The sequence below is a fragment of the Nicotiana tabacum genome, chromosome 9, assembly GCF_000715075.1.
Source record: "Nicotiana tabacum cultivar K326 chromosome 9, ASM71507v2, whole genome shotgun sequence".
Classification (NCBI taxonomy): domain Eukaryota; kingdom Viridiplantae; phylum Streptophyta; class Magnoliopsida; order Solanales; family Solanaceae; genus Nicotiana; species Nicotiana tabacum.
Window position 1 is genome coordinate 17,348,477 of NC_134088.1, and position 72,089 is coordinate 17,420,565.

General features: G+C 38.6%; 1 protein-coding gene and 1 non-coding gene across 2 annotated transcripts; one reads left to right on the plus strand and one right to left on the minus strand.

Moving 5' to 3' along the window:
* Positions 1-26,170: 26,170 nt before the first annotated feature.
* LOC142164533 (U2 spliceosomal RNA) lies at positions 26,171-26,366 on the minus strand. Its single transcript, XR_012695294.1, has one exon. It is a non-coding gene; the product is annotated as a U2 spliceosomal RNA (small nuclear RNA).
* Positions 26,367-29,154: 2,788 nt separating this feature from the next.
* Positions 29,155-29,751, plus strand: LOC142163797 (uncharacterized). The gene has a single exon (XM_075220938.1). The coding sequence runs from the start codon at positions 29,155-29,157 to the stop codon at positions 29,749-29,751; it is 597 nt and encodes a 198-aa protein (XP_075077039.1).
* Positions 29,752-72,089: the final 42,338 nt, after the last annotated feature.

Here is a 72,089-nt window from a genome sequence, read left to right on the forward strand (position 1 = left end):
AAAGGGATGGCCGCAGGTGCGGGCCTGAAAATGCGATCCATTGGTCATAGGAGCAGATTTGGTCTAGCCTAGCGGTGATCCCAGGTGCGATCATCTGTCTGCAGGAGCGAACTCGTGGATGCGGAAGTTCCCTCGCAGAAGCAGAACTGGGGAAACAACTTTGGGGCTTGATCGCAGGTGCGATCCTTTTCCTGCAGAAGTGCTCTCGCAGAAGCGAGCCCTCATCTGCAGAAGGGGAAGCCTTGGATTTAAGTTGGGACCGTACCTACGATTGGTTTTTCGCAGGTGCGGCGCCGCAGAAGCGACCCAAAGGCCGCAGATGCGAAAGTCGCTGGGCAGAAAAGGGGAAAATCTAGGGTTTGATTTCATTTTCATTTTGGGACATTGAGAGCTCGGATTGAGGCGAGATTTTAAGGGATTTTCAGAGGAATCATTTGGGTAGAATTCTTCGCTCGTTTTTGATTAATTCCCATGAATCTATTGTTAATTACACTTTTTAATTATTGTTTTGGAGTTTAAAATTGGGAAAAAATGTATAAGTTCTTAGACCAAGTTTTTGGAGTTTGAAAGGCTAAATGAGGTCGGATTTGGATAACTCTTGTATGGTTGGACTCGAGATCGAATGGGAGTTTGGATTGTATAATTTTGGTCGGGTTCCGAGACATGAGTCCGGGTCGACCTTTTGGAGCGATTTGTTCAATTCTTGCAAAAATCATTATTTCATTATTTAAACTAGTTTCATACAGTTATATTTATAGTATGAAATTATTTTGGTTAGATTCGAGTCGTTCGGAGTTTGAGAATCGAGGGAAAGGCCTTCTAATCTATTGATTGAGCATGGTTTGAGGTAAGTGACTTGTCTAACCTTTTGTGAGGGAGATTCCCCTTAGGAATTGGTATTTTGGTGATTATTTGTGATATGAGAAGGCTGTGTACGCGAGGTGACGAGTGCGTACACGGGCTAAATATTGAAATTCCGGTTTTAGCTACGTATTTTTCTTTTCATGCCTTAATTGAGTTACTTTAGCATGTTGTAGTCATCATGTTTAGCCTAATTTTACATGTTTACTTGTTTTATCTTCTATTTGCAACTTGTATCACATGTTTAGTTGAATTGCTTGATTTTCTTGATTTCCGTATTCATTACTTAACTGTGGAATTCTTTACTTAAAATTGCTATCCTCGAAATATCTTGCTGTTGAGTTTGGTGTTGAATTGCAAGGTCGTGGTTCTTTTGAGGCAAGGTGTAAGTTGTGAAATATCATTTATTTAGTTCTTGTGTTTTGGCCTTCGTGTTATTGTTGAGGTGATTGTTTGGTTGTTTGCACGAGGTTTCTGCCGTGCTATTGTTATTGTTGCACGAGGTTTCTGCCGTGCGGTTATTATTGTTGCACGAGGTTTCTGCTATGCCGTTGTGATTATTGATAGGCATGCGGTGGTATAAGGCCTGGATGTTAAAACGCATTCGGTGAGATAAGGTGGACTTGATACGCGTGGCTAATAGGGAACTACTAGATGCCATGCAGTGTGATAACGTGGGCTAAAATACGGGATACTATTTCGGAAAAATAATTTTCAAAAACCAAATATAAAGGCTCCCGCGGTGATATAAGGAAAGACTGTGATTTGTTTTTATGATTTCGGACTATGAGGCAGTACCTCGGAAGTGCCCCTATTGATATTCTTTATTTGTTGTATTGTTGGGTTCTTATTTCCTTAACATGTAAAATTCTTGCTTTCCTTTTGTGTTGTATTAGTTTTCCTTGATTTCGTGTTGTTATTTCCCGTAAATTCTTTATTGTTCACTTCCCTTCATTTTCATTATATTATTATATCTTCTGTCTTGTTCCTTATTATCTCCAGTAGGGCCTTGACCTGACCTCGTCACTATTCTACCGAAGTTAGGCTTGACACTTACTGGGTACCGCTTCGGTATACTCATACTACGCTTCTGCACATGTTTTTTGCAGATCCAGGTACGTCCTATAAGCCTCGGTATTAGTGTGCTGTGTTGCTGGTTTGGAGATTTCAAGGTACACATGCCCGCGTTCGCAGGCCTCGGAGTCCCCTTCTACTCTGTTTTCCTTATTTTTTTATTTTTTGATAGTCAGTGATGTATAGGTTGTTTAGCATTGTATCTAGAGTGTGTCACTCATATCTCACCGGGTTTTTGGAGAATTGTACGTATTGAGCTTATAGTCTATTGATGAAATTGTTGAAGTTTTGAAGTTTTAAGTTTTTATTTAATATTTCTGCATGTTGTTAGGCTTGCCTAGTGTTAGAGACTAGGTGCCGTCACGACATCCTACGGAGGGGATTTGGGGTTGTGACATCACCATAAAGTCTCCTCAGCAGTTATGCCTACGCACCAAGATGACTACCAAATGAACATGTCAGATCCTGCATATTTAATGCAGAAGTGCAGCATGAGGGCGTAAATCAATGCGTACCCAGTAAGTATCTAGCCTAACCCCGGAGAAGTAGTGACGAAGGGTCGACATTGACTCTTACTAGCGGTCCACTAAATCAGTATGATAAATCATAAACAGATATGAAGCACAACAATAATAATGAGGTAAAACGGTAACTAATATAATCCTCCAACATTTCTTTTGGCAATATAAATCTCCCGAAGGTCATATGTTATCTCATCAGATCAGAAATATCAAATGTAGTCTCAAACGGATAAGGAATACCACATAAGTGTCAGGTCTCAATAAAAGGACATCTCATGAATACTTGAACTCCTAACGGTAATACGCACGATTATGCCAAAGTCGTACGGCCCGATCCAGAGTGATGTGTATACTGCCGAGGGTCGACCGGCGTGAACCCGAGATGCATCTCAATATATTATCAAGGTGTTCGGCCCACTCCACAAGAAAAGAAGAAACTTATCGAATTACAATGCATTTGCTTACAATACAAGTACAGAAGCATAAAGTGAATATAACCTTTACCGTTTCTCAAATAATTTGCCTACAACTCAAGGTGATAAAGCTCGGCCTAATATATATATGTATGTATGTATTTCTAAATCAATTTTAATTATAAATTCAATTAATTAAGCTAGCAAATGGAGTTCAAATAATTTAAATATTACATGATAGAATTCTAAGTCTACTTGGACATAAACATGCTTTAGCTACGTACGGACTCTCATCACCTCGTGCGTACATAGCGCCCACAACTAGTAGCACATAATAATCACATCACCTAGGGGTACTTTCCCCCTCACAAGGTTAGGCAGGAGACTTACCTCTCTCCAAAGTTCCATAACCGACTCCAACGCCTCTCTAACACCTCAAACCAATGATCATCGATCCGAAACTAGTCAAACAATCATGAAAACAAATAAAAATACACTTCAACATCATAATTAATTAATTTATAACACTTCCCAACTCCACTTGAAAAGTCAACAAAGTCAACTCTCGCGCCCATATGCTAAGATTCCGAAACTTTTCGAAGATAAATATTACTGATAACATCACGAACTCAAATATATAATTTATTCCCAATTCCATTTTCAATTTCGTGGTTAAAATCTAAAAATACCACATTCTAAGTTTTTTCTTAAAATCCCACAATTTTCATAAATTTCATGTTTAAATCTATATATAACTCATATACTTAGCTCACAATGTGTAGAAGTTCCTTACCTCAGGGTAGATTATGAAGTTGGCTCGTCCAAATCGCCCCAAAAATCGCCCAAGCAAGAGAGAAATGAGTGAAAAGAGCAAAAATCCCAATTGAGTAACATATATTCTGCCTGGGCATTGCCTTTCGCGATCGCGGTCTGAAGCTTCGCGATCGTGAAATAATACAACCTCTGCCACCAAAAATGCTCTACGCAATCGCGTCTGAAGACTCACGATCACGAAGCACGACCAGTCCACCAATCACGAACGCAGGACAAATTTCGCGTTCGCGAAGACCAATTCCATCAGCCCCCGCTTCAACTCTATGCGAATGCGTAAACCCACTCGTGAACGCGATGATCCAAACTAAGAAACTACGCGATCGCGTATCTTTGCCTACGAAGGCGAAGAACAATCCATATTTCGCTCCCACTTACCAAAAACAGGCCAAAGACACCAGAAACTAGCAATTGTAAATCACTCAAACTTGGTCCGAAAATACCCCAAAACACACCCGAGACCCCCGGAACCCCATCCAATCACACCAACCAGTCCCAAAATATAATACGAACCTACTTGAGACCTCAAATCACACCAAACATTGCCAAAACTAAGAATCGACGATCGAAACCTTTCTTTCAACTTTCAAATTTCCAAACTTCGACGAATGCGTCCGAATCATACTTAAACATACCGGATTGATGTCAAACTTTACGCAAAGTCATAAATCACAATATGAACCTATTCCAAAGCTCGAAATCTCAAACGTACATCCATAATGTCAAAGTCCACTTCAAATCAAGCTTAGAAAATTCTAAAATCTTCAAAATGTTAACTTTCCACAATAAACGTTGAAATACTCCCGGGCCACCCGATACTCAACCCAAACACACGCCCAAGTTCAAAATCATCATACAAACTTATTGGAACCTTCAAATCCTGATTCCGATGTCGTTTACTCAAGAGTCAAATCTTGGTCAACTCTTCCAACTTAAAGCTTTCGAATTGAGAATTTTTCATCTGAATCAAGTTTGAACTTCACAAAATTCGATTTCGACTACACGTACAAGTTATAATACATGAAGTGAAGTTACTCAAGGCCTCAAACCGTCGAACGACGCGCTAAAACTCAAAACGACCGGTCGAGTCGTTACATTATCAAAAGTAACACAAACAGAAAACATGGAAAAATAAAATAAAAATCGACATGCATTAAGGAAAAATATTCTCTTAAACAATTGAAGAAAGTCAAGTAAAAAAACACACAAAAAGATATACAAATGCATATATTCCAACAAATAATGGAAAATAAGTAGTGTGCGATAAATAAAGAATAAAAGAAAAAAAACTTAACGCAACTCGAAAATACAAAAATACGAAAGACAAACTAGACTCAGAGAAATCTGAAAAAGATGACCCATAGCGATGGCCTGAAGCATAGCAATAAAGGAAGCAAAATGCAGAGAGAGTAGAGCTATGGAGTGGATTCTAGAATCTATCGATAAGGAGAGGAAAAAGTATACATACATGTATTACATAAAAGTAATTTTAGTTGCAAATATGACCCAAAAGAATTTGATATCACAGGTCATTTTGCGTTCTAGTGCGTCGTTCGGTGGTTTGAGGCCTTGAGTAGTTTCACTTCATGTATTATGACTATATGCGTGGTCGGAGTTGAATTTCGGGAAGTTCAGAGTAGTTTCAGAAGGAAAATTCTCGATTCAGAAGCTTTAAGTTGGAGGGGTTGACTAATGTTTGACTTTTGAGTAAACAACCTCGAAATCGGAATTTGAAGGTTCCAATAGGTTTGTATGATGATTTCGGACTTTCGGCGTCTATTATGGAAGGTTGGTATTTTGGAAGTTTAAGAATTTCTTAAGTTTGATTTGAAATGAATTATGGTGTTTTCGATGTCCGTTTGGAGTTTCGGGCATTGGAATAGGTTCGTATTGTTATTTGTAGGTTGCACGCAAAATTTGGCGTCATTCCGGGATGTTTAAGCATAATTCGGACGCGTTCGGCGAAGTTAGAATGTTTGAAAGTTTAAAGAAAGGTTTCGATTATCGATTCGTAGTTTTGATGTTGTTTGGCATGATTTGAGGCTTCGACTGAGTCTGTATTGTATTTTTGGTTGTATTGGTACGTTTGGATGGGTCCTGGGGGCCTCGGGTTTGAAACGGATTAAAAACGGATTGAAACTTGGAATTGAGGACATGTTGTTGCTTGTGAAGTCTGGTGTCATCGAATCTGCGGTAGGAGTGGCTGCAGGTGCGGTCACGCAGGTGCGTAGGGGCCATTGCATGTGCGAGAAACATTTTGCACCTGCGAAGTTGCAGATGCGAAGAGGTGCTCGCAGAAGCGGAAGGAGCTTGGCGAGACTAAAGTCGCAGAAGCGGAAGGGTTCCGTATGTGCGACTGCACAAGAGTGAAGGTTGGACCGCAGAAACGGTCGCGCAGGGGCGGACTTTGGTTCGTAGAAGCGGGTTTTCCTGGGCTTAGGGGGAACCACACATGTGATGGATTTGTTCGCCGGTGCGGCTAGTGGTCCACTGGTGCGAAAGTCACTGGGTAGTGGTGCTTTTAAATCGAGACTTTGCTCTCATTTCTCTCATTTTTCTCTTGGGTTGTCGAATTTGGGGAGCTATTTTGAGGGGGTTTCCATCATGCAATACAAGGTAATTAATTTTCCACTTGTTGAAAGCTAAATATACAGTTTATATTTGGATTTAAGGATGAAAATTTATGGAAATTGTGGAATTTTGGTAGGAAACCTAGAATTTGGTATTTTTAGATTTTGACCACGAAATTTGACATGGAATTGGGAATAAATTATATATTTGAGTTCATAATATTACGGGTAATGGTTATCTTCAAATATTTTCGGAATTCGGGCATGTGAGCCCGAGGGTTGACTTTGTTGACTTTTCGAGCGGAGTTAGGAGGTGTTATAAATTAATTAATTATGATGGTGGAGTATATTTTTATTCGTTTCCATGATTGTTTGACTAGCTTTGGATCGACGGGCATCGGTTTGAGGTGTTAGAGCGGTGTTGGAGCTGGTTGTGGAATTTTGGAGCGAGGTAAGTCTCCTGTCTAACCTTGTGAGGGAGAACTACCCCCTAGGTGATATAATTATTATGTGCTACGAGTTGTGGGTTCTACGTACACACGAGGTGACGAGAGTCCGTACATAGCTAAAGTATGTTTATGTCCGGGTAGACTTAGGACTTTATCTTGTAATATCTGAATTACTTGAACTCACACTGTCGGGTAGACTTAGGAGTTTACCATGTAATATTTGAAATATTTGAACTCATTCTGCTGGCTTAATTAATTGAAATATAATTGAACTTGATCAAGAAATATATACATATATATTAGGCCGAGCCTTATCACCTTGAGTTGTTGGCAAGTTATTTGAGAAACGGTAAAGGTTATATTCACTTTGTGCTCATGTACTGTATTGTAAGCACGTGTCTCGTAATTCAGTAAGTTTCTTCCTTTCTTGTGGAGTGGGCAGAATGCCTCGGCAACATAATAGATGCATCTATGGTTCGTGTCGCTCGACCCTCGGCAGTATATACATTATTTTGGATCGGACCGAACGACCTCGGCATAATCGTACTGGCAGTCGAATATTCACGAGATTTTCCTTCCACTAATGCCTGCATTTTATATGGTATTCCTTATCCGTTTGATATTGGCACTTAATACATCTGAGTTGTTGAGGTAGAATATAAGACTGAGAAATTCATACCTTTAAAAGAAATTTTTGGAAGATTAGTGATGTGTGGCTATAATTTTATAATTTCGTACATTATTTGTGCGTAATGGAGTCTACTTTATGTGTAGGTGAATTGGAGATGAAAGTAGAGCAAAATGGATAATTAAACGTTGAAAGCATACTCGAGAAAAGTGAAAAGGAGAAAGCTGGCGAAGCCAGGCCTATAGCAGGATTTATACCTGGCGAAGCCAAGCCTATAGCAGGATTTATACCTGGCAATGCCAACGCCAGGCCTTTAGCTCGCGTAGGAGCTAGAGAGGCGAAGCAGAGGCGCGCTCAAGCAGGCTGTATACTTGGTGATGCCAGGCTTGGGGCGAGGTCCACCAAGCGTTATGCCTCGCGAGGCCAGGTCTGGGCGTGCACATTCCGAGTTTTGAAGACTTATTTCATCTCCTGGTTTGAATAGGACTTGGCATACACGTTTAGGTCTTTTCCTACACATATAAATAGACCTAAAAATGCCACTTTTGAGGGGATTTGGACAGCGAGAGACCGACATAGGAGATTGGACAGGGATTTGACCTAAGGAGGCAAGAATACACTAGGAGCAAGGCGGAGAATTCTTCTACGAGTTTTTCATTTCCTTCTTACTATTTCCATTATTGGTTATGAATTCTAGTATTGTAGTTTTGCATACTATTATGAATAGCTAATTTGTTATTTAGGATTTTGATGGAACCTCTTGAAGGATGATTTTCCTGTTACGTTAATATAGATTTGCCGTAGTATTTTCTCTCTTTGTTCAACTACATTTATATTGTAGTTGGTTGAAGAGCTCTCAATCGACTGTGCCTATTTAGTGTGTATTACTCGGGAGAGAGTGCATATTTAGGTAGTTTTTGAACAACATCACTCCTAACATATATGAGGAATCAATATGAAGGGTTTAAAGGTGGGATTAGGGATAACGAAACCTTGGTGCGATCCGAGTGAGCCATACTTAATTCCAGCTAGCGTAATTCGGGAGAATATGTCTAGTAAATTATGGTTATTACTCGGAAGAGAGTTACGACAGTCAGAGTACTCATGATCTATAGAGAAGACTTAGGCAAATTTATAGAAAACGTAGCGAAAAAGATTCCGACAATTGGGGAAATCATAACTCTAGACCTCCTTAGTCTTGTCTCAAATTTCATCCTTATTAGTTGATAATTTTACTGCTTTATAATAGTGTTAGTTAATTAGTTAAAAATAAGTATTATAATCTCTATAATTAGAAAAATGTTTGGACTTGTGTTTCTTAGCAATATTGAACAGTTGTAGCTAAGTCATACTTTTCTGTGGGATTCAACTCCGGACTTGTAAACCAGATTATATTTGCAACGACCGCTTAGTCTTTTTTATAAGGCATAGTTGGGCGTGAACAATTAGGTAACTTACAGATTTACCCTATTATTGTTGCGTGCTTTATATCTGCTTATTATTTACTATATTATTTTATTGGACCTCTAGTAAGTGTCGATGTCGACCCCTCGTCACTACTTCTCTGGGGTTAGACTAGTTACTTACTGGGTACGCGTTGATTTAAGTACTCATGTTATACTTCTACACTAAATATGCAGGATCCGACATGTTCATCTGGTGGTCTTCTAGGTGAGTAGGCGCAACTCCTGAGGAGACTTTATGGTGAGCTGCATTCCAGGCTACGCATCGCAGCTCACAGTGTCTTCATCGTACTATTTACTTTATCGTGTCTTATTTACACTCCGGACAGATGTTGTATTATTATTGTATTCCTTAGTAAATTCTTATGCACTTGTGACACCGGATTTTGGGATATGCTAATTGTTGCTTACGGATTTATATATCATTATCGCATTTTATTTATTTTATAAATTACTACTTATGTACGTTCCCGTGGATTTAAAAGTGTAAATTTTCATCCTTAATAAAATTTATGATTTCGAAAGTAATAAAATGAGCAATTAATGTGATAGTTCACCATTAGCTTGCCTAACGTCTTATTTGCTAAAAATACTCTTATTCCACCTTACTTCATACAGAAGACAACCTGGATTAACCAACGCGCCAAAATAGAACAACGAGATCGAGGTGGTGCACAAAACCCATATATTGTCTTTGAGAAAGATTACACTCTTCTTCCATAAATTACCAACTCACATTGCTGCCACTACAATATAAATTCACATTGATGTTATATCCCTTGTGAGTACTGCTGTTATGTGTAATTTCCAAAGATGAAAGGTTGCTTCAATTCTTTCTACTTCTCGTGAAAATGAAGGAACCAAAATAGTTTTATTTATGAAACACCATATTTAGCTAAAGTGATAATGAAATCATATTTACTGCAATTCTTTCTCATAATAAGTGTCCAAAAGAGAGTATTTTTATCCATCATAGTTTGTGGGGTTTACCCACCTCTTCATTATATCACTATATCACCAACTTCTTCCAAATGTCCGCTCAAAAATTCTATAAAGGACATTAGTCATATGTTACATATTGTCATAGCCCCACGTAGACATGCCAATATCATACTTATTCTAAAATAACTTATCCTCAAGGTGTTGGCATGAATTCCCCAAATGAAAGAATTAATCATTAACCAAAAGATGTTGAACGTTGTTAATTCATTCTCCGCACAAAATGAAGTGTAAATATTATAAGTAGCTTTTGCCAAAATAAAAGTAAATGGACATTTAATCCTTGGATCATGCCAAAAGAAGGAAGGATTAGCCTTAACATACCTTTAGTATCAATTTCCTACTTGAATATGTGAACAATCTCCTCAATCTTGTATGCCAAAACTAGTCTTCTTCCACCTTACTTCATTACGAAGAAATCTCCAAATTTGTCATCCGGAGCAAACCGATGTCGGTATAACATCTATTTTGTTCTTCACATTTTGCTTCGGTGCAAGGAGATATATCTACCTCCCCACGTTGTAGCTCAAATTTTTCAAGGGGACCCGTTTCTAATCTATGTTGAGAGGAAGCAAAATGTGTATTTTCTCCATACTTGCTAGTCCGTTGCTTGTGATAGCTATATATATATATATATATATATATATATATATACATATATATATACATATATATATATATATATATATATATATATATTATCCACCAAAAAGTGAAGGTAATAGTTGTAGTTTATGGATAGTGGGGTCCACCTCATTTGCCAAAATCATGACTAGTTGTATAGATGTCACCATCTAATACATATCAGTGCTTATGTGTAACGACTCGGACAGTCGTTTTGAATATTATAACCCAGTTCCCCTATTTACTGCTCAATTTATGTCTTGCAATTGATTTATGACTTATCGGGTTAGTTGGTTTGGGTCCGGAAGGAACTCGGAGTGAAATGAGACACTTAGTCTCATAATTAAAAATTTAAGTTAGAAAAATAGATCAGATATGGACCTATGTGTAAACAACCTCGGGTTTGAATTTTGATGGTTCCAATAGCTCTGTATGGTGATTTTGGACTTAGGAGCATGTCCGGAATATTAGTTGGAAGTCCGTAGAGGAATTAGGCTTGAAATGCCGAAAGTTTAATTTTTGAGAAGTTTGACCGGGGGGTTGACTTTTTGATATCGGGGTCAGAATCTGATTCTTGAAATTGGAATACCTCTGTTATGCCATTTATGACTTGTGTGCAAAATTTGAGGTTAATCGGACGTGATTTGATAGGTTCCGTAGTAGTTTGTAGAAAGTAGAAATTTCAAATGTTCATTAGGCTTGAATTGGGGTGTAATTCATGATTTTAGCGTTGTTTGAGGTGATTTGAGGGTTCGACTAAGTTCGTATCATGTTTTAGGACTTGTTGGTATATTTGATTGAAGTCCCGAGGGGCTCGGGTGAGTTTCGGATGGTTAACGGTTTGGATTTTGGACTTGGAACTCTGCTGGAATTTTTCTGATGCACCATTTGGTTTCCGTCATCGTGTTCGCGAGTGGAGCCTCGCGTTCGCGAAGAGCAACTGAGAGGCTAGCAATATTTGCTCTTCGCGTTCGGGAAGAGAAGCACGCGTTCACGAAGGGTGGACTGGGTGTGCATCGCGAACGCGGGAGGTGTTACACGTTCGCGAAGAAGAGAGGAAGCAGCTGAGGACCCCAGGCAATTGGTCTACACGTTCGCGTAGGGGGTGTCGCATTCGCGTAGTGAGGGGGAACGAAGCATCACGTTCGCGATGGGTTGAACGCGTTCGTGTAGAAGGTATTGAGGTAGAGGCATTTTGTGTTTCGCGAACGCGAGGGTGATGTCGCGTTCGCGAAGGAGGAATTTGGACGGGAGCTATTTTGTGCTTTCTGAACGTGAGGCACTGACCGCGTTCACGAAAAAGAAAAGCCTAGGCAGTGAGTTTAAGTTCTGAAAAATGGGACAGCTTTTGACGATTCGGAGCTCGAATTTGAGGCGATTGTGGGTGATTTTCAGAGAAAATAACGGGGTAAGTGTTCTTAACTCAATATTGGTTAAATTACCCGAATCCATGGTTGTTTTTATCATTTAATTGGTGAATAGAGTTGGGAAAATTTGAAAACCCTCTTGGTTTAAATTGAAGATTTGAGGGTCGAGTTGGGGTCAGATTTTGGTAAAATTGGTATGGTTAGACTCGTGGTTGAATGGGCTTCCATATTTTGTAACTTTTGTCGAGTTCCAAGATGTGGGCCCCACGGGCAATTTTTGAGCTAATTTTCGGGTGTTTATGGAAAATCATTATTTTCTTATGAAATTAATTCCAATAAATTTTATTGACTGAAACAAACTATTTATGACCAGATTTGAGGAGTTTGGAGACCAATTCAAGAGGAAAGGGCATTGCAGAATAAGAATTTCACGGCTTGAAGTAAGTAACAGTTTTAAATCTGGTCCTGAGGGTATTAAACCCCAGATTTTGGTATCATGTGGTGTTTTTGGAGGTGAAGCACATGCTAGGTGACAGGCGTGTGGGCGTGCACCGAGGGAATTGTGACTTGGTCCGTCCCGGGAAACTGTAAAGTTGAATAATTTGTTGTTAGCTATATGCTCTCTATGTGTTGACAAAATTTGACTCTAAATCATGTAAGAAATCATGCTTAGTCTATGTGATAGTACTGTTGGGACCCACAAAGGTCGCATATTTGTTGAATTGCCTGCTAAATGCTATATGTACTCAGTCTCAGTTTTTACTTGTACATTTTATCTTAGTCTCTGTTATTATGATTGATACATCGTATCATTGTTGTTTGGGCTGATTTCATGATTATTGAGAGCCCGAGAGACTGGAGAGATTTATGACTGAGTGAGGTCGAGGGCCTAATTGTGAGATATTGATACTATAGCACGTGAGTTGGCCGAACAGATCCTTATATTATACTATAGCACGTGAGTTGGCCGTGCAGATCCTTATATTATACTATAGCACGTGAGTTGGCCATGCGGATCCAGATATTTATATTTTGGCACGTGAGTTGTCCGTACAGCACGTGAGTTGTCCGTGCAGATTATAGCGCTTGGGCTGTAGGAGCCCCTTCGGAGTCTGTACACCCCCAGTGAGCGCGAGTACCCATTGAGTGAGTGATGAGGGCTAGGCGCCCAGTGAGTGATGAGGGCTAGGAGCCCAGGGAGTGATAAGGGCTGGGAGCCCAGTGTGTTATTGTTGTCCTTAGAGGTTGTGCTTGATTTTCATTTGTTGTTGCACTTAGTTGCTATTTGTCATTGTTGTGAAATTTCTGAAAGATTGTTGATATACGGATTACATGAACAGGAACTGTATAAAAATTGATTTGACATTAAACTGCCAGATTTGATAGCATGTCTATTCTTTGTTGGGATTACTGGAAATGAACCATAACTGTGTAGCTCGTTAGTATCTTCAGTTCCTTATTTATTATTGTTACTTGCTTAGTTGGTTGTACTCATACTACACCCTGCACTTCGTGTGCAGATCCAGGTGTTCCCAGACATAGCGGGTGTTGATACTTTCACGCGATTGATTTTCAGGAGATTTTGAGGTAGCTACCGTGTTCCGCAGACCTTGTCTCTCCTTCTCTATCTCTTTGTTCACTGTATTTGGTCTCAGACTATTATAGACTATATTTTCCAAACTTGTATTCATATTAGATGCTTATTTACTCAGTGACACCAGGTTTTGGGGAGGGTTTGTATTGTATTTAAATATTATATTTTCAACCTTAAAGAGAAGTTTGGGTTTATTGAGATTATCGGCTTGCCTAGTATCGAGATAGGCGCCATCACGACAGGTTGGGATTTTGGATCGTGACAAGTTAGTATCAGAGCCTAGGTTACATAGGTCTCACGAGTCATGAGCAGGTTTAGTACAGTCTTGCGGATCGGTACAGAGACGTCTGTACTTATCTTTGAGAGGCTGCACAACCCTTAGGAAAATTTCACTTTCTTGTATTCTGTCATGCGAATTTGTTGATTCTGGAAACTAAATTTCTGCTATTCTATTCTCTCACAGATGGTAAGGACATGTACTATTGGATCGGACGGTCAGCCACCAGTGCCACCAATTAGGGCCGCGAGAGGCCGGGGCCGTGGTAGAAGCCGGGGCTGAGGTAGAGGTCGAGGTGTAGCTCGTACCCCAGTTGGAATAGCACCTGTAGTACCACCAGTTATTCCGGCACAGGAGCAGATTCCAGATATTGTTGAGCCGACAGGATCAGCTCAGGCACTAGCTGTGCCCATTGAGATTGCAGGCATTCAGGAGACTTTGGCCTAGATATTGGCAGCATGCACTGGCCTTGCTCATGTGGTTTCGGCTCAGGCCGCACCTGCCACTTCTTAAGCTGGGGGAGATACTCATACCCCCGTTGCCCATACTCCAGACCAGGTAGTACAGGGACTTCAGATACCGGGGGCACTACTAGCCTAGCCGGTTATAGCTGCTCAGGCCCCGGTAGTTCCTATTATGGAAGATGATGAGCAGAGGAGACTTTAGAGATTTGAGAGACTTCGACCTCCTCCATTTAGCGGTACTGAGTCAGAGGATGCTCAGGATCTTCTGGATAGGTGTCAACGGATGCTTCGGACAGCTGGTATTCTGGAGACCAGTGGGGTCTCATTCACTACTTTTCAGTTTTCTAGGTCTGCACTCAGATGGTGTGAGACTTACGAGAGATGTAGTCCTGTTGGTGCAGCACCCCTTACTTGGCATCAGTTCTCCGTGGTCTTTTTGGAGAAGTTCGTACCTCAATCCTGCAGAGAAGAGCTGTGCAGATAGTTTGAGCAGCTTCGCCAGGGTGATATGTCTGTGACGCGGTATGAGATGAGATTTTTTGAGTTGGCTCATCACGTAGTCTGGTTGGTTCCCACTGATAGGGAGAGGATTAAGAGGTTCATTGATGGCCTCAAATATCAGCTGCGGTTACTTATGACTAGGGAGAGAGTATCTGGTGCTACTTTTGAGGAGGTAGTGGATGTTGCTCGGCAGATAGAGATGGTTCGTAGCCAGGAACGTAGAGAGAGAGAGAGGCTAAAAGGCCTCGTGGTCCGGGTGATTACAGCGGTGTTCCTTCAGAGGGTCTGTTTTACCGTGGTAGGGGTCGTTCCTACAGACATGCTCAGATGGGTCATCCAGCTCATCGTGGTGCATTAGCTAGCCATGGTTCTTACAGTGCTCACTCAGGCCAGTCTTCATTCAGTGCACTACCAGCGCAGAGTTCTCATCATGCCTCATTCGCACAGGCTTCTGCAGGTCATCCCTCGGGTTATCAGGAGCAGCAGTTCCGTCATAGGAAAGGTTGTTTTGAGTGCGGAGAATTTGGTCATTTTAAGAGAGAGTGTCCTAGGTTGTTGAGTGGGGTTTCACAGCAGAGTTCTCGACCGACGGCACCAGCACCAGCAGCAACAGTTACATCACCTGCCCTGCCATCTCGGGGTGGGGGTCAGGTAGCTAGGGGTCGCCTAAGAGGGGGAGGCCGATCAGGAGGCGGGCAGGCTCGATTCTATGCTTTTCCTGCCAAGGCAGATGTTGTTGCCTCAGACGCAGTGATCAAAGGTATTGTTTCAGTGTGCCACAGGGAGGCTTCTATATTATTTGATCCTGGTTCCACTTATTCATATGTATCATCATATTTTGCTCATTATCTGGATATGCCCTGTGAGTCCTTAGTTTCACCTGTTTGTGTATCTACACCGGTTGGCGATATTATTACTGTGGATCGCGTGTATCGGTCGTGTGTGGTAACTATTGAGGAACTAAAGACTAGAGTTGATCTCTTATTACTCGGTATGGTTGATTTCGATGTAATCCTGGGTATGGATTGGTTGTCTCCATGTCATGCTATTTTGGACTGTCACACAAAAATCGTGACGTTGATGATGCCGGGGTTGCCAGAGGTTGAATGGAGGGGTTCTCTAGATCTTGTTCCTAGTAGGTTAATTTCTTATTTGAAGGCCCAACATATGGTTGGAAAGGGATGCTTGTCATATTTGGCCTTTGTGAGAGATGTTGATGCAGATGCTCCTATTATTGATTCAGTACCGGTCGAGCGAGACTTTTCGGATGTATTTCCTGCAGACCTGCCGGGTATGCCACCCGACAGAGATATTGATTTTAGTATTGACTTGGTGTAGGGTACTCAGCCCATTTCCATTCCTCCGTATCGTATGGCACCAGCTGAGTAAAAAGAATTGAAAGAGCAACTTCAGGAACTCCTTGAAAAGGGGTTTATTAGGCCTAGTGTGTCACCTTAGGGTGCACCGGTTCTGTTTATGAAAAAGAAAGATAGTACTATGCGTATGTGCATTGATTATAGGCAGTTTAACAAAGTTACAATCAAGAATAAATATCCATTACCGCGTATTGATGATTTATTTGACCAGCTTCAAGGAACGAGGGTGTTCTCCAAAATTGATTTGAGGTCTGAGTATCACCAATTAAAAATTCAGGATTCGAATATTCTAAAGACGGCATTCAAGACTCGTTATGGCCACTATGAATTTCTTGTGATGTCTTTTGGGCTAACTAATGCCCCAGCAATATTTATGCATTTGATGAATAGTGTATTTTAGCCATATCTTGATTTATTTGTCATAGTATTCATTGATGATATTCTGGTGTACTCACGTAGCCAGGAGGAGCATGCACAACACTTGGGTATTGTATTACAGAGGCTGAGAGAGGAGAAACTTTATGCCAAATTCTCTAAGTGTGAATTCTAGCTTAGTTCGGTGGCATTATTGGGACATATAGTGTCCAGAGAAGGTATTAAGGTGGATCCGAAGAAAATAGAGGTAGTTTAGAATTGGCCCAGACCATCCTCAGTTACTGAGACTCGGGTTTTTCTCGGTTTGGCCGGTTATTATGATCATTTCGTGGAGGGTTTCTAGTCAATTGCATCGCCTATGACTAAATTGACCCAGAAAGGTGCTCCGTTTAGGTGGTCGGATGAATGTGAAAAGAGCTTTCAGAAGCTCAAGACAACTTTAACTACAGCTCCAGTATTGGTGTTGCCTAGAGGTTCATAGTCTTATACTGTGTATTGAGACGCGTCACGGATTGGTCTCGGCGTAGTACTTATGCAAGACGGTAGGGTGATTGCCTATGCATCCAGGCAATTAAAGGTACATGAGAAGAATTATCCAGTCCATGATCTTGAGTTAGCAGCTATTGTTCATGACTTGAAAATTTGGCGGCATTACTTGTACGGTGTCCAGTGTGAGGTATATACCGATCATTGGAGTCTACAATATTTGTTTAAACAGAAGGATCTTAACTTGCGGCAGCAAAGGTGGTTGGAGTTGCTTAAGGATTATGATATCACCATTCTCTATCATCCTGGAAAGGCCAATGTGGTGACCGATGCCTTGAGTCATAAGGCAGAGAGTTTGGGCAGCTTAGCATACTTATCGTTAGAAGAGAGGCCTTTAGCCTTGGAGATTCAGGCCTTGGCTAATCAGTTTGTTAGATTGGATGTTTCTGAGCCGAATCGAGTTTTGGCTTGTGTGGTTTCTCGGTCTTCTTTATATGATCGCATCAAAGAGCACCAGTATGATGATCCACATATGCTTTTCCTTAAGGACACGGTTCAGCACGTTGATTCCAAGGAAGTCACTATTGGAGATGACGGTGTATTATGGATGCAGGGCAGGCTATGTGTACCTAATGTAGATGGTTTGTGTGAGCTAATTCTCCAGAAAGCTCACAGTTTGCGATACTCTATTAGTCCAGGCCACAAAGATGTATAAGGATTTGAGACAACACTATTGGTGGAGGCAGATGAAGAAAGATATAGTTGGGTTTGTATCTCGGTGTTTAAATTGTCAACAGGTAAAGTACGAGCACCAGAGACCGAGCGGATTGCTATAGAGACTTGAAATTTTGGAGTGGAAGTGGGAGTGTATTACCATGGACTTCGTAGTTGGACTCCTACAGACTTTGAGAAAGTTTGATGTTGTTTGGGTGATAGTAGATCGGTTGAACAAATCTGCGCATTTTATTCCAGTCGGTACTAATTATTCTTCGGAGCGGTTGGCTGGGATTTATATTCGCGAGATTGTTCGCCTACACGGTGTGCCGGTGTCCATTATTTTAGATCGGGGTACGCAGTTTACCTCACAGTTTTGGAGGGCAGTGCAGTGAGAATTGGGCACACAGGTTCAGTTGAGTACAACATTTCACCCTCAGACGGACGGACAGTCCGAGCGCACTATTCAGATACTGGAGGATATGCTACGTGCTTGTGTCATTGATTTTGGGGGTTCTTGGGATCAATTTCTGCCACTCGCAGAGTTTGCTTACAATAATAGCTACCAGTCAAGCATACAGATGGCTTCGTATGAAGCTTTATATGGGAGACGGTGTCGGTCTCCAGTGGGTTGGTTTGAGCCGGGTGAGGTTAGGCTATTGGGTACTGACTCTGTTCAGGATGCTTTAGAGAAGGTCAAAGTGATTCAGGAACGGCTTCATATGGCACAGTCTAGACAGAAGAGTTATGCTGACAGGAAGGTTCGTGATGTTGTTCACATGGTTAGGGAGAAGGTTCTGCTCAAGATTTCACCCATGAAGGGTGTGTTGAGGTTCGGGAAAAAGGGCAAGTTGAGCCCTCGGTATATTGGGCCTTTTAAGATATTTAAGAAAATTGGGGAGGTGGCTTATGAACTTGCTTTGCCGCCTAGTCTATCAGGTGTTCATCCAGAGTTCCACGTATCCATGCTCCGAAAGTATGTCGTGGATCCGTCTCATATTCTGGATTTCAGTACAGTACAGCTGGACGGTAATTTGACTTATGACGTGGAGCCAGTGGCTATTTTAGACCGGCAGGTTCGAAAACTGAGGTCAAAGAACATAGCATCAGTGAAGGTGCAGTGGAGAGGCCAGCCAGTTGGAGAAGCTACTTGGAAAACTGAGCAGGAGATGCGAAATAAATATCCACACTTATTTGAGACTCCAGGTATTATTCTAAACCCGTTCGAGGACAAACGTTTGTTTAAGAGGGGAAGAATGTAATGACCCGGCCGGTCGTTTTGAATATTATAACCCCGTTCCCCTATTTACTTCTCAATTTATGTCTTGCAATTAATTTATGACTTATCGGGTTAGTTGGTTCGGGTCCGGAAGGAACTCGTTGTGAAATGAGACACTTAGTCTCATAATTGAAAATTTAAGTTAGAAAAGTAGACCAGATATGAACCTATGTGTAAAAGACCTCGAATTTGAATTTTGATGATTCTAATAGCTTTGTATGGTGATTTTGGGCTTAGGAGCATGTCCAGAATATTATTTGGAAGTCCGTAGAAGAATTAGGCTTGAAATGCCGAAAGTTTAATTTTTGAGAAGTTTGACCGGGGGTTGACTTTTTGATATCGGGGTCAGAATCCGATTCTGGAAATTGGAATACCTCTGTTATGTCATTTATGACTTGTGTGCAAAATTTGAGGTCAATCGGGCGTGGTTTGATAGGTTCCGGAGTCGTTTGTAGAAAGTAGAAATTTCAAATGTTCATTAGGCTTGAATTGGGGTGTAATTCATGATTTTAGCGTTGTTTGAGGTGATTTGAGGGTTCGACTAAGTTCGTATGATGTTTTAGGACTTGTTGGTATATTTGGTTGAGGTCCCGAGGGGCTTGGGTGAGTTTCGGATGGTTAACGGGTTGAATTTTGGACTTGGAACTCTGCTGGAATTTTTCTGATGCACCATCTGGTTTCCTTCATCGCGTTCGCGAGTGGAGCCTCGCGTTCGCAAAGAGGAACTGAGAGGCTAGCAATATTTGCTCTTCGCATTCGGGAAGAGAAGCACGCGTTCGCAAAGGGTGGACTGGGTATGCATCGCGAACGCGAGAGGTGTTACGCGTTCGCGAAGAAGAGGGGAAGCAGCTGAGGACCCCAGGCAATTGGTCTACGCGTTCGCGTAGGGGGTGTCGCATTCGCGTAGTGAGGGGAAACGAAGCATCGCGTTCGCGATGGGTTGAACGCATTTGCGTAGAAGGCATTAAGGCAGAGGCATTTTGTGCTTCGCGAACGCGAGGGTGATGTCGCGTTCGCGAAGGAGGAATTTGGACGGGAACTATTTTGTGCTTCACGAACGCGAGGCACTGACCGCATTTGCGAAGAAGAAAAGCCTGGGCAGTGAGTTTAAGTTCTGAAAATGGGACTCAGTTTTTGACGACGGGGTAAGTGTTCTTAACTCAATATTGGTTAAATTACCTGAATCCATGGTTGTTTTTATCATTTAATTGGTGAATGGAGTTAGGAAAATTTGAAAACCCTCTTAGTTTAAATTGAAGATTTGAGGGTCGAGTTGGGGTCGGATTTTGGTAAAATTGGTATGGTTAGACTCGTAGTTGAATGGGCTTCCGAATTTTATAACTTTTGTCGAGTTCCGAGACGTGGGCCCCAATTTTGTAACTTTTGTCGAGTTCCGAATTTTGTAACTTTTGTAACTTATGGAAAATTATTATTTTCTTATGGAATTAATTCCAATGAATTTTATTGACTGAAACGAACTATTTATGACCAGATTCGAGACGTTTGGAGACCAATTCACGAGGAAAGGGCATTGTAAAATAAGAATTTCATTGCTTGAAGTAAGTAACAGTTTTAAATCTGGTCCTGAGGGTATTAAACCCCAGATTTTGGTATCATATGATTTTTTTGGAGGTGACGCACATGTTAGGTGATGGGCGTGTGGGCGTGCACCGAGGGGATTGTGACTTGGTCCGTCCCGAGAAACTATAAAGTTGAATAATTTGTTGTTAGCTATATGCTCTCTATGTGTTGACAAAATTTGACTGTAAATCATGTTAGAAATCATGCTTAGTCTATGTGATAGTACTGTTGGGACCCACAAAGGTCGCATACTTGTTGAATTGCCTGCTAAATGCTATATGTACTCAGTCTCAGTTTTTACTTGCACATTTTATCTCAGTCTCTGTTATTATTATTGATACATCATATCATTGTTGTTTGGGCTGATTTCATGATTATTGAGAGCCCGAGAGACTGGAGAGATTTATGACTGAGTGAGGCCGAGGGCCTGATTGTGAGATATTGATACTATAGCACGTGAGTTGGCTGTGAAGATCCTTATATTATACTATAGGACGTGAGTTGGCCGTGCGGATCCTTATATTATACTATAGCACGTGAGTTGGCCGTGCAGATCCAGATATTTATATTTTGGCACTTGAGTTGTCCGTGCATATTATAGCGCTTGGGCTGTAGGAGCCCCTCTGGAGTCTGTACACCCCCAGTGAGCGCGGGTACCCAATGAGTGAGTGATGAGGGCTGGGAGCCCAGTGAGTGATGAGGGCTAGGAGTCCAGGGAGTGATGAGGGCTGGGAGCCCAGTGTGTGATTGTTATCCTCAGAGGTTGTACTTGATTTCCATTTGTTGTTGCACTTAATTTCTATCTGTCATTGTTGTGAAATTTCTGAAAGATTGTTGATATACGGATTACATGAACAAGAACTATATAAAAATTGATTTGACATTAAACTGGCATATTTGATAGCATGTCTATTCTTTGTTGGGATTACTGGAAATGAACTATAACAGTGTAGCTCGTTACTATCTTCAGTTCCTTATTTATTATTGTTACTTGCTGAGTTGGTTGTGCTCATACTACACCCTGCACTTCGTGTGCAGATCCAGGTGTTCCCAGACATAACAGGTGTTTATCCTTTCGCGCGGTTGATTTTCAGGAGATTTTGAGGTAGCTACCGTATTTTGCAGACCTTGTCTCTCCTTCTCTATCTCTTTGTTCACTGTATTTGGTCTCAGACTATTATAAACTATATTTTTCAAACTTGTATTCATATTAGATGCTCATGTACTCAGTGACACCAGGTTTTGGGGAGTGTTTGTATTGTATTTAAATATTATATTTTCAACCTTAAAGAGAAGTTTGGGTTTATTGAGATTATCGGCTTGCCTAGTATCGAGATAGGCGCCATCACGACAGGTTGAGATTTTGGGTCGTGATATTATGCTACCATTTCCACGTTAAGAAGACATTATGAATCATCATCTATTCCTTTAAGCATGTCCCACATGAACACATAAGACTAATCTTTATTTGTAATTAAATACACTTCCTCCCGCGCAAGTATTGAAAATTAATTCCTTGTCCCTACATTACTTGAATATGGCCAAAACACGTGGAAGTAAGGCAGGAATAGTAGTAATTACTATCTATCATGCTACAACATTTGTTCTCAATTCCTAAACACATTACACATAGTCCTCCCCTCTAATTTATATGCACTCACGTGATTATTTGACTCCTCTAACAATTTTATTAATATAAAAATATATGGATGTCTAATTGAGTAGACACTATCACGTGAACTAGCATGGAAAATATCAAGAAAACTTAGAAATCTTGTCCTCATCCTAAAGTAATACTATTAAAAACTTGAAATATTAATAAATTATGGTACCATATAAAATAAATACATACATTATTATTTCATTAAAATATCCATGTAATATATATTTTATCAACTTCTAAATTTGCTAATCTCATATAAAGAGTACAAATTTTCGTACACTTAATTCTTAAAATGGTAAAAACATAACCTTCTTTTCTTATGAGAAAATAACTTCTATCTTTACAATAAAGAAAATCTCATAAACTCTCTCATATTATGTGTATAATTTAAAGTATATTCGGAAGTAGGAATATTAATAACTATATAAAATTATATTTTTCAAACTTTTTACAAAAAAATATTCCACTCAAAATAAATACCATATCAAAATGTATCTAACGGTATTAAGGTTGTTAAACTTATGAGGTCTTACAATAACATAGTCACAAATCCTATATAACCTAATGAATGGTCTTAATCCCTTGAATTATTACGTTAGTGAGGTCTGTATCTCCATTCACGTTTTGAACAAGTATCTTATTTAAATAAAAAGTTAATAAAGTCATCTAAATTTATTATGTAGTAACTTTATCTACACATGTGTCATGTCATGCTTTTTAATAAGATGCCAACACACCTTTTAAATACGTATGTATCTTTTATAGACAAAATAGGTGTCCCCTCCACCTTATGCATTCATGTCTCCATCCCTTGGCTGCCACATATTCCTAACCTATGTGAATCATGCCCACATAATAATTATTTACTAATTAATCTACTAATCTTCCACTAAAATCCAATATTTAACCAATTAGCAACATAATTAATTTTTAGGTTTTATTTTACTTAAATACTAATATACTTCATATAGATTACTATAATATATTTTACTATCATGGTCATGTGGTATATTGTATAGCACTAATCCATAAATATGAGGTATTATAGCTTGGACCGTATTTTATTCCAAAATATTAAACTTCGACGAAACTCTTTTTTTTTTAACTCGTTTACCCTCTGACCTTCACGACACTTACTTATCACTTGTTATAAATAGTATAAATACTTATAACCTCAAAAAAAATAATCTTGTCCTTAAACTTATGTCAATTATCTTACGACAAATCTAACGTACAAAAGTACGAGATGTAACATAAGGCTTATTAACTAATAAGAGGGAGGATCCTCAGTCTAGCACGAGATAATGTGCTCAACTGGGTTGTAGTGGCACGAGTAGGTACACAAGGTATTGAGCAGTGATTTACGGCAACTCCAGACAGTTCTTGGCATGTTTGAGGACGAACGTATGTTTAAGTGAGGGAGAATGTAACGACCCGACCGGTCGTTTTAAGCTCTAGAGCATCGTTCAGCGCTTTGAGGCCTTGAGTAGCTTCATTTCATGTATTATGACTTGTACGTGTGGTCGGAGTTGAATTTCAGGAAGTTCAGAGTGGTTCGGAAAGAAAATTCTAGATTCGGAAGCTTTAAGTTTGAAGTGTTGACCAAGGTTTGACTATTAAGTAAATAACCTTGGAACCGGGATTTGAAGGTTCCAATAGGTTCGTATGATAATTTCGGACTTGGGCATATGTTAGGGTTGGGTTTCGGGTGGTCTAGGAGCATTTCAGCGTCTATTATGGAAGGTTGGCATTTTAGAAGTTTAAGAATTTCTTAAGTTTGATTTGAAATGAATTTTGGTGTTATCAATGTTCATTTGGAGTTTCGAGCCTTGGAATAGGTTCGTATCGTTATTTATGGATTGCACACAAAATTTGGCATCATTCCGGGATGTTTAAGCATAATTCGGACGCGTTCGGCGAAGTTAGAATATTTGAAAGTTTAAAGAAAGGTTTCGATCGTTGATTCGTAGTTTTGATTTTTTTTTTTGGCATGATTTGAGGCTTCGATTGAGTCGGTATTGTGTTTTGGATTGTGTTGGTACGTTTGGATGGGGTCCCAGGGGCCTCGGGTTAGAAACGGATTGAAACTTGGAATTGAGGACCACTTGTAGCTTGTGAAGTCTGGTCTCATCGCACCTGCGGAAAGAGTGGCCACAGGTGCAGTCATGCAGGTGAGTAAGGGCTATCGCAGGTACGATTTTGGTAGAAGAGACGTGGGAGCGCAGGTGCGAGGAGCGCAGAAGTGGAAGGAGCTGGGCGAGACTGAAGTCGCATAAGCAGAAGGGCTCTGCATGTGCGAGTGCGCATGAGCGAAGGTTGGACCGTAGAAGCGGTCGCGCAGGGGCGGACTTTGGTTGTGAGAAGCGGATTTCCCTGGGCTTAGAGAGAACCGTACCTGTGATGGATTTGTCCGCAGGTGCGGCTAGTGGTCCGCTGGCTTGAGGTGTTAGAATGACGTTGGAGCCGGTTGTAGAACTTCGGAGCGAGGTAAGTCTCATGTCTAACCTTGTGAGGGGAAACTACCCCTTCCCCCTATATGTGATATAATTATTATGTATTAGTAATTTTAGGTTCTACGTACGCACGAAGTGACGAGAGTCCCTACGTAGCTAAAATCATATTTATGTCCGGGTAGACTTAGGACTTTATCAAACAATAATTGTATTATTTGAATCCAACTTGCTAGTTTAATTACCTGAATTTATAATTGAAATTTGATTAGTGTATGTATATATATATATATATAGGGACTCTGCAGAGGGTCGAGCGGCACGAACCATAGATGCATCTATTATACTGCTGAGGCGTTCGGCCCGTTCCACAAGAAATAAAAGAATTTATCGAATTACGAGACACGTGTTTATAACATAGTACATGAGCACAAAGTGAATATAACCTTTACCGTTTCTCAAATAACTTGTCGACAATTCAAGGTGATAAGGCTCGGCATAACACGTGTTTATATATATGTTAGGCCTAGCCTTATCACCTTGAATTGTCGACAAGTTATTTGAGAAACGGTAAAGGTTATATTCACTTTGTGCTCATGTATTATGTTATAAACACGTGTCTCGTAATTTGATAATTTCTTTTATTTCTTGTGGAACGGGCCGAACGCCTCAGCAGTATAATAGATGCATCTATGGTTCGTGCCGCTCGACCCTCGACAGTGTACATATTATTCTAGATCGGGCCGAAAGACGTCGGCATAATCGTGCGTTATATCGCTGGCATTCGAATATTCACGAGATTTTCCTTCTACTGATGCCTAGTATTTTATATAGTATTCCTCATCCATTTGATATTGGCACTTAATACATCTGAGTTGTTCAGGTAGAATACATGACTGAGAAATTCATACCTTTAAAAGAAATTTTTGGAAGATTAGATAATTTACAGATTTACCCCATTATTGCTGCGTGCTTCATATCTGCTTATGATTTACTATATTGCTTTATTGGACCTCTAGTAAGTGTCAATGTCGACCCCTCATCACTACTTCTCTGGGGTTAGGCTAGATACTTACTGGGTACGCGTTGATTTACGTACTCATACTGCACTTCTGTACTAAATGTGCAGGATCCGACATGTTCATCTGGTGGTCTTCTAGGCGCGTAGGCGCAGCTGTTGAGGAGACTTTATGGTGAGCTGCATTCCAGGCTACGCATCGCAGCCCACAGTGTTTCCATCGTACTATTTACTTTATCGTGTCTTATTTACACTCCGGACAGATGTTGTATTATTATTGTATTTCTTAGTAAATGCTCATGCACTTGTGACACCGGGTTTTGGGATATGCTAGTTGTTGCTTACGGATTTATTTATCATTATCGCCTTTCATTTATTTTATAAACTACTACTTATGTACGTTCCTGGGGATTTAAAAGTGTAAATTTTTATCCTTAATAAAATTTATGATTTCGAAAGTAATAAAATGAGCAATTAATGTGATAGTTCACTGTTGGCTTGCCTAACGGCGACATTGGGCGCCATCACAGCCTATAGTGAGTTTTGGATCGTGACAGCTTGACTAACTAAAAAAAAATTAGAACTAAAATTGGTGGGGTGTGCCGGGCCAGGGATGTAGTGCAATGCTAAGGCGACACACGAAGATCTCACTAGCAAGCTATTGTGATAGACCTTCCCTCTTAAATATTGAGTTAATATCGTGTGAGTTGATAATTCACATATCACATATTAAACCGATAAGAACATATACTACACTTGATATTAGCCAAAAAAACCTAGAAAGGTATGTTTTTCCATGTTTTGCTTGAGCTCTTTTAAATCCCATTTCTTATATAGGAGCTCTCCTCCAGTCAATGTGGGATAAGATCTTTTATAATAGTAACTATAGTATACTGCATTTATACCAAATTCATCCCCTAGAAATTAGACATATTTAGGAAGACTTAAAACTAAATCTCAAGTTCTTGTTTAAGATACTGCAGTAGCAGTTTATGTATTTTTTGCATATATATGATGATTCACCAATTTCTGATTTGTTTTAAGTATAACGCATTTTGTAGACGTAATTAGTCGTCTATCTTGATCAAAGATTAAAGAAAGAGTAACAAGGAAAAGGTGCCTAACTGAAAAAAGCTTTAAAGATACGAGTCATCTCTTGCTTTAGAATTTCGATACTAGTGGGCCTAAAACAGTAGATTCGTACGGGGTAAAATCGGTTCATATTAAATGCTCGAATGACAAAGTGATACGTGAAATCGGGGCAGACGAAAGATAAAGCGAGTGAAAACTGACACCGAGGACAACAATTTCGATTGGCATTGGGTAAATCACGAAGGGAACATTGTCAGCGAGAGCTAACAAATACTTGTCGCTAGATGATATTCAATGAAGAATATTCCTCAATATTAAATACGCAGCCGTAAAAGAGAATTTATGCATTCATGACCTGCTGTACATATTCATCAATGCCTCCCATTATTATCATTTAAGAGGGGCTTAATCCAAGAACCTTGTTCCCAAGTTATAGCTATAAATAGTGGCTTCAACAACCATTGTAACACACGAAAATCTCTAACAAACTTATACTACACACTATTTCAAGCTAAATAATACCTTTATTTTTTGTGTAACATTATTCCTATTGCTGCCTTCGGAAGTCTTGCTCCCAGAACCAAGATATCTGTTGTTTTATATCGATTCCAACGCTAAGTTTCATATTTTATTTAATTCATTTATTATTTTTGGGATCAAACCAATTTGCTTGTCTACGAACCACGCCATAAATTCAACTATACCATTTTACGGATAAATAGTTTGGCGGTCACCGCGGGGCTTAGACAACTGTGTAATTGAGTTGATCTTTATATCTATCACTAACCTGTTTGATTCTTTGTTTCTTAGCAAAAATCATAAAACAGAAAGGGCATCTAATGATGTCAACATTGAACATAATGTGGAGGCACAAGAAAATCTGCCTCAACACGAGGATTCGATCAGTGACACCCGCAACGAGGAGGATGTAGCGACGCCGGTTCATGGAGGGCAATATCCCCCACATGTACGTGAGGCGACTCCTCATAATGCTTGAGACGAGCACGTTGCAAAAACGGTGAGGATCTTGAGAGAATAGCAAAAGCCATTATGGGTCGTCTCTCACGACAAGACCAGGCCATGACATAACTAAAGGAGGCGCTGTCAGGAGCTTCCAACAACGCGAATGGAAGAGGCCATATTCCTTCTGGCGCCCCCACAAATCAAACGGCACAAAGGGTTGATAACAACACCCCGAAGGGTGAGGTCGGCTTCAATGGGGCCGGGGGGATATGCTTCAAAATCGAGCTCTTGCAGTTCATGAGGGAAATGACCGAACGGATGGACTATAACGCGAGCGCATCACCAGATTGATTCCGAAGCGGTTCAAAATGTCAGACGTACCGAAATATGATGGGACTTCGGACCCTTAGGAGCACATCGCCACCTATACAACGGAAGGTGAAAGGAAACGACTTACTGAAGAAGTTCAGAGAGACCCTCACGAAGGGAGCTTAACATGCTACTCCCTCTTACCCGAATACTCAATAGATTCCTTTTAGATGCTCACAGAATCTTTAATTAAGGCCCATGCCAGTGCTAGGAAAGTCCATGATCGGAAGGCAGACATATTCAGAATTTTACAATGAGAGTCTGAGTTGCTACGTGAATTCTTGATCAGGTTTCATAAAGAAAGAATGTTGTTATCGTTCGTGCCAGATGAATGAGCAGCTGAGGCATTTACTAAAAGGTTGAACCTGAGAAGCTCCGACACCTCCCGAAAACTGAACGAAAGCCTTCTCGAGTTCCAGGAAACTACATGGGCGAATGTCCATAACCGTTACGAATCAAAGATAAGAATAGAAGATGATCAGCTTTGGTTCTCGACAATAACTAAGGGTCGAGAAGGAAAGAAGAAGCATATAACTAGTATTAAAACCTTGTAATAGAATATGCTTGTTCGCCCCAAGCTCATCCTAGAGAACAGAAAATAACATCTCTGTATGATAAGTTTGAGAAAACAGGGATAAATCGAATGATGATTTTGATGCAGATCGACGATCTTCTAGGGGCCGATTTTTGCCCTACGAAAAGGCCAAAGGACGCGATAACAGAGGGTTCTGGTCAGCGGATAGGGTTGTTCCCGATAGGAAAACTGACTGTGACCGAAATAACAGGTCATTGCAAGATAAAAGAGGTATCGGGTTCCCGGAATTTCACTTATCCCAAGTTGTCGAAGTATAATTTCTATGTCAGCATAGTGGGGCTGGTATCAACAATGAGAAACATCAAGGAAGCACGGTTTTCGAGGCTAATGAGGTCCGATTCTAGCTAGAGGGATCCTAATTTATGGTGAGAATATCATGGGACTAATGGCCACCGGACTAGGAACTGCCAACATCTGCGCGAGGAAGTAGCAACGCTGTTGAAAAATGGCAATCTCAGAGAATTCTTAAGCGACCGAGCTAAGAACAATTATAGTCATGGCTGGAATGATGCAGAGCCCTCGAAGGCGGCGAAGACCCTCCTCGACTAACCATCGACATGATTTTTGGGGGGAATGAGATCAACGGTATAACCTGTTCGGCAGCAAAAAAGACAAAGGTATCAGTGACTCATAGTAAGAAACTTCGGGAAGTCGTCGAGGACGACATCACCTTCAGGGAAGTGGACACCGATGGACTTCTACTGCCATACAACAATGCCCTGGTCATTTCTCTTAGCGTTTTAGATTTCAAGATTAAATGTGTTTTGGTTGACCCAGGAAGTTCAGCCAATATCATTCAATGGAGAGTGCTTGAACAAGCCAAACTAAATGGAAGCATCATTTTGGCAACAAAACTCCTCGCTGGGTTCAACTTAGGAAGTGTGACAACCCGATGGGAGAACTTGCTGCCCACGAATGCCGAAGGGGTCCTGAAAACTACCTTATTTGAAGTAGTAGAAGGCGACATAGGCTACAACATAATTTTTGGCAGACCATGGCTGCACGATATAAAGGATGTACCGTCAATATATCACCAACTTCTGAATTCCCCAACTCCAGAGGGAGTCAAACAGATAAGAGGAGATCAACCAGTGGCAAGGGAGATGAACACATTCTCGATTTCCAACAGTAAAGGGAAGGAACATGCAGCATAGCAATTATAGGAACCGACGCTTGCTCCTGAACTAAACGAAGATGACGAAGGATATGAGCCTTCAAAATCCCATCAGGTACCAAGATATTTTTAGGTACTGGAAAAAACGGACGCAACCAAGTCCACGGCGGAAGAACTTGAATAAGCGGCGTTGTTTGAGAAGTTTCTAAAAAGGAAGTTTCACTTGGGGACAGGAATAAAACCCGAGCTCAGGTCAGAATTTATTGAATTTCTTAAAACTAATGCTGATTGTTTTGCCTGGTCGCACACGGATATTACAAGTATCCCGCTAGAGGTTTTCGTGCACATGCTAAGCCTAGACCCAATTCTTGGAGGAATTAGTGTAAAAATCCATAATCTGCAAAAGGTGATACGTGTTTTTTTAAGAAGATCAAATAGAGATGAAAGCAGAAAGGAGTTGAATGCAAAGAAGTTGAAAGAGTTTATGAAACTGGTAGAAGTGGAAGAAGGAAAATGAGGCGTATAAGGAATATGAGGCTAAAATCGTGGCCATGATTACCTCGAGAACCGACAAAAATATTGCTAAATCGTGGAGTAACACATGTTCGATGTATTAAATGCGAAGAGACGTGTGTCTTATCAAGCGTCAGAAATCTTTCAGAAAGATTCAGAAAATTTACCGCCAAGAAAGGAATCTTTACCAACTTCCCGGTGACACCAAGATGTGCCACCGGAAAGTTGTGGAACTATATGTATAGGGTAAAATTAGTTCATATTAAATGCTCGAATGACAAAGTGACACGTGGAACCAGGGGGCAGACGGAAGATGAAGCGAGTGGAAATCAAGACCGAGGACAATAGCTTCGGTTGGCACTGGGTAAATCCCTAAGAGAACATTGTCAATGAGAGCAAACAACTACTTGTCACCACATGCCATTCAATGAAGAATATTCCTCAGTATTAAATACGCAGCCGTTACAGATAATTTTGGCATTCATCACCTGCCATTACATATTCATTAGTGGCCCTCATTATTGTCACTTAATAGGGGCTTGATCCTATGACCTTGTTCCCTAGGTATAACTATAAATAGTGGATTCAATAACAATTGTAACACACGAAAATCTCGGAAAAAGTTATGCTACACACATTTCCAAGCTAAATAATACTTTATTTTCTGTCTAACGTTATTCCTATTGCTGCCTTTTAAAGCATTGCTCCCGAAACCAAGTTATCTTCTATTTTATCTCGATTACAATGCTAAGTTTCACATTTTATTTAATTTATTTATTATTTTTGGGATCAAATCAATTCGTTTTTCTATATATCACGCTATAAATTCAACTGCACCGTTTTACAAGTAAATAAAATTGTTTATTGGCAAGTCTATTGTTCAACGATTTAACTAAGGGAAACTACCATCTATGTATATTTATAAGTAGCTTATTACAAAAATTGACCAATTTATTAAATATTATTAATATTAGCCAAATGTTATCAATATTTGCCAATTAGCTATTTGTAGCTAAAAAATTATCAACTTGTTGCGTTTTTATTTAGTGGTGCTATTAGAATAGATTGGGTACATCTTAACAAGTTTGAATCTCAGTTTTGGGATGATTTGGCGGGGTTTTGAGGTGATTAGAATTGAAAATTCGAATTAGAAAATGAAAAATGAAAAAATTGATGTGTATCATTTGTATATCACATATGTATCATATTTGTATCAAATGTATATCACATGTATATACATGTATACCTGTGTGTGTGATACATACATGATACATGTGTCGTAGAAGAATTTATTGAACTTGATTTTAACTACGAATTTTGATACCAAATCAGAACAAATCATCTCCTATCTTCCACAAAAATTATATATTGTCCCGTCTATATATTTTTAATGAATTTCAATTATACCTATTGAAAAAGTTCTTTTTTTGCTTAGATTTTTGGAATCTTTTATATATATATATATATATATATATATATATATATATATATTTCATCACCTTATTTGAAATAACTGAATATAAAGATGAAACTCAAACCTCAACATCTGAAATAAATAAAAACTGCGATTTAAAATAGTTACAACTCCCAAAACCCGGAAGAAATAAGACACAAGCTCTAAAAAAAATGCTAAATATCTCTGTACACCAGAGTCTAAAGAGAATAAGGAAGACAACATAATAAGGATAAAGGGGGACTCTGAAGTCTGCGGACACTTGTAGATATACCTTGAAGTCTCCACGCACAGGCTAGCTCACTGATATCTGGTCTGGTAGGAAAAACCTTATCTGCACAAAAAGATGTGCAGAAGAGTAATATGAGTACACCACAATGGTACACAGTAAGTGCCAAGCCAAACCTCGGTAGAGTAGTGGCGAGGTCAGATCAGGTCCCTACAAGAAAAAATAGGAAAGACAAGGCAAAAGATAACAACACGAAATCAAGAAGACAATTACATCACGTAAGGAAGCACAATCTTACAAGTTAAGGAACAACAGCAATGCAGCAAATAGAGGCAAACAACAGGGGGCACTCCCGAGGTACTGCCACGTAGTCCCAAAAGTAAATATCTCATAACAACACGACAGAAATCTCGTGCAAACAATGATAACCGCACGGCGGAAACCTCGTGCCATAATAACACTCTGCACGGCAGAAATCTCGTGCCACAATAAAACTCCACACGGCAGAAACACGAAAACAATACATAACAATTGGAACAATGAAATTACAGCAAGGAATCCTACAGTTAAAGAATGAATACGAAATCACGAAAGCAGTTAATTCTTAATTCAACTAAGCATGCTACATAAATTTCAAGTAATAGATAAGACATGTAGACATGTGACATTAGGCTAAACATGATGACTACATGTGCTAGAGTAACTCAATTAAGGGAATAAAAAGGAATTATTTAGCAAAATCGGATTTTCAACATTTAGCTCGAGTACGCACTCGTCACCTCGTGTACACGGCCTTCATATATTACAAATACCGTAACAGTACCAACTCCTAAGGGTAATTTCCCCCACACAAGGTTAGACAAGTCACTTACCTCAAATCTCGTCAATTAATCAATAAGAACGCCTTTCCCTCGACCTTCCGACTCTGAACGGCCCAAATCTAGCCCAAAGCAATTACATACTATAAATATAACTATAAAAACTAATCTAAATAATGAAATTATGACTTTAACAAGGAATTAGAAATCGCCCCAAAAAGTCTACCCGGGCCAACGTCTCGGAATCAGGTAAAAGCCACAAAATTCGAATATACGTTCAATCACGAGTCCACCCAAACCAAAATTACTCAATTCCGATACCAAAACCTCGATCAAAACCTTAAATTTTGGTCTAAGAACTTTACACCTTTTCCCCCCAATTTCTGATCCCAAATCCTGAATTAAATGATCAAATTAATGATAGATTAGTGGAATATAAAAAAAGAAATGAGTCAAGAATCCTTACCCAATTGTTTTCTCTGAAAAATCCCTCAAACTTTTGCCTCAATCCGAGCTCTCTAGGTCCAAAAATGGATAATGAAATCAAACCATCGGACTTAGGCCTTTTCTGCCAGTTAAACCGCTTCTGTGAGGCCTTAGCCGCATCTGCGGCTTCGCACCTGCGGAATTTCCATCACAGGTGCGGCCACCACTTAGGCCCCCCGCAAACTCGCTTCTGTGGCACCCTAAAAGCACATGCGCTTGCACTTCTGCGAAGGGACAACCGCATTTGCGCTCCCGCTCCTGCGGAAGGGCTCCACTTCTATGACCCCAGGCTTGGCTTAGCCTTTCCGCTTATGCGCTTCCTCAATCACATGTGCGAGTATGCTTCTGCGAAACTATAACCGCATTTGCTGTCCTAACTGGGTAGGCTATGAACCGTTTCTGCAATCAACTCACAGCATTTGCGAGTCCGCACCTGCGGCCAATCCCTCTGCAAGTGCGATGACACTAGAACTGGGAGCTTTAGCATTTTCACAAGTCTAAAATTATTCCGGTTTCAATCCGAATTGCACCCGAGGCCCTCGGGACCCCGTCTGAATATACCAACAAGTACTAAAATATTATACGAAATTAGTCGAGCCTTCAATTCACATCAAACAATGCTAAAACTAAGAATTACGCATCGATTCAAGCCTAAAGAACTTCAGAACCTCTAACTTCTACATCTGATGCCGAAACTTATCAAATCAAGTCCGATTGACCTCAAATTTTGCACACAAGTCATAATTAACATTATGGACCTACTCCCACTTCCGAGATTAGAATCTGACCCCGATATCAAAAAGTACACTCCCGGTCAAACATCCCAAAAATCTTCTAATTTTCAAAATTTCGCCAATTGACGTCGACCTCCAAATCAACATCTGGACATGCTCCTAAGACCAAATTCACCATACGGAGCTATTGGAACTGACGGAACTCGATTCCAGAGTTATCTTCACACAAGTCAAACTACGGTCAACTCTTACAACTCAAACTCCACACTTAGGGACTATGTGTCCGGAGCATGGAACACTGGATGAACTGCAGAGAGACTAGGTGGTAGTGCAAGTCTGTAAGCCACCTCCCCAACCCTCTCAAGAATCTCAAAAGGCCTGATATATCTAGGACTCAACTTGCCTTTCTTTCCGAACCTCATAACACCCTTCATGGGAGAAACCCAGAGCAAGACCTACTCCCCAACCATGAATGCAACGTCGCGAACCTTCTAATTCACATAACTCTTCTGCCTGGATTGGGTTGTACGAAGTCGATCCTGAATCAATTTATCCTTTTTCAAAGCATCCTGAACCAGGACTATACCTAATAGCCTAGCCTCGCCCGGCTCGAACCAACCCACTAGAGACCGGCACTGCCTACCATACAAAGCCTCATACGGGGCCATATGAATACTCGATTGATAATTGTTGTTGTAGGCAAACTCTGCAAGTGGAAAGAACTGATCCCAAGAACCCCCAAAATCCATCACGCACGCACGAAGCATATCTTCCAATATCTGAATAGTGTGCTCAGATTGTCCGTCCGTATGAGGGTAAAATGTAGTACTCAAACTCACCCCAGTACCCAACTCATGTTGTACGGCTCTCCAGAATCACAATGTAAACTGCATACCCCAGTCATACATGATAGATACGGGCATGCCAAGAAGCCTGACAATCTCGCAAATGTAAACCTGAGCCAGCTGCTCCGAAGAGTAGGTAGTAACCACAGGAATAAAATGAGCTGACTTGGTCAATCTATCCACAATCACCCAAACTACATCAAACTTCCTCTGAGTACGTCGGAGCCCAACAATGAAATCTATAGTGATCCGCTCCCATTTCCACTTCGAAATCTCTAGCTTTTGAAGCAATCCACTTGGCCACTGATGCTCATACTTTACCTGCTCACAATTTAGGCACCGAGCTACATACTCCACTATGTCCTTCTTCATTCTTCTCCACCAATAATGTTGCCTCGGGTACTGTTACATCTTCGCGGCACCTGGATGAATGGAGTACCGCAAACTATGAGCCTCCTGGAGAATAAACTCACGCAAGCCATCTACATTGGTAACACATAGCCTGCCCTGCATCCGTAACACACCGTCATCTCCAATAGTGACCTCCTTGGCATCGCCGTGCTGAACTGTGTCCTTAAGGATAAGAAGATGAGGGTCATCATACTGACGCTCTCTAATACGATCATAAAGAAAAGACTGAGAAACCACACAAGCCAAAACTCTGCTCGGCTCAGAAACATCCAATCTGATAAACTGGTTGACCAAGTCCTTAACATCCAAGGCTAAAGGCCTCTCTACTACTAGTAGATATGCTAAACTGCCCAAAACTCTCCGCCTTGCGACTCAAGGCATCGGCCACCATATTGGCCTTCCCGAGATGATAGAGAATGGTGATGTCATAATCCTTAAGCAGCTCCAACCATCTCCGCTACCGCAAGTTAAGATCCTTCTATTTAAACAGATGTTGTAGACCTCATAAGGGACACCGTACAAATAGTGCCGCCAGATCTTCAAGGCATGAACAATAGCTGCTAACTCGAGGTCGTGGACAGGATAGTTATTCATATGCACCTTTAGTTGTCTAGACGTGTAGGCAATCACCCTACCGTCCTGCATCAACACCGCGCCGAGACCAATTCACTACACATCACAATACACCATATAATATCCCGAACGAGTAGGCAATACTAACACTGGGCTGTCGTCAAAGCAATCTTGAGCTTTTGAAAGGTCTCCTCACATTCTTCGGTCCACCTGAACGGAGCACCCTTTTGGGTCAATCTGGTCATAGGTGCTGCAATAAACGAGAAACCCTCTACAAATCGGCGGTAATACCCTGCCAAGCCAAGAAACTCCGGATCACCGTAGTTAAGGACGGTCTGGGCCAACACTGCACTGCTTCAATCTTCTTCGGGTCTACCTTGATCCCCTCACTCGATACTACATGACCCAAAAATGCCACTAAATCTAGCCAGAATTCACACTTTGAAAATTTTGCATATAACTTCTTTTCTCTCAAGGTCTGAAGCACAGTCCTCAAGTGTTGCTTATGATCCTCCCGACTCCGGGAGTACATCAGAATGTCGTCAATAAATACAATGATGAACGAGTCAAGATAGGGCTGAAATACATTGTTCATCAAGTGCATGAATGATGCTGGAGAGTTGGTAAGCCCAAAAGACATCACAAGTAACTCGTAATGACCATACCGAGTCCTGAAAGCAGTCTTCGGGATATCTGGCTCCTAAATCTTCAACTGATGATAGCCTGAACGCAAGTCGATCTTAGAAAACACTCTGGCACCCTGAAGTTGATCGAATAGGTCATCAATATGTGGCAATGGATACATGTTCTTCACTATAACCTTGTTCAACTGGCGATAATCAATACACATTCGCATAGAACCATCCTTCTTCTTTACAAACAAGATAGGAGCATCCCAAGGCAACACACTGGGCCGAATGAAGCCCTTATCGAGCAACTCTTGCAACTGTTCCTTTAACTCTTTCAACTCTGTTGGGCCATACGTTAGGGTGGAATAGAAATGGGCTGAGTGCCCGGTAACAAATCAATACCAAAATTGATATTTCTGTCGGGTGGCATGCCCGGAAGATCCGTCGAAAATACGTCTGGATAATCCCTCACTACCAGAACTGACTCGATGGTAGTAGTGTCAGTACTAACATTCCTCACATATGCCAGATATGCATCACACCCCTACTCAACCATCCGCTGAGCCTTTAGAAATGAGACAACCCTGCTAGGAACATAATCTAAGGTACCTCTCCACTCTAGCCGCGGTAGACCTGGCATAGCTCACGTCACCGTCTTGGCGTGACAATCAAGGATAGCGTGATAGGGCGACAACCAGTCCATGCCCAAAATAACATCGAAATCCACCATACTGAGCAACAATAAATCAGCTTTGGTCTCAAAACCACTAAGAATAACCAAACACGATTGATATACACGATCAACAACAATAGAATCTCCTACGGGTGTAGACACATAGACAAGAGAACTCAAAAAATCACGGGATATACCCAAATACGGAGCAAAATAAGATGACATAATAATAAGTGGAGTCTTGATGAAATAAGACTGATGCATCTTTATGACAGACCGGGACAATACTTGTGATGACAGAATCGAATGCAACTACCTCCGTCCTAGCAAGAAGGGCATAATATCTGGCTTGTCCTCCCTCTCTAGGGGTGACCTCTACCTGTCCGACCTCCACCTCGAGCTGGCTGTGCAGGTAGAGTGGTAGTTACTGCTGTAACCATAGCCTGGGGACCCGGTGGAGCATGCGGTGCCTGAGTGGTCTGTGGAGGTGCACCCTTCCTGAGTTTGGGGCCAACGTCATCGTCCTGGCGTGACAATCAAGGATAGCGTGATAGGGCGACAACCAGTCTATGCCCAAAATAACATCAAAATCCACCATACTGAGCAACAATAAATCACCTTTGGTCTCAAATCCACTAAGAACAACCAAACACGACAGATACACGCAGTCAACAATAATAGAATCTCCCACGGGTATAGACACATAGATAGGTGAACTCAAAGAATCATGGGATACACCCAAATACGGAGCAAAATAAGATGACACATAGGAATAAGTGGAGTCTGGATCAAATAAGACTGATGCATCTCTATGACAGACCTGAACAATACATGTGATAATAGAATCGAATGCAATTGCCTCCGTCCTAGCAGGAAGGGCATAATATCTGGCCTTTCCTTCCCCTCTAGGGTGACCTCTACCTGTCCGACCTCCACCTCAAGCTAGCTGTGCAGGTAGAGTGATAGCTGGTGCCGTAACCATAGCTTGAGGAACCATTGGACCACGCGGTACCTGAGTGGTCTGTGAAGGTGCACCCCTCCTGAGTTTGGGTCAATCTCTCACCATATGACAAGTGTTACCACACTCAAAACAAGATCTCGGAGGACGTGGCAGTTGTGACTTGGTCGGGCCTGATCGGCTGGACTGACCGCTGAAAGCACCCCGTGCAGGAGGTACACTAGACAATGACGGTGCATAATAGGGAGCCTGGGTCCTAGGAGTGGCTGGAGTGCTGCTGGCAGCTGGAAGTGCTGAATGAACATGGCTACTCATATAACTCCTACCCTGACGAGCTGCATCTAGGGCACGAGTACCACTACATGTTCCAGACTCTCGAGACCTCTTGGCCTCTCTCTCCTCTCTCTCATGAGTTAGCATACCCTTAAATATCCTAACAATCCCCACTACCTGCTGGAATGCGATGTCCATCTCCAACTCTCGGATCATGCTAAATCTGATACTGGGTTGAACTCCTCGATAAATCAACGAACCCTCTCTCGAACAGTAGCAACCAAGGTTGGTGCATGCCTACCTAAATCACTAAACCAGACTGCACACTCTGACACGGCCATGGAACCCTGGCGCAATTGCTCAAACTTTGCGCGCCATGCATCTCTAAGACTCTGGGAGACATACTCCCTCAAGAACATATCTGAGAACTGAGTCCAAGTGAGTGAAGCTGCCTCGGCTGGACTACCCAACTCGTATGCCTGCCACCACTGATAGGCCTCTTCTCTAAGCTGGAACATAGTGAAAGAAACCCCACTAGATTCCGCAACACCTATAGTATGAAGGATACGGTGGCACTCCTCAAGAAAACCCTGGCATCCTCTGACACCAAGCCACTGAAAGTAGGAGGGTGGTACTTTTGTACCTCTCGAGCCTGAGTTGCTCCTCCTCAGCAACTACTGCCCTAATCTCGGGCTGGACTGAGGTTAACGGCTACATTGGTATAACCTTAGGATCCTGGTCGACCTGGACCCGCTGTTCTGGGGTACGGGCGGCGGGAGTCTGTGTTCCTCCCCTGGCCTGAGATGTGGCAGGAGCAAGTTGTATCAATCCTGCCTGAGCCAAAGTGCTAAACATGCTCAGAAACTGGGCGAGAGTCTCTTGGAGGGTTGGTGCACTAACATGCGTCTCAGGTGTCTACCCTTCAACTAGAGCTACTGGAGGCTCCTCTGTAGCAGCTCGTACGAGTGTTATGGCTGCACCGTGTGGACGTCCTCGGCCTTAACCCCGACCCCGGCCCCGGCCTCTCGCGGATCTAGCAGGGGGCGCAGGTGTCTGGTCATCTGATCCAGTTGTACGTGTCCTCACCATCTATGAGAGAATAGAAAGACAGAAATTTAGAATTCGAAGTCAAATATTTTGCATGATAAGAAATCAAGGAAGTAAAGCTTTTCCTAACAGTTCCATAACCTCCTGAAGATAAGTACAGACGTCTCTGTACCAATCCGCGAGACTCTACTAAACTTGATTGTAACTAATAACACCTATGAACCTAGAGCTCTGATACTAACTTGTCACGACCGCAATTTTCCTCTGTAGGATGTCGTGACGGCACCTAGTCTCTAAGACTAGGTAAGCCTAACAATTATGCGGAATAACTGAATATAAAGCTGAAACGCAAACCTCATAATCTTAAATAAATAAAAATTATGATTCAAAATAGTTATAATTCCTAAAACCCGATAGAAATAAGTCACAAGCTCTAAAGAAAAATGCTAAATATCTCTATATATCAGAGTCTAAAGAGAATAAGGAAGACAACATAGTTAGGATAGAGGGGGACTCCAAAGTTTGCGTACGCTGGCAGATATACCTTGAAGTCTCCACGCATGGGATAGCTCACTGATATCTGGTTTGGTAGGAAGAACCTGGATCTGCACAAAAAGATGTGCAAAAGAGTAGTATGAGTATACCACAACGGTACCCAATAAGTGCCAAGGCTAATCTCGGTAGAGTAGTGGCGAGGTCAGGGCCCTACTGAAAATAATAGAAAAAACAAGGCAGAAGATAAAATGATGTAATGAAATAACAGAGATGCATAACACTAGAAATTCACAAAAGAAAACAGCACGAAATCAAGAAGAGAATTACATTACGTAAGGAAGCACAATCTTACAAGTTAAGGAACAACAACAACAACAACAATATAGCAAATAGAGGTAAACAACAGGGGGCACTCCCGAGATACCACCTAGTAGTCCCAAAAGTAAATATCTCATAACAACACGGCAGAAACCTCGTGCAAACAAAGATAACCGCACGTTGGAAACCTCATGCCATAATAACACTCCGCACAGCAGAAACCTCATGCCAAAATAACACTCCGCACGATAGAAACCTCGTGCCACAATAACACTCTGCACGGCAGAAACCTCGTGCCACAATAACACTCTGCACGGTAAAAACCTCGTGCCACAAACAAACAGTCATCTCAACCAACAATCACGAAAACAACACATACCAATTGGAACAATGAAATTACAGCAAGGAATCCTACAATTAAAGAATGAATACGAAATTACGAAAGCAGGTAATTCAACTAAGCATGCTGCACAAATTTCAAGTAATAGATAAGACATGTAGACATGTGCCATACTAAACATGATGACTACACGTGTTAGAGTAACTCAATTAAGGGAATAAAAAGAAATTATTTAGCAAAAATCGAATTTTCAACATTTAGCCCGAGTACGCACTCGTCACCTCGCGTACACGGCCTTCATATATTGCAAATACCGTAACAGTACCAACTCCTAAGGGTAATTTTCCCCACACAAGGTTAGACAAGTCACTTACCTCAAATCTAGCTCAATCAATAAATAAGAACGCCTTTCCCTCGACTTTCCGACTCTTAACAGCCCAAATCTAGCCCAAAGCAATTACATACTATAAATATAACTATAAAAACTAATCTAAATAATGAAATTATGACTTTAAAAAGGAATTAGAAAATCTCCCCAAAAAGCCCAAAAAGTCTACTCGGTCCCACGTCTCGGAATCGGGTAAAAGCCACAAAATTCGAATACTCGTTCAACCACGAGTCCACCCATATTAAAATTACTCAAATCCGATACCAAAACCTTGATCAAAACCTTAAATTTTGGTCTAAGAACTTTACACCTCCCCCGTCCCCAATTTCTCAACCCAAATCTTTAATTAAATGAAGAAATTAATTATCGATTAGTGAAATATAATCAAAATTGAGTCAAGAATCCTTAACCAACTGTTTCCTCTGAAAATCCCTCAAGCTTTCGCCTCAATTCGAGCTCTCTAGGTCCAAAAATGGATAATGAAATGAAACCATCGGACTTAGGCCTTTTGCCCAGTTAAACCGCTTTTGCGAGGCCTTAGCTATATCTGCGGCTCCGCACCTGCGAAATTTCCATCGCAGGTGCGGCCACCACTTAGGCCCCCCGAAAACTCGCTTCTGCGGCACCCTAAGCGCACCTGTGCTTGCGCTTCTGCGAAGGGACAGCCGTATTTGCGCTCCCGCTCCTGCGGAAGGGCTTCGCTTCTGCGACCCCAGGCTTGGCTTAGCCTTTCCGCTTATGCGCTTCCTCAATCGCACGTGCGAGTCTGCTTCTGCGAAACTCTGACCGCATTTGCGGTCCCAACTAGGTAGGCCATAAACCACTTCTACGATCAACTCACCGCATTTATGAGTCCGCACTTGCGGCCAATCCCTCTGCAAGTGCGATGACACCAGAACTCGGAGCTTCAGCATTTTCACAAGTCCAAAATTATTCCGGTTTCAATCCGAATCACACCCGAGGCCTCCCAGAACCCCGTCTAAAGATACCAACAAGTCCTAAAACATCATACGAACTTAGTCGAGCCTTCAATTCACATCAAACAACGCTAAAACCCTGAATTATGCATCTATTCAAGCCTAAAGAACTTAACCTCTAACTTCTACATCTGATGTCGAAACCTATCAAATCAAGTCCGATTGATCTCAAATTTTGCACACAAGTCATAATTGATATTACGGACCTATTCCCACTTCCAGAATCAGAATCCGACCCTGATATCAAAAAGTTCACTCCCGGTTAAACTTCCCAAAAATTTTCTAATTTTTTAACTTTCGCCAATTAACGTTGAAATGGCCTAAGGACCTCCAAATCATCATTCGGACACGCTTTTAAGACTAAAATCATCATACGGAGCTATTGGAACTAACAAAACTCCATTCCAAAGTCGTCTTCGCACAAGTCAAACTATAATCAACTCTTACAACTCAAACTCCACACTTAGGAACTATGTGTCCCATTCCACTCTGAAACTCTCCCGAACCTGACACCGAGCACCCCGGCAAGCCAAGTAATCATAAAATGAAACATAGGGGACACTAAATAGGGGATCGGGGCTAATACACTCAAAATGATCAGTCGGGTCATTACATAATGTTGTTGATCACGCTTAAAAATATCGAAGAAAATTTTTGCGTGTGATTCTTAGAGAGAACGAATCTTATTTATTTGGGTTTTCAATATTTATATGTGCATGACTAGTTTTGGTAAGTCTATGATTAATGGTTAGAGGTTGATAAGTTGAACTTATTTGTGACATTTAATTAAGATTCCCTTTAAACTAATTCGAATTCACTAAGCGGAAAGTCTAGAAAAACATTCCTCGCAAAAGATACCAACTAAAGCTATTCCAAAATTTGGTTTTGCTAAAATCTAACATTATACTTCAGAGAAACATTCCTCGCAAAAGATACCAACTAAAACTATTCCAAAATTTGGTTTTGCTGAAATCTAACATTATACTTCAGAGAAACTAAAGAACACAATATTTAATAGTTGGAGTAGAATTGAGTCAATTGACGGGGTGCTCAGTGTAGGAATCTCCTACAAATTTGGCATATAGAACCTTTTAGGGCTTACACGGTATCTTTGGTTAAATGCCAACGAATAGTTGGATTTGTGAGTACTGAATCAAATGTGTTTATAGGACGGGCTGGACCATGTTGGACATGGAAAAATATAGCCCGTTCGCTTAGTGAGGCGGGTTGGTTAGTGAGCTGAGGTTTCGGGCTAGTAGTGAGCTAGGATATTCCGGGTTATGTTGGGCCCGTCAGGGTTCGGACTTATCGGGTCCGAACCGGGTCGGGTTAATTTATTTTTAGTGTATTATAGTTTCTTGTTTTATGTAATTGATACTTAAATGTTTGCAAATTTTTAAATAATAAAATAAGTATTTCAAGAAATAAAATTAATCTTTTAAACTTTAAAGTTTTAAATTTAAAATTTAAAAATTAAAATTAAGTGGCTACATAAAATTATTTAATAAGACAAATATGTAAGGATCAAATTTCAAATGCTTTTATTTCATATTTTTATTGCATAATAATACTTCAAATTAATTTGCAAGTTCTATTTTGACTTTTTTATTTTTGAACTTGCAAATTAAAAGTTTACAACAATTATAAAAAATAAGAAAAAGTACATCACATGCTTTGTATCATTTTTGTAAGTCCATCCATGTTACCATGAGGTTCTTAATTTCTGGCATTGCTTGAATCGGAACCATAAGCCATTATAGTTTTTAAAAGGCTAAAAATATAATTTATCAATTATTAAGGGTGGGGGCTATTTTATTAAGGGGTAGGCCGAAATGGCTAAATTTACAAAAATAAAAATGAGCGTTACCCAATGGTCATTTTTGAATTTGACCGTTGGCAACAGTCAAAAAAATAAACAAAAATAAAAATAAAAATTCCCCAACGGTTACCGAGTTGGAACCCAGTAAAAACTTGTAAACGGGTTACTGGGCTAGTCGGATTCCGGTGCACCAATAGCCAAAAGTGGCCCGACCACGTCTGACGCAACCCCCAACCCTAGCCAACTCATCCCATCCCTTACATGATCGGACTGACCCGGGCTAAACCGGGTCGAACCGGGTCATTAGTGGGCCGGCCTGACCCGTTTAACATCCTTAGTAGTGATATATAATCTTATGCTTCTCAATCAGTTTTGATAATCGTCGTAATTATTACTTTATAATTTCACTTTTAGTTGTTCACTTTTGATTTTACACTCCCTTTAACGAAAAAATAAATGAAATAGGCATTTTACAGTTTTACTTATAATAATGATAACATTTCAAAAAGTTTTGAGAAATAATTTGGGGAATGACTAGTTAATGATAAGGGTAAAATAGAAAAAAAAAGATTTATTTTCTTTTGATTTGCTAAAATGAACAAGTAAAAGTGAAAATATATTCTTAATATAGTAAACAAGTAAAAGTAAAAGAGGGAGTATTTGAGAAAATTTCAAATACTTCTCTCTAATTTTATTACCACTAGGTGATTTTTGATACTACCAGAACTTATTATGATCATGTGTCGCACAAGGGTAAGGCTAGATGGAGGGGTATTTATATTCTAAAGGGTAACGGCGCGGCAAAAACCTTCGAATAGTATCATCGGGAGCTATCTAAAACTAATTTCTATAATGAAAGGGCATATTTAGACCTTCTTTTTTTTTTTAATTAAAAAAAGAGTTAGGAAAAGTGTGCCTTACGGACAAAAGTAGGGGTATACAAACTGAACCGAAAAACCGTACTAAACCGAAAAGTTAACCCAAACCGATTAAAATTTTTGACTAGGTTTGGTTTGATTTGATTTGGTATTGAGTAAAAAAATCCGAACCAAACCGACATATAAATATATAATTTTTATATATACTTTTAAGATTTTATATAGAATTTTCTTTAAAAAATGTCTAAAAATATTTGAGATTCTCTTACGAGATATAATATTTAATAAAATATGAAGTGCTCCATATTTATTAACCTTAAATAATGGGTTGTATGATCACTTTCTTATCAAGTGTTACTAAAATACTTCAATCTCTTTCTTCTTCCATATTCATACGTGAAGATCTATTAAATTCTTATATCTTTTTCGAATTTGAAGTGGTTATTATTATTTAGGTATCGTATTGATTTTTATGCTTAATTACTAAATTCGGTTAACCTTGAAAGTGTATATCAACAAAAATTATTGTCAGATGAGTAAAAAACTAACTATCATATGTTACTAAGTAAATTCACCTATAAGAATATTTAATAGATAATATGTTTGTCAATTTTTTAAATTTTTACTAAATATATTTACTTATAAAAAATTTAACAAAGTAATATTAAAAATAATATTTAAGTAACAAAAAATCCGAAAAATCCGACCCCCTCTCCCCCCAAAACCGAACCAATCCAACCTGATATAGTTGGTTTAATTTGATTTTGATAAAAACCGAACCAATTCGGTCCATGTACACCCCTAGACAAAAGTTCCAAGTATATAAGTATTCAGCAAACCACCTGTACTACCAACGGGGCTGAAATAGAAGATATTATGAAGTTATAAAACTTAACATGCCGTGATTAAGGCTAGGGGTATTCAAACCGAACCAAAAATCGTACCATATCAAAAAGTTAAACCAAACCGACATATAAATATATATACTTTTAAGATTTTATATAGAATTTTCTTTAAAAATAATGTCTAAAAATATTTGGGATCGTCTCATGGGATGTAATATTTAATAGAACTATGAAGTGCATTCATTTTTATTTACTTTAAATAATGGGTTGCATCACTTTTTATCAAGTATTATTGAAATACGTCAATCATCTCTTTGTTCTTCCATATTAATATGTCAAGATTTCTTATATCTTTTTCGAATTTGAAGTGGTATTTCGATAATTTAAAATTAAATAGTACATATTATTATTTAGGTATCATATTGATTTTTATGTTTAATTATTAAATTTGGTTAACCTTGAAAGCGTACATCAACGAAAAATTATTGTTAGACGATAACAAAATAATTATCATGTGGTACTAAAAAAATTCCCCCATAAGAATATTTTAATAATTCATATGTTTGCTAATTTTTTAAATTTTTAGTAAACATATATTCACTTATCAAAACTTTATCTATAACTTTAACAAAGTAAGATTGAAATAATATTTATGTAACAAAAAAATCCAAAAAACTTGACAAAATCGAACCAATCCAAATCGATATAGTTGACTTGATTTGTTTTTGATAAAACTCGAACATCCCGGTCCATGTACACCCTTAATTAAGGCAATAAAAGGACAATTATGGATTATCTTAGAAATTATTTAATCTGAAAACAAGTCAATTGCCCAGTATAAAATAAAAAATAGGCCTAATATCTCGAACTATAAGAGGACGTAAGTGTTGTAAAAACATATTAAGATGAATGGTTTTTAAATATTCGGGTTATATTTATGAGTTGGTTTATAAGCAAATGAATTAGATTTGACTTTTTTTTGTGGAGAAAGATATATTTTTTGTGTATTAGTATATCATATACATATTCTAATCAACGTATATCTTTTGTATATTTGACTAGCTTCTATAATTATTTTTGGGAATCTTACGGAAATGTCCCAAATAAGTCCTAACTTACCAATCTTTAATCATTAATCATACACTTATCAAAACTAGTCAAACACATAGAAAAATTGAAAACCCAAATAAATAAGGATTCTTTCTCTCCAAGAATCACACGCAAAGATCATCTTTCATATTTTTAGTGTGATCAACAACATTGGATGCAAGACGGAAAAGAAAATTTCATAGATGAGCTAGCAAACAAGGTGATAAATTTAATAAATACACACGCATGCGCGCGCGCGCGCGCACACACACATATATATATATAAGCAAAAGAGGACATTTTTCAATAGGTATTGTTGGAATTCATTAAAAACATATAGACGAGTCAATATGCAATTTTTGAGGAAGATTAGAGGTGATTTGGATTGATTTGGTATCAAATTCGTAGTTAAAATCGATTTCAATAAATTCTTCTGCGACACATGTATCAAACATGTGTTACGCATGTATCTCATACAGGTATACATGGATATATATGTGATATATATTTGATACAAATATTATATATATGTGATACACAGATGATACACAGTGTGATACCCATATTATTATTTTTTAAGTTCATCTTCCACTTCTAATTTTCAATTCAAACCACCTCAAAACTCTACCAAATCATCCTAAAACTAAGATTTAAACTCAAAATGTATCCAATTTATTCCAACAATACTCACTCAAAAAAGAGCAAAAATTTGGTATTTTTTTGCTACAAATAGCTAAGGGTTATACTGATAATATTTAATAAATTAGCTAATATTTGTTCTAACTTACTTATGCACTGATAACTTGTAATTTCCCATTTAGCCGATCGGACAAGTGTATTAAAAGCCTTTTTTCCGAACTCTGTTTCATAAAATCCAATCTGCTGCGGATCCAACTGAATGCTCGAAGCCCACTTTCTATTTATTGGGTTTCTGTATTTTTAATTCCTTTACAAATAAGATTCTAGTCACATTTTGATTCTCTTACCCTTCAATTCTGAAATATGAATTGTAACAAGATACATACAAATGACTGCAAATATGCTTTTGATAAAGGAAGTAAGTTTGCAAGTTTGTCATATCTTAATTAATATCTAATGGAGATGTCGTGCAATGCTACTACTTTTTCATCTTCTAGTGAGCTGAGGGGTCTGCGTATACATTATCCTTCCCATACCTCACTTGTGAAATTACACTGAGCTTATTATTATTGTTAGTGGCGGATCTACATACAAAAATTGGATACTTCAGCACCCATTAACCTTAACATGGGGTATGTATATGTCACGGCCCCAATTTCCCTCCGTAGGATATTGTGACGGCACCTACTCTCCAATATTAGGTAAGCCTAACAAGTATGCAGAATAACTGAAATATTAAGCTAAAACTCAAAACGTCAACAACTATAATAAATAAAAACTGCAACTTAAGTATAAACAACTCCCAAAACCCGGTAGATATAAGTCACAAGCTATAAAGAGAAATACTAAATATCCCTATACATCAGAGTCTAATGAGGGTAAGGAAAGAACAAAATAAAGATAGAGGAGGACTCCGAGGTCTGCGGACGCTGGCAGATATACCTTGAAGTCTCCATATACTGACTAACTCACTGATACCTGGTCTGGTAGGCAATACCTGGATCTGCACAAAAAAATATGCAGAAGCGTAGTATGAGTACACCATAACGGTACCCAGTAAAGTGCCAAGCCTAACCTCGGTAGAGTGGTGACGAGGTCAGGTCAGGACTCTACTGGAAATAATAAGAAACAAGGTAGAAGATATAATAATATAATAAAATAATAGAGAAGTGAAACAATGAGAATTTTACGGAAGGTAATAATACGGAATCAAAGAAAGACAAATACAACATGAAAGGAAAGCAAAAATCTTACAAGTTAAGGAACAACAATAACAACAACAATACAGCAAATAGAGGAAATCAACAGGGGCAATCCAGAGGTACCACATCGTAGTCCCAAAAGTAAATATCTCACAATCTTTTCTTATATCACCGCAGGAGCCTTCATATTTTATTTTAAAAATTATTTTCTCGAAATTGCATCCCGCGTTTTAGCCAACTTTATCACACCGTATGACTTCTAGTAGTTCCCCTACTAGCCACGCGGATCAATCCCACCTTATCTCACCGCATGCGTTTCAACACCCAGACCTTATACCATCGCATGTGTATCAATAATCACAATGGCACGGTAGAAACCTCGTGCAGACAATAGCAACCGCACGGCAGAAACCTCGTTCAACAACCAAACAATCCCCTCAACAAAAATTACGAAAGCCAAGACATGACAATTGAAACAATGATATTTCAAGGATAGCAAGTTAAAGTAAGGAATCCCACAGTTAAATAATAAATACGGAATTAAAAAAAATGGAAAATTCAACTAGGCATGTAGTATAAGTTGCAAACAAGAGATAAAACAAGTAGACATGTGAAATTAGGCTAAACATGATGACTATAGATGCTAAATTATCTCAATTAAGGCATGAAAAGGAAACTACTTAGCTAGAACTGGATTTCAATATTTAGCCCGTGTACGCACTCGTCACCTTGTGTACATGGCCTTCACATATTGCAAATTACCAAAACGGTACCAAATCCTAAGGGGATTTCCCCACACAAGGTTACACAAGTCACTTACTTCAAATCTCGCTCAATCAATCAATAAGAAGGTCTTTCCCTCGATTTTCCGACTCCGAACGGCTTAAATCTAGACAAAAATAAGTACATACTATAAATATAACTATAGAAAACTAATCTAGATAATGAAATTATAATTTTAGCAAGAATTAGAAAAATCATCCCAAAAGGTCGACCCGGACCCACGACTCGGAACTCGACCAAAATTACAAAAATCGAACACTCATTCGATATCGAGTCCAACCATACAAGAATTATCCAAATCCGATATTTGGCCTTTCAAAACCCAAGAATTTGATCTAAGAACGTTTACACTTTTTCTCTAATTTTTCACCCCAAATCCTTGATTAGATGAATAAATCGAAGATGGATTAATGAAAATTAATCAAGAATCCTTACCCAAATGTTTCCTCTGAAAATCCCTCAAAACACTCGCCTCAATCCGAGCTCTTAAAGTCCTAAAGTGAAAATGAAGACAAACCCTCGATTTTGAAATTTTAAGTTCTAATGCCCAGTTTTCCTTCTTCGCGAACGCGGAATTAACCTCACGTTCGTGAAACATAAAATATTACTGCTCACTTTTCCTCTTACGTGAATGCGGAAAGATATACGTGAACGTGGTGCACCGGTCCCTCAAACCTATGCGATCACGATGAACAATGGTGTGTGAATCCCCAGCCTTCACTTCCTCTACGCAAATGCAGTCTTACCTACGCATTCGTGTTTCACTGCTGCGCCAACTTCCGCGATCGCCAACCCAGTCTCGCAAACGCGTAGCACTAAATCCTAGCTGCCACTAAGAACACTTCGCGAACGCAGCCCCACTCTTGTGATAGCATATAACAACACCAGCACCAGCAAAATCTGCAATCTCCCAAGTTTTGAAATGCGCCGAATATGATCCGAATCACACCCGAAGCCCCCAGGACCTCAACCAATTATACCAACAGGTCCTAAAACATCATACAAACTTAGTCGAGTCTTCAAATCACATCTAACAATGCTAAAATCACTAATTGCGTATCAATTCAAGCCTAATGAACTTTTGAACTTTTAACTTCCACCTCTGATGCCGAAACCTATCAAATTGCATCCGATTGACCTCAAATTTTGCACATAAGTCATAATTGACATTGAGGACCTACCCCAACTTCCAAAATCAGAATTCGACCACGATATCAAAAAGTCCACTCCTTGTCAAACCTTCTAAAATCTTCCAACTTCGGTCAATTAACGCTGAAATGACCTACGGACCTCCAAATCAACATCCGGACACCCTCCTAAGACTATAATCACCATACAGAGCTATTGGAACCATCAAAATACTATTCTGGAGTCGTCTTCATACAAATCGAACTACGGTCAACTCCTACGACTTTAACTTTCAATTTAGGGATTATGTGTCCCATTCCACTCCGAAACTCTCTATAACCTGACACCAAGCACCCCGTCAAGTCAAGTAACCACAAAATGAAATAAAGGGAGAAATAAATAGGGGATCGAGGCTAGCACTCCCAAAACGACCGGTCGCATCGTTACAGTATAATTATATAGTCAAACCTCTCTATAACAACTTCGTTTGTTCCGAATATTGTTGGATGTTATAGCAAAATGCTGTTATAGAGAACATATTGTAAGGGCCCGTAAAATTGTTTTAATGATTTAAGATTTTAAAGTGCGCCAACGGTATTTGGGAATAACGTATTTGAGTATTAAAGGAGACAAATATGATAGAGCCACATCATGTTGAATTGATAATGTATGTTTAAGGTGTGTTGGAACATACTAAAAAGTTTTGGGAATGTCAAGAACTTGTGTGGAACAAGTTGGACACATTAAGTGGAAAGGATATTTTAATTGGCACAAGACCCGACTTCAAATGCATATAACTCCCTCAATATAATGACTTAGGTGGTTATCTACCTATCAAATTAAATCATTTTGAGTCTAGTTTCCAACTCATTAAACCGCTCATCATTTGGATATATATAGAAAATGTTATGGCCATTTTACTGGACCTGTGTCATATGCGCGACCGCGCATATTTGAGAGTTTCTGCCTCAGGTGCGCGGCCACACACGTAGGAGCCCATTAAATAACCCCAAGGATGGGTAAAGTGAGGGACTAAGTCATTTCTTCAAGACTAGGGCTTTATCTCCACCACCCATCCGGCCAAGGCTTCCAATACACACCGAAGGTGAGTTTTTAAGTGTGTTTTTAGGATGATTTCACTTCTCAATCACTAGTTACAATAAGGTTTTATATAGGATTTCTTCAAAATCTCAAGAACACCCCAAAAGTTGACTTTCAAGATTTGGTCTACAAGAGGTAATCTTTCACCCTTAAACCTACATTTATGGATTGTTAGTGAATAATGAGCAAGGGATAAGTACTAACACTTATGTGATGGTGATTGAAAGCTATAAATACTTAAACTAGATTATTGGGCGTGGTAGAGATTTTGTAATGAGTTAATTAGTAAAATTTGGTAGATGTGAGTTCATTGATGATTATAATAGTGATAAGAAGGTAGTTAGTGGACACAGGATGTTGTAGTATCTCTTGTTCATGGTAAGGAGGTATTGTTGGAGGAAGAAACACCATTACTAGAGGTAGTCGAATGCTATGCACTCTAGGTGTTTGATAAAATGTCAAAATGACCAAAAACCTAGAAATATTTACTAATATTGGTCCGATTGAATTATGTTGATGTAGATTGAAGTTCTAAGAGTAGTTGGTGGTTTTAATATCGCTAAAGAGCTTAATTAATGTATGTTGGCTAAATTTTCTCTCTTAGAATCGAATTTCATAATGTTCCCGTGAGTTTCAAAGTATGGGTTGCGTATTAAAATATTGTGGCTTTGAATCGTATTTCAAATGAAATCTAGTATACCAAATTATGTGAGAAAATCTCAATATTCTTAAGACTCTTAATTTCTCATATTTGTATCTAAAAGTCTGGATTGGAAATGCCTTACTATTGATAACCTATAAAGGTGGTCGGAAACGAAATAATTGAATTGGGGACATAGTGTGTGGCCAACGTGCCAAGAATTTAAGTTATGATTGTGGCTAGTAGTGCAAATGATTTGAGAGAATGCAATAAAGAATGTGAAATGAGCCTCGACTCAACTATTTTAAAAGTGATTTGGAAAATAGAATTTGCCTAAGAGCTTTTGTACTCAATTCATGCCCATTAGTGGTTGTTTTAACTTATGCTTTGCTTTATAAATATATCCAGTGTGATTCGAGTTCTATATACTCATGTGTTGAAACTTTACATTGTCATTTCTGGGGAAGAGTATTGCAAGAGTAAATGGTGTATTGATTGTTTATGATTTTTCATGTGTGTTTCTATTGTTGGTTGGTATGCCTCATTCTTTGGGAAGAAACCATTCGTGTTTGAAGTTCCCATTTCAAATGAATTTGAAGTATATGATTCTAAACTTTTCTATATATTGATATTTGATGGTGATCTTTGAAATTGAAAGGAGTGAAAGTGTGTAATATGAAATATTGTCATCGTGTCAGGAATAAAGAATCTTGTGAATGGCCAAATAAGCCAAGGAAATATTGTCGTTGTGAATGACTGGAAATACCAATAAGAATTTATACAATGTGAAAGATATTGAGGTGAGTACAATTGTATTTATGTTACCTCTGTGTGCAAATCAAATCAACAAAAAAAATATTTTTGGGAGCATCATTAGCAAACCGAGGAAGGGTGGGTCATAAAGTCCACACCTGAAACTACACGTGTCGGTGTAGGGGTGGATTGGGATTATTCCCCTTATTTGGGATGAAATTGGAATCTTTGGAAAATTGTGATATTATCGCCCTTAATTGGGATGAAACTGGAACCTTTGTGGATTGAAAAATTCAACCCACACGGTATATGTGGGAAGGCGGCCTAGCTGATCGGGTGGAGATCAGATGCCATATTACGCATATAGTGGTACTACTCTTGGTAACAACTTTCTTTCGCATCACCTGTCAAACCACATTATCCGTGGGGAGATGGCCTAGCCGATCGGGCGTGATTGGACTCCGTGCTAACAAAGACGGTGGAATATCGGTGCTAATGATCTCCCAACAAAAAATTGTATATGAAGTTCGTATTTTGTAATTTATTATGTTTTTAACTGGACATTTGGATATTGTGGATAGTGACTTGATGTTTCTATATATTACCTTTTCTTATATGGGTATTCTATTTTGGAAGATGACTTTTAGCTATACATACTAGTGCTATTCGATGGTACTAACGTCCCTTTTGCCGAGGGCATTGCATTTTTAATGGATGCAGGTGATTCTACAGCAGGCGACATTGATCAGTGATAGCGGTACACTTTCTTCAGCTAATTTGGTGGGCCCTACTTCATTTCGGGTCATGTATCATTTGTTTCTCACGTATTGTGTTTTGAGGTATAGCCGGGGTCTTATTACCGGTATTTTTATATTACTCTTCTATTGTACTTAGAGGCTCTGTAGACAGGTTGTGGGTTGTGGTTGATGTTGGGGAATTGAACTAGAAATGTTGGTATTTGGAAATCATGTTTTTCATTAATTCTATAAACTCGTAATATTTTGGAAATTATGAATGAAGCTGCTAATGGGAATGAAAAGGAAGTTGTTAATAAAATTTTTGCAGTGTTTGATTAATGGAGTGCATCTCCTCTTTATTCATGGATGAGTTTGGGTAGAAGAAAATCTAACATGCTTGCTTGGCTGGGTTCTCTCGGTTGAGCGCCGTTCGCGCTCCCCGAGTTTGGGGCGTGACACATATATTATAACATAACATAAAAATTAATTTCGAAAAAGCTTGGATTTTATAGTGAAGTGTTGTTATATAGGGATGTTGTTATAGAGAGGTCTGACTAAAGTAAATTTTAGGAGTTTAATATCATGAGCCTGGAAATATCAAAAAACAAAACTCTGATGGATGTTGTGATCAGAGGCAGATCTAGAATTTTTATACCATAGGTGCACCACTAAAGAAAGGAGAAAAAAAAGTACTAAATGAGATTTGGTCCCTACTCCTCTAGGTAAATAATTTAGCGTTCAACCAAGTGCCTCCATTTAGCCTCTTTGTAGCGTAAGTGCCAGCAAAGAATGTTAGACCAATTTTAAACAATATATACATAAAATATCTAGTTTGACAGAGAAATAATGGGTTTACATGCCCCATATATTTACCTATAAATCCGCCCTGGCTGTGATCAAAGAAGGATATTAGATGCTCAAAGGAAGTAAAGGGACGGGAGTTCAATTCTCAATTTTTAAGTCTTTTTTATTTTATCTAGTAGCCAATATTTTGACCCAATACTATTATATTTTTACTGAATTTTGTTTTACCTTTCTCTTTTATTTATTTTTCTTTTCTATTTTACCTAATAATTCTCTATACCCAAAAAAGAAAGAAAAAATCTCCAAAGTTCGTACTTCTTCTAAAAACGAACTATTTCTCGAGAGTGGAAAAATGAATCATATTTTTCGGGTGAAATTCAAAAATAGCCAGATTTATAAGTGGTAATTAAAAAATAGTCATAATTTTAAAAGTAATCGAAATTAGCTACTTTTCAAGTAAACATAAATCTAAACGAAAATACTTTTCAAAATCCGAAAAATATTACAGCATAATATATTGAAGTTCGAATTTTTTATATGTGAACTTCCAGCATAATATACTGGAGTTCAAGCATAATATACTGGAGTTCCAATGTTATATATTGGACTTCCATCATAATATACTTGAGTTCCAGCATAATATTCTGGAAGTTTATACACAGGTACTCCAATCCCCAGTATATTATGCTAGAACTTTCCATGTGCTGGAGTTCCAGCATAATATGTTGGAAGTTCATACACAGGTGCAGCAATCTCCAATATATTATGCTGGAACTTTCCGTGTTGCAACAAAAGAGTGGTTATTTTTCAATAACTTTGTAAACACGATCTATTTTTTAACTACCAGTTCGAAACTGGCTAATCCGTGCTATTTTCACAATTTTTTCACTAACCTTTTCACTGTCATGTTCAAATAGTTATGCACTTATACTATGTGTCACGATCCAAAACTCCCTCCGTAGGATATAGTAATCGCCTTACCTAGTCTTAGAGACTAGGTGCCATCACGACATCGATTTTCCTTATGTATGTCATACACCTTGCGTGACTTGTTTTGTTGCTTCGATGAGGTACTCAATGTCTTTGATATTACTTGTTGACTTGGAGTGCAGTAGTACACTCGCACAAGCATACACCGTAGCATGCCACTTATACTAGCTCAGGAGTATGAAACTTGACCTTTATTGATCACGCCCATGTGTACTTGTATTATCTGTTTTTATGTTGCTATTGAGCTTGTGACCATGCCGAGCGGATTTTGATTGTGAGCCTGTGACCATGCCGGGCGAATTATAATTGTAAGTCTGTGACCATGCCGGACGAATTGTGATTGTGAGCTTGTGACCATGCTCGGCAGATTGTGATTGCGAGCATGTGATCATGCCATGCGGTTTGAGATATTGGCACGTGAGTTGTCCGTGCGATTATGATTCGGAATATGGGCACGAGGTGATGTGAGTATATGATGGTGGGTTGAGACCCGTGACTTATGACTAAGAGATGAAGTATTACGGAGTGATTTCGTTATGAACGTTATATTAAAACGCCTTGATTTATTGGTTGTCATTGTGTTCCTTATTTGGTTTCAATGGTACTTTCATGGTGTTCCTATTGCCTTACTGTTTATATCACATGTTGATTCTTGTTGCCATTTACTGATTTCTGCTTTCCATTATTAGCTTTATACTTCTATACTGCACAAGTTATTTGTCTAGTCAATGTCTTGACTTGTACCTTGTCACTACTCCACCGAGGTTAGTCTTGATACTTACTGGGTACCGACCGTGGTGTACTCATACTATACTTCTTCATATTTTTGTACAGTGCCAGGTATTGGAGATATCGTACTCGGGCGGAGTTAATTTGTTAATCGCAAGGATTCAAGGTAGAGCTGCTTGGTCGCCGCAGTCCCTTGGAGTCCTCTCCTTATATTGTACTGTCAGATTGTCACTTGAACATTATTGTATTTCGATCTTTGAGATCTTTTCATGTACTTAACTAGAGTTCGTAACTCTGTATTACCAGCCTTAGGAGGTTGTTATGATTATTGACGCATAGGATCATTTCGCTCTTATATCGGTATTCATATCAAACTCGGTTTCAAATTAGCATCGTTAATAATTGGTTTAATTGATATAGTAATCGGCTTACCTAGTCTTAGAGACTAGGTTCCATCACGACTACCTACGGAGGGGGGTTTGGGGTCGTGACAAGTTGGTATCAGAGCTCGAGGTTCATAGGTTCTTCGAGTCACGAGCAAGTTTAGTAGAGTCTTGTGGATCGGTAGGGAGACGTCTGTACCTATCTTCGAAAGGCTACATAACTATTAGAAAACTTCTATTTTTTCATTCCTATTGTGTGGATTTGTTGATTTCGAAGTTTGAGCCTTTGTATCTCTATTCTCTCACAGATGGTGAGGACACACGCTACTAGATTAGCAGACACCCGCACCCCCTACTAGAGCCGCGAAAGGTCGGGGCCGAGGTAGAGGCTGAGGAAGGGCATGAGCCGCCGCTAGAGCACCTACCAGAGCAATAGTTAAGGAGCCGCCTGTAGCTCCGGTTGGGGGACAGGCACCGGAGGCTCCTGTTGTTACCCCCGGACTTCAGGAGACTTTAGCGTTGTTCCTGAGCATGTTTGGTACATTGGCTCAGGCAGGATTGATCTCTATTACACAAGCTACTTTGTAGATTGGGGGAGGAGCTCAGACTCCCACCACCCGTACCCTAGAGCAACGGGCTCACATTGGTCAGGTTCCGGGTGTGATGCCGGTACAGCCTATTATTCCTGTTCAGCCTAAAGTCAGGCTAGGGGCATCAAAGGAGGAGCAGAAAAGGCTTGAGAGGTTCAAGAGGTATAGTCCACCTATTTTTAGTGGCATGGCTACCGAGGAAGCACAGGGATTTCTAGAGAAGTGTCACCGTATTCTCCGCACTATGGGCATTATAGAGGTGAGTGTAGTTGCTTTTACTAAATTTTAGCTGTCGGGAGCAGCATATCAGTGGTGGCAGGTTTATGAGGAGGATAGATAAGTCGATGCAGCACCACCCACTTGGGCTTAGTTTTCAGAGATGTTTTTTAGGGAGTTTGTTCCCCAGACCCTTCGGGATGCGTGGCATACAGATTTTGAGCAGCTGCATCAGGGCACCATAACAGTGTCAGAGTATGCCATCAGGTTCAGTGAGTTATCCCGTTATGCACCTAACTTGGTTCCCACAGTAAGAGAGAGAGTCCGCAGAGTCATTGATGGGCTCAGTTATGATCTTAGATTCTACATGGCTCGAGAGTTACAGACTGATACTCCATTTTAGTAGGTGGTGGAGATTGCCAGGATGTTAGAGCGTATTCGGGGTAAAGAGAGGAAGGATAAGGAGACCAAGAGGTTTCGAGGTTTTGGAGGGTCCAGTGGATTCTACTCTTCAGGTATGACCCATCGTGGAGAAGGCTCAGGCAGTCGGCCAGTCCAGACCGCACTTCAGACTACTCGTGGTGCTCCAGCTAGTCAGGATACTCATGTGGGGCAGTCATTTTATAATGCACTACCGGCACGGGGTTCCTACAGTGGTTATTCCACTTATCCAGCATGGACTCAGTACGAGCATCCACGCCCGCAGAAGGGTTGTTTTGAGTGTGGTGATACTAGGTACATCATGAGAGATTGTCCCAGACTCGGGAGAGGCGGATTTCATCAGAGCACTCAGGCTACGGGATCCATTCCAGTTGCTACTCCACCTGCACAGCCAGTTAGAGGTGGAGGATAGGCGGGTAGAGGGCGCCCTAGAGGGAGAGGCCCAACCCGTTGATATGCTTTCTATGGTAGGGCTGAGGCCACTACACCATATGGAGTCATTACAGGTATGGTTTCGATTGTTATAGAGGAGCATCATTCTTGTTTTCATTTGATTCTTCTCATCGGGGTGAGTCCTTATCTTTCTTCACATATGGGTGAGTTTCATGATTTTTTATTCTGCTTATGTGTTTACCCTTGTTGGGAAATTCTATAGTGGTAGCATGTGTCTATCATTTTGTTTTGTTCACTATTGAGAGCTATGAGACTAGAAGTGACTTTTCTGCTACTCATTACAGTAGGTTTTGATGTGATTTCTGGATGGTTTGGCTACGATTTGTGATTTAGATGCTCTACCGGTGTGGGGGGGTTCGTTACGTATTGTGATTTTGTTTCACATAATTAATTTAGTGGAAGGTTTCAGTTGGTATGATGTGTATTCTACTTGTGATTCAGAGCTGAGGATGGGATCCTCACGTTTTCATGCGATTTTATATGGTTGAACCAGGTTGCATGCCGCGGTGGAGTTGTATTAGGATGAGATATTCGTGATTAGTTCATATAATTTGATTCTACCTTGTGGAATTGATTCGTAGTATGGTACTGATAGGAAGTTGTGAATGTCGAGCTTGTTTGATAATTCTCTCATGTGATTCTCTTTGCATATTTGGTCATATTCGCGTTGTGCTTATTTGGTTTTAGCTTGCGAGGTGTGTGTCCAGGTGGCGTTAGATGTGACTTGTTGATTTGAGTGAATGGTCATAGGATGTTCATGTTTCTTGTATCATTGTCAGTATTGTGAAGGTTTGGAACAGGGTTCTAACTGATATGAGGTTAACTGCCGGTGCTGCGGGAATCGGGTCCTTGGAAAATGATCGGATGGTGAAAAGTTTGGTCTAAGGTTTATTAGTGTGGGTGGAAGGAATAATTTTCAGTTGAGATGGTGTTGTAGAGCTTATGTGGATAGGGTTGACGTGGTATCACCCGTGAGCATATGTATGGTGAGTACATTCAGTGATTTGATGACTTCGGAATGGTGTTTGGCACGTTCGAGGACGAACGATTGTTTAAGAGTAGGAGAATGTAACGACCCGACCGATCGTTTTGAGGAATTGCATCTCGTTCGGTGGCTTAATGTCTCGAGGAGTTTCGTAGTATGTATTATGGCTTGCATGTGTGGCCGGATTTGGTTTTCAGATGATTCGGGATTGATTTGGAAGAATGATTCTCGGTTTATATACTTAAGCAGTAAGAGTTGATCGGAGTTTGACTTTTTTGTATACGACTCCGAAATGGTGTTTTGATGATTCTGATAGCTTCGTATGGTAATTTTAGACTTAGGCGCATGTTCGAATTTGGATTTGGAGGTCCGTAGCGTGTTTTATAATTAAAATTCGTATATGGTTTGTGTCTGGGAGGTTCCGGATGAGCTTCGGGGTGGTTTCGAATCATTTCGATGAAGTTTGGGAATACTGATGCTGGTACTTCGTAATTGCAACTTTTTGTTGCAATTGCGAACTTTTGATCGCATTTGCGAACCTTGGTCGCAATTGCGAACTCTGCAATTGCGAACTTTTGGTTGCAAATGCGCACTCCGCAATTGCGAACTTTTGGTCGCAAATGTGCACTCCGCAATTGCGAACTTTTGGTCGCAAATGCGCACTCGGCAATTGCAAACTTTTGGTCGCAAATGCGACATCTGCAGCTGAGTTAAGAATTGGAATTTTGGGATTTTAGCTCATTCCTTCATATTTTGAACCCTAGACTCGGTCAGAGGCGATTTGGAGAAGGGATTTTCGTCTACAATTATTGGGTAAGTGATTTTGATCAATTTTCAACTATTTTATATGATTATAAATGAGATTTAACATCAAAATTATGAGAATCAAAGGGGAATTTTGAGAAACTTTGTTTATGTTTTTAAAATAAATAAAAATTTGGGATTTGAGAGTCAAATTGGACTCGGATTTTGAAACAAAATACATATATAGACTCGTGGGATTATGGATAGTCGGAATCTAGCTTTGGACCCGAATTTTGACCGGGCGAGCCGGGGGTTTGACTTTTGTTGACTTTTAAGAAATCGGGTAAATATCATAGCTTTATTTATTGAAATTGATAGCTCTTGCATTATTTGATGTTATTAAGTCGATTTTGGTTAAATTTGAGCCGAGCGATGGTGAATTGTAAAGGAAAAGCTATTTTAGAGTATTGATTGAGGGCTTTGAGATAAGTATCTTGCCTAACTTTGTGTGAAGGAACTACCCCTTAGGATTTGAGTCGTTTGTGCTAATTATGTTATGTGAAAGCCGTGTAGACGAGGTGACGAGTACGTACGCGTGCTTATATGTGGAAAACCGACAGGTTTAGACTCTTAGGCTTCTTCCATGTACTTATTTGGAATTGTTAGCACATGTTATATCTTTTATTCGTCATGTCTACTATCACATGCTCTATTTGAAGTTGTCGTTACGTGTCACATTCCTTACTTGTCGAGTTTGCTCTTATATGCTTTATTTGAAGTTATTATCACTTTTATCATTATTTGATTTCTTTTATTGTGGAGTTACTCTTAGTTGAAATTGTTGTTATATGATATCCTTTTGTTGCCGGGTTATTCGCATGCATTTAGACGTAGTACAAGTTCGTTCCATCTCTTTCGTTGTTAGACTATTCATTCACTAGAATCCGAAGTTTGTCATTTCATAGAAATACTTTCACTATTGAGTTTATCCTTAAACAATTAATTGGTATTGAGGTTATCAGAAGTCATTAATCTATTTTTATTGAAGTTGGGTTTAAAGGGGGGTGTTCCTCGTCGAGTTACTTTTTCGTTCATTTTGTTGTTATTAAGATTCTATATACTTATGTTGAGCCGTGGACTATTTGTTGTGGAAATATTGATATCGTTGGATGTTTGAAAAGGTTATGGCCTATTGGCACTTGTTATACGAGTTGATATGTTGTGTTGTTGTGATGATAGCATATGTGAATTATTGTGTGTTTTGGTTATTTTTACGCGGAGTATAAGGGTGGCATTTCACTGTTATTTATTATGCGGGGCATAAGGGTGACATCTCACTATTGTTGAATGTACGAAGTGATACAGATGGCTATTATGTTATTATCTAGGCGAAGCAATAAGAGTGGCTATTATACGGAGTGATACGGGTGGCATCGGAGAGATAAGGGATGCTAACGATAATGTCAGGGCGGAGTGATACGGGTGGCTATCAGAGAGATAAGAGTGGCAATATTAGGGGTGATGTATGATGGCTTGGGGACATTATGTTGGTAATTTTTGTGTGATGGTGTGATTTTCCTTGTGTATGTCATACACCTTGCATGACTTGTTTTGTTACTTCGATGAGCTACTCGATGTATTTGATATTACTTGTTAACTTGGGCTGCAGTAGTACACTCACACAAGCATGCACTGTAGCATGCCACTTATACTAGCTCAGGAGTATGAAACTTGACCTTTATTGATTATGCCCATGTGTACTTGTATTATTCGTTTTTGTGTTGCTCTTGAGCCTGTGACCATGCCGGGCGGATTGTGATTGTGAGCCTGTGACCATGCCGGACGGATTGTAATTGTGAGCCCGTGGTCATGCCGGGCGGTTTGAGATATTGACACGTGAGTTGTCCTTACGGTTGTGATTCAGGATGTGGGCATGAGGTGTTGTGAGTATATGATGGCGGGTTGAGACCCGTGACTTATGACTAAGAGATGAAGTATTACGGAGTAAATTCGTTGTGAACGTTGTGTTAGAACGTCTTGAGTTATTGGTTGTCATTGTGTTCCTTATTTGGTTTCAACGGTACTTTCATGGTGTTCCTATTGCCTTACTGTTTATATCACATGTTGATTCTTGCTGCCATTTACTGATTCCTGCTTTCCATTATTAGCTTTATACTTCTATACTGCATAGGTTATTTGTCTAGTGAGTGTCTTGATTTGTACCTCGTCACTACTCCACCGATGTTAGTGTTAATACTTACTGGGTGCCGACCGTAGTGTACTCATATTACACTTCTTCATATTTTTATGCAGAACTAGGTATTGGAGATATCGGACTTGGGCGGATTTAGTTTGTTGATCGCAAGGATTCAAGGTAGGGTTGTTTGGTCGTCGCAGTCCCTTGGAGTCCTTTCCTTATATTGTACTATCATATTGTCACTTGAACAATATTATATTTTGATCTTTCAGATCTTTTCATATACTTAACTAGAATGCGTGACTCTGTATTACCAGTTTTGGGAGGTTGTTATGATTATTGTCGCGTAAACTCATTTCGCTCTTGTATTGGTATTCATATTAAACTCGGTTTTAAATTAGCATTGTTAATAATTAGTTTAATTTTTGATAAGAAATCAAATTTTTTCACTAACGTTTTCATCGTCATGTTCAAATAGTTGTGCATTTATACTATGTGATCGATAGTAACTATACATCAAAAAAAAATTTAAGTACCCATAAGTAATATTCTAGATACGCCTTTGCTTCCTCCGTTACAAGAACAATGATGCCCACTATGCTTTACCCTTAGATATTGAGAAAACATTTCTCTTCTTCACAATCGTAGGTATGAATCAAGTAAAATCAAAGAGTGTTGATGTTAGTAGCATAAAATATTAAATATTAAATATAAAAAGTGAACATTTTATTGGAAACTCTCATTATATTGCAAAAATTGTAAAACAAAAACCTAGAAGTTTCTAAATACGTACACCATTTGTTTGAAAAAGCTTTTTTCTGAGAATGTTTTTTTTAAATTATTATAAATTATCAAATTGCCATTCTTCGTGGAAAGAACAAGTGTGAACATGCCTGGATCCTTTTGAATTTCCAACTTTTTTTCTGGTGGGACATGACAATGGAAGTGCAATAATTTCACAAAGAGACAAGTGCAATGAGTCATGACCAGATTAGCTCACTGTCCAATTTTTGTTTTCTTTTTCCAAATATGTACTGTGCTTTCCACATAGGAGTACGTAGCTAGAAATTAATTTCACGTTTACCGCAATTCTGATTTCACTGTTTCAGTCACCAGCCAATTGTTCTCCAACTTCTTTCTTTCTTTTGTTTTTTACTTGAATCTTTTACCTACTTTGACTAGGCACGATCTACACAGTTTTCACAAAAATACACTCAACCATACATAATCACAGTAAAAATTGCAGCGGGCAGTTTCAAGTTCCACTGATAGATTCTACATTTGGTTATATGCGAGATCAAAACGTAACTCGACCTATAAAGTATCTTGTATTATTTAAGAAAGGGTCATTTCCGGAGTCGACCATATTCAATGCAAGTATTAGTTATTGCTTATAGTTCGTTTGACCAAGTTTTTAGAAGGAAAAAAGTGTTTTTGAGGAGAAGCGAAAATATTTTTTGAGAAGCAGAAAAAAATAGCTTCTTTCCAAAAGTACTTTTGACAAAAATACTTTAAAAGCACTTTTTAAAAATTTGGCCAAATATTAATTACTACTCAAAAGTATTTTTCAAATTAATTAGCCAAACACAAATTAATTCTCACCAAAAATATTTTTTTTAGAAGTACTTTTAAAAAAAGCTATCAAAGTAAGCTAATTTTAAAAGTTTTACAAAACAAATTATTCTCGCAGTTATGTTTGGTCCAGACATATTAATGATCTTTGAGATGTCAATTTCTCAATAGTGGAGATACATCTTGTGGTCCACAATATCTTCATATGAATCACTTTCATGATTTAGCCCCTTTATGTTTCAGAGCAAGTTGTTGTAAGAGTTTAAATGTCTGCTTTATTATTTCTTGGAGTAGAATAAAAATTTTAAACAATAACAAAAGCCCGTCCAATATCAGTAAACTTTTCTTACGTGTAATTTAAATTGATTTATACTTTTAACTCGGTTTAGTTTATTTAATTTTTTCACACAAGAATCTACCTAAATCCAAGTTAGTAACACGGCATAAGATGTTTCAGAAATAACTTTTCTATCATCATAAGGAGTAAAATTTATGGACACATTATCGATCATTTCCCAAACTTAAGTTGTATAAATATATTGAATATGTTATTGTTATCGGTGTCACCCCTAATCGAGGCTTGGGTCGCTTGACACCTGCATGGTTTTTTAGTAAAAGATGTGAGTGGAATACAACAATGATTCTATTACATGTATATTTACTACGTATACTATCTGATATAAGAAATAGGAGGAATGCAATGATTTTTTTTAGGAAGTTCAGAATGAAAAATAAAAATAAAAATCCTTTTTCAAATAAAACCTTAATATCTTGCCACAAATTAGTTAATTAGACCGAATTTAAGTGATCACAGATCCACCATATAGAATTTTGTCCAATAAATAGAGGGTTGTAGACCCAATATAATAATGTTAGTCATTTTTCTTGAATAATTGAATAAGCTAGCCCACACTGCCCTAACTAATTTATTTCATTTTTTTTTCCACAATAATATCTTGTCATAATTTTTGGCCTCAAAATAATTTCAAATCTTAGTAAATGGATAACTCTTGAACAATCATAGTTGCTTTATGCGCATTTAATAAATTATTATTATTATGGGTACGGTTCCCGTGGCATAACTATGATACATAAATCTAAAATTCAAGTGCGCGTTTGCGCGACTTGACCTTATAATTAATTTCAAATAATAAAATAAACATATTGCGAATCGCGGGTACATTTCATACGACATACGGTCTAACAAGAGTTGCAAGTATAGCAGAATAAATTTTCAACACTTAATTAAGTGCATGACGTTGAGTTTTAAAAATATCAGAAATTGTCCGGGGAAGCTACAATATTAATTAGCTACGCGTTTGAAAAAAACATCTTATTTGTATATTAGAATATCCATATATTAATAAATATCTGTATGTATTTGATTGCATTTAGTAATTAAAATAAGCTATAAATTCGAAAAAGAATTTAGAACTCATAATTTTAAACTCTGACTCCGCCTTTAATAAAATATTTAACTTATTTATTAGTCGCGCAATTAGATGGTAAGAAGTGGCAACCCTTTGAGCTATTAGTATTACTTGCTCTGCCAAAGTTGAAATTCAAATCTTTAGAACGTACATAAAATATCAAAATATGCTGCCGACAAAAAATTGTACGTGCATAATATTGGTAGGAAACTGTAGCTATCAACTTTATCTCGTGCTTTTCCTTTTTCATTTTCACTAATTCAACATATCATGAGCTCAAATTCAAATCAAGTATTTAGCTACAAACATCTTACGACCCGTTCGGCCATAGATTTTGTTAAAATAAATTTGAGTTTTATTTGGAAAATATATATTTGGTCATAGATTTTGCTTACATTTTGGCAAAATCCCAAATTTCAAATCTCAAAACCAGCTCGGGCCAAAATATCACTATTATATTTTTTTAAAATTGCCCCAAACTTTTGTATTTTATAAATAGTCCATCATTTATTATTTTGTAACAATATTGTTTCGTCTTCTCAGTCACTTGATAGTGTATCATGTTGTTCATTATAAAAATGATAATTTTGTATCAAATTATTTATTTTCAGGATTATGGTTTGCAATAATATAATAAATGTTATTAATAATGGTATTGTTGTGCATTTGTGATAGTTTTTAGAACTTGTGGGTATAAGTCTATTTCATGTTTCTCCAAAATAAATTTGGAAAATATGTTTTGAAAACTAATGTTCAAACACATTTTCATCTTCAAACCAAACTTCACCCAAATCAAATTTTTCAGAACAAATTTCAGAATCTATGGTGGAGCGCTAGCTCAGTAAGTAGCTGTATGTTATACTAGTTTTAATAGAAAATTGTATGGATAAGTTATTTATTTATTTTTTATAGGAAAACTTGTTCTAGTATTTCGCTTGACTACGCTATTCTATTTATTGAAGTTTTTGTTTTTCTATTGGTATTAAGTTGAAAGAAGTAGATACTCAAAAAGTGAACTAGTAATCGTTCTCATTTATTTTTGTTAAGACATTGACTAATTCTTATTTCAGCCACTTTTATTTCCTTTAGTTTTGTTTGGTTGTTGAAAAAGCTAGTATGTATATTATCTTCTTGCTCAGTAATTTTCCATCATGTTTTCCATATCAGTTATAACCTCATTGTGATCAGATAAATGAATAAAGAAAAGGAAAAGATCCATTTATTAGTTTGTTGGTACATACAATCAAGAAAAAAGAGAAAAATAAATAAACAGAAGACAAGTATAGAGGAAGGTTGATATATTATATCAATTTCAAACTGATGTATATAATGAATTGAAAATTTCTCTATTTATAGAAGAAAGGAAGCAGTTGCGAGGCTTTTCAGGAAGCAACTGCAAGGCTTTTCTTGAGCTGCTTGTAAACTGTCTGCATGAGCTGCTTGCAACATGTCTGTTTAATAAGAAGCTGTGCAAATCATTTCTTTGAGTTGCTTGCAACCTGCCTGCATCGGTTCCTTGTAGATAAACTTCAATAGAGTACCAAACGGATAATCTTCTTCAGAAAGATTATCTATACCTGAGTAATAAATAAACATCCACAATATAATTATTTTCATAACACTTCTCCTTGGATGTTCATTAAAAGATATTGTGACTGGTTAAAAACTTACTATGAAAAATCTAGTGAAAAAAATCCTAATGAAGAAAAAAGAGTACACATATTTAGTAATACGCATTTCTAACTGCCTCATTAAAAACCTTACAAGAAAAATCCCATGAAAAAAATCTTAGTAAGGGAAAAAAAGTACAACGTGTATTTTACTCCCCCTGATAAAAACCTTGTTTCAAATATTTGACTCTCCGCATTCCAATCTTATATACCATCTTCTTAAAAGTTGAAGTTGGCAAAGACTTGGTGAACAAATCTGCTGGATTGTCACTTGAACGGATTTGTTGCACATCGATATCACTATTTTTTTGAAGATCATGTGTGTAGAATAATTTTGGTGAAATGTGATTCATTCTATCTCCCTTTATAAACATTCTCTTTAATTGGGCTATGCATGCAATATTGTCTTTGTATAAAATTGTGGATCTTATATCACATTTATTTTGAATAAAATAATCACCGATCAACCATACGCATTCACTACTTACTTCATGAATAGCTATTATCTCAGCATGATTTGAATAAGTAGCAACAATAGATTACTTTGTGGAGCACCATGATATGATAGTACCTCTACATGCAAACACGTACCCGGTTTGAGATCGAGTTTTATGAGAATCAGATAAATAACCTTCATCATAACCAACAAGATCTGTACTACCTTTGTGAGCATAAAACAAACCAATATCAAGAGTTCGCTTTAAATATCGAAAAATATGCTTAATCACATTCCAATGTCTCCATGTAGGAGAAAAGCTACATCTTGCTAGTAAATTAACAGAAAATACTATGTCAGGCCTTGTAGTATTAGCAAGATACATAAGTGCACCAATTATACTGAGATGGGGTGTTTCAGGACCAAGGAGTTCCTCATCCTCTTCTAGAGGTCGAAGTGGGTCCTTATTCACTTCAAGTGATCGAACATTTATTGGTGTAATCAATGGGTGCGCTTTGTCCATGTAAAAGCGTTTTAAGACCCTTTCTGTATAGGCAGATTGATGGATAAAGATCCCGTCTGTTAAATGTTCAATTTGCAGACCAAGACAAAGTTTTATCTTTTCAAGATCTTTCATGTCAAATTCTTTCTTAAGATATTCGATTGCCTTTTGGAGCTCTTCTGGAGTTCCAACAAGATTTATGTCATCAACATAAACAGCAAATATAACAAATTCTGATGCCATTTTCTTAATAAAAATACATGAACAAATAACGTCATTTATGTAACCCTCTTTCAGCAAATAATCACTAAGGCGATTATACCACATGCGCCCAGATTGCTTTAAACCGTACAGAGATCTTTATAATATGATTAAATACATTTTTCGAGATATTGAATTTGCTTCATGCATTTTAAATCCTTCAGGGATTATCATATAAATTTTATTATCAAGTGAACCGTACAGATATGTTGTAACTACATCCATTAGATGTATTTCAAGCTTTTCATGCAGTGCTAAACTGTTGAGATATCGAAATGTTATGGCATCCATAACATGTGAATATGTTTCATCAAATCGACTCCATGTCATTGTGAGAATCCTTGTGCGACAAGGCGAGCTTTGTATCTTTCAATTTCATTTTTATCATTCCTTTTTCGCACAAAAACCCATTGATGACCAACTAATTTTATACCAACAAGTGTTTGGACTACTGATCCAAAGATCTCTCTTTTAGCAAGTGCATTCAAGTTTGATTGAATTGTCACTTGCCATTTTGGCCCATCAGATCCTTGTCGACATTCTTCGACAGATCGGGGTTCAAAGTTCTCACTATTTTGCATAATGTTAAGTACAACATTATATGCAAAAATATTATCCATTACTATTTCAAGTATTTAAATTAATTTCATCACCAGTATAACTTATTAAAAGTCTCTCGCTCACTTGAGTCTTGGGTTCATTGATTTATTCAGGAATCTCAAAACTAATCAGATTTTGGGTCTCTTCAGGAGAACCCTTCATAGTATCGTTTTGATCATTTGTCGATTTTATTTTTCAAGAATTTCTATCCTTATAACCCGAAGGCCTATCACGCTTCAAGCGTGTTTTAGGTTCACTGGCTCTCATGCTAGTAGATGGTCCTGGTGGGACATCAATTCAGATATGCACATTCTCTGTAGGAATATATGTTTTAGTTATCCTTTTCAAATCAGTAAATGCATCTGGAATTTGATTTGCTACATTCTGTAAATGGATGATCTTCTGGATCTCCTAATTACATATAGGGGTACGTGGATCAAAATAAGATAATGATGAAACTTTTCACCTAATTTCTCTTTTCATTTCCTTTTTCTCTCCCCCAAATTATGCGAAGTTAGTTTCATCAAACCGACAATTTGTAAATCGAGCAGTAAATAAATCTCCTATCAATAGTTCAAGATAGCGAATAATAGAGGATGATTCAAACTCAACATATATTCCTAACCTTATCTGGTGGCCCATCTTACTGCGCTGTGGTGGTGCTACTGGCACACATACAGCACATCCAAAATTTTGTAGATGGGTAATATTTGGTTCATGACCAAAAACTAATTGTGACAGAGAATATATATTATAATGTGTCGGTTTGAGACGGATAAGTGATGCTGCATGCAAGATAAAATAGTCCCAAACAGTAATGGACAATTTTATTTTCATAAGTAGTGATCATGCTATCAATTGCAAGTGTTTAATAAATGACTATGCAATGTCATTTTGAGTATGAACATAACCTACATGATGTTCAACTTGTATCCTAACTGATAGACAATTATCACCAAAAGTATGAGATGAGAATTCTCCAACATTATCAAGGCGAATAACCTTTATAGGATAATTTGGGAATTGTGCCCTTAATCGAATTATTTGGGCTAATAGCTTTTCAAAAGCCAGGTTGCTAGATGATAGTAGACACACATGAGATCATCTTGAAGATGCATCTATTAGGACCATAAAATATCTAAACAAACTACTTTGTGGGTGAATAGGTCCACATATATCCCCATGTATACGCTCTAAAAAAATCAGGGGATTCAATTCCAAACTTCATTGGTGATGGTCTAGTGATCATTTTGCCTTGATAACAAGCATCACAAGAAAATTCACCATTTGTAAGAATCTTTAGGTTCTTTAATGGATGCCCACTCGAATTTTCAGTAATTCGTCTTATCATTATTGATCCAGGATGGCCCAAACGGCCATGCCAAAGTACAAAAGTATTTGAATCAGTAAACATCTGGTATATGATAGAGTGTGTTTCAATTGCACTAATTTTTTAATAGTATAAGGCAGAAGATAAAGTTGGTAACTTTTCTACAACGCACTTCTGGCCACAAACATTCTTTGTAATACAAAGATATTCCAGATTCATTTCATCTATCGTTTCAACATGATACATATTTCAGCGGATATCTATAAAACTCAACAAGTTTATTCAGGATTTGGAGGAGAACAATGCATTATCTATAATAAGTTTTCTTAGACAGAAATATAGTGGCTCTTCCGGAGCCTTCTATCGAACTTATATTACCAAAAATTGTAGAAACATTTGCTTTTTTCCTATGAAAATAAGAAAAGTATTTCTCATATTTAAATATGGCATGAGTTGTTCCACTATCAATTACACAAATATCTTCATGATTGGTCTTTGATCTAAATATAATTTGAGGATTATCCATATTCTTCAAAATGACATAAACAAAATATATTATAGTAAATATCATTATCAAAACATAACTTTTATTTATGTACAATAATTACTTAACCATACTATCTACTGCAAACAACAAAAATTAAAATATTTATATTTCTACAAATTTATCACCAATCACATGACTTGTTTCTCCTTTTGGGAGTGCAAAGTAATCAGTTATATCCAAATGCATGAAATCTAAATTATCTTTAGAAATAAAATCTGCTTCAATATTTTTCTCTGTCTTTTTCAGGGAGGTTGGTTAAAGCTCAACTAGGTGCTTTGGCATACGACAGGTACCTGACCAGTGCCCTTTTTATCCACATCTATAGCATGCATTTTCTGCATTTGTTGCTTGCACCGCTTCATGCTTTTGTTCCTTCCTTTTACACTGCTGGTGATGAGGAGGGTTCTTTGGTGCATTATTATTACCATGATTATAGTTTCTTCCCCGACCACGTCCATGACCATGACTGGGGCCACGACCTCTTTCACGCTTAGCTTGGTGAAGGTTCGTCTCATTCACTTCAGGGAATGAATAAGAACCAGTAGGTCGACTTTCATGGGTTTTCATTAATAGCACATTATGTTGCTTGGCTACAAGAAGATGTGAGATAAGTTCAGAATACTTTTTGAATCTTATCTCTCGACATTGCTGCTGCAGGAGCATATTCGAGGCATGAAAAGTGGTGAAAGTTTTTTCCAACATATCATGATCAGTAATATTAGCACCACATAATTTTAATTGGGAAATAATCCAAAACATAGCATAATTATACTCACTCATAGATTTAAATTCGGTAGCCTTAAATGAGTCCAATCATACCATGTCTGTGGAAGAACGATCATCTTCAGATGGACATATCTGTCTTTTCAATTATTCCACATTATGATTGGATCTTTAAGAGTAATATATTTCATTTTCAAGCCCTCATCAAGGTGATGGAATAGGAATATCATTGCTTTGGAACTGTCTTGATTTGATGCCTGATTTTTGTCCTTGATGGTGTCTGCCAGACTCATCGCATCAATATGAATTTCAGCATCAAACACCCAGGACATGTAGCTTTTGCCAGATATATCCAGGGCTACAAATTTAAATTTAGAAATATTTGAGATTATTTAGAAAAAGAAACTTCGTACCTCTGATACTTTCAAAGTATTTGCTCGAGATGACAGAGTCTCATATTGATAACGTATTATAAAATAAAAGCTGTAAAGTAAATAAACTGAAGACAAGTATAGGGATAGATTGATATATTAGTCAACTTCAAACTGATATACATAATGAACTGAAAACTCCTCTATTTATAAAAGAAAGGAAGCAGCTGCGATACTTTTCAGGAAGCAACTGCAAGGCTTTTTAGGAAGCAGCTGAGAGGATTTTCTTGAGCTGCTTGTAAATTATCTGCATGAGTTGCTTGCAACCTGCCTGTTTAATAAGAAGCTGCTGCAAATCATTTCATTGAGTTGCTTGCAACCTACCTGCATCAGTTGCCTTGTAGATAAATTTTAATAGAGTACCAAACGGATAATCTTCTTCAGGAAGATTATCTATTGCGGAGTAATAAATGGACATCCACAATATAATTATTTTCATAACAAAAAATATATATGTTTAACGGTCAAGAATTAATAATGTGTCATTCTCTAAAGATAAGCTTGGGCGATGACCACCCTTTGTCGAAAAATTATATTGGGTATATAAATTAAATATTTGATTTAAGAGGT

Excerpts from the sequence above, each read along its gene's own strand:
- LOC142163797 (XM_075220938.1), top strand. The coding sequence starts at position 29,155 with ATGATTTTTGGGGGGAATGAGATCAACGGTATAACCTGTTCGGCAGCA.